The sequence below is a fragment of the Anolis carolinensis genome, chromosome 1 (assembly GCF_035594765.1).
Source record: "Anolis carolinensis isolate JA03-04 chromosome 1, rAnoCar3.1.pri, whole genome shotgun sequence".
Lineage (NCBI taxonomy): Eukaryota > Metazoa > Chordata > Lepidosauria > Squamata > Dactyloidae > Anolis > Anolis carolinensis.
The window spans coordinates 152,162,982-152,235,070 of record NC_085841.1 but is presented as its reverse complement, the minus strand read 5'-3'; the positions used below and the strand labels follow the sequence as shown (position 1 = coordinate 152,235,070).

The 72,089-nt window shown below is 37.9% G+C and overlaps 1 protein-coding gene across 1 annotated transcript; it reads left to right on the top strand.

Moving 5' to 3' along the window:
- Positions 1-13,653: 13,653 nt before the first annotated feature.
- apob (apolipoprotein B) lies at positions 13,654-71,179 on the top strand. Its single transcript, XM_008118280.3, has 29 exons — positions 13,654-13,776; positions 16,913-16,951; positions 22,329-22,444; positions 23,256-23,401; positions 24,526-24,679; positions 24,862-25,017; positions 25,750-25,874; positions 25,991-26,073; positions 27,224-27,446; positions 28,750-28,977; positions 30,785-30,902; positions 31,105-31,251; positions 31,682-31,893; positions 38,558-38,795; positions 39,185-39,361; positions 40,248-40,439; positions 41,472-41,639; positions 42,597-42,808; positions 44,119-44,301; positions 46,302-46,423; positions 46,959-47,169; positions 47,476-47,651; positions 50,950-51,137; positions 52,067-52,206; positions 52,659-53,032; positions 55,615-63,084; positions 65,515-65,629; positions 67,083-67,266; positions 68,347-71,179. The coding sequence occupies exons 1-29, from the start codon at positions 13,722-13,724 to the stop codon at positions 69,961-69,963; spliced, it is 13,569 nt and encodes a 4,522-aa protein (XP_008116487.2). The 5' UTR covers positions 13,654-13,721; the 3' UTR covers positions 69,964-71,179.
- Positions 71,180-72,089: the final 910 nt, after the last annotated feature.

Here is a 72,089-nt window from a genome sequence, read left to right as displayed (position 1 = left end):
ATTTCAAATATACAGATATATTTAAAATGATAGGAGAAATCTATGTTTATTCTAGTTTACAAAAAACAAAGTAAAGGAAAGCTGAAATACAGTTAAATAAATAAATAATGCCATTCAAAATATATAAACTCAAATAGATGACCTGAGGTAAAACGTATATCATTCATTCTCAAATCTGTATAGATATGATATGCACTGATGCACAATGGAGGCTGATAATTTCAATAATAATCAAGCAGTGAAATTTAATTTGGTATTAATCCAATTTTTGGAGGAGCTTTCCAATGATCTAAATCTACTGGAGATTTTAAAGTAGATGCAATACAAATGCCAGTAAATCAATGGGATTAAATCAGTGTTCACTTGAGTCACTTTCGGGAGAGATAAAGTGGGATATAAATGTTGTTGTTGTTGTTGTTGTTGTTGTTGTTGTTGTTGTTATTTGCTGATACATCACACAGTCCTAAACACTTGTGAAGTGTCCGACGCGTGATCCAATACAACAGCCAGCATAGTGATTTTGTTTACTGAGTACTAATCTTGTAGTGTTTTGAAGAAGAGAAGAAGAGAAGAAGAAGAAGAAGAAGAAGAAGAAGAATTCACTGACTAATAACTAGATTTAAATCATTGTTCTCAATGTGTTTAGAAGAACTGCAAAATCATAGGTCACTGCTGATCTACAGTTATATTAACATTGAAAAGAGAAGATGTTAACAGAAGAAACAGTAATTAGAAATTTATTTTATTAAGGAAGAGAAGCATCTTTCATGACTCTGGCATTTTCAAGGAGATAATTTTGCTTCAATAATACATTTACATTTGTGAGTTTATTAAAATCAAATGACTCTATCATAGGATGGATTTGCTAACACAAATCGCTTGTCCTGATTTGTAAGACCATATCAGGGATACACCTTCTTTATTTCCCTAAGAAGAAGGTGCATAAAGACTAAGGTCTTACCTCTTTTCAGGGAAAGCTTGTTAAGATCAGTACAAGTTCAAGGACTGGGCATAAAGCATGGGCAAAAAATATCAAGTACTGGTATCTCTCTGTGTTATCTCTTCTTTGTGATAGAACAACTTTATTAGACTTCATTACAGCCTAAGGACTCAATTAGAAAAAAAAATGAAAGTCCATATGCATAACAAGGAGGAGTGAGGAAAAGGATTCCACTTCACGGAGGATAGTAATTTATTTTGAGGGCTCCAAGACAGGAGTCATTTGTTTAAATCCATCATCCCTTTGGCAGCCCCATTTACAGATGAGTTAAATAGAAAAAAGTAAGAAAGAAAAGCAGGGTTTTTGTAGTTACTCATCAACAGTAAACACCCCGCCTGTAGAGTAAGGAGGTTACTTAGTCCCCAGTCTAGTGAAAATTTTAATATTTCTATTTAAATGTGCACTATTTATTTCTGAACTCGCCCATATGTGTGATATGAAAACCAATCTCTTCATTTTGTGATGATGTTCCTTACCACTGTTCCCTGTCTTCTGAACGATCTACTCCCCTGTTCAAAGAGTTCCACTGGCTGCCGTTCACTTTCCGGTCCCAATTCAAGGTGCAGACCATCATCTATAAAGCCCTAAACAGTTTGGGACCCACCTAAACCTGCCCGATCCCTACGTTCATCCGGGGAGGCCCTTCTTTCGCCACTGCCTTTATCCCAGGCCCGTCTTGTGGGAACGAAGGAGAGGGCCTTTTCTGCTGTGGCCCCCCGACTGTGGAATTCACTACCCATTGAGATCAGGCAAGCCCCCACCTTGTTAGCCTTTAAGAAAGATTTAAAAACATGGCTTTTCCGATGTGCCTTTGGGGAGTAAATGTTACATACCTCTTTGGTTCTTCCCCTTGGATTTTTTCCTTTAGACTGCTCCACCATTTTATATTCCTGTTCCCTTTATTCGTATGCCTCTCTCTCCCGAGTTTTTAATTAAGTGTTCATGTGGCCCGCCCTGTTTTTTTTTTTACTGTTTTCTCTGATTTGTGCTGTAATGTATTTGATTATTTTTGCACTGTTATATTGTGTTTTGATATGTTGTTTTATTTTGTTTTCTCTGATTTGTGCTGTAATGTATTTGATTATTTTTGTACTGTTATATGGTGTTATGATATGTTGTTTTATTCTGTTATATTGTATGGTGTCTGGGCATGGCCCCATGTAAGCCGCCCCGAGTCCCCGTTGGGGAGATGGTGGCGGGGTATAAATAAAGTTTTTATTATTATTATTATTATTATTATTATTATTATTATTATTATTATTATTATTATTCTGGGATGACTGACTATCCCATGTCGTTTTTGTGCCTTCCCATGCTTTCCCTGCTTCCTGCTCGTTTTATTGAATCAGGGGTCTGGTAGCTCTCAACTCTTGAAACCTGAATCTTGTCTCTGTTTTAACATGCTAGCAATATGGATTCCCACAAGCAGCCACCAGAAGTGGTAGTGTGTCATGGAATGGCCTCCATGGGACTCTGTTTTATTTATTATTTTATTTCCCTCATTTCTATCCCGCCCTTCTCACCCGAAGGGACTCAGGGCGGCTCACAATCTGGCAAAAATTCAATGCCAATATACAATACAAGAACATAAAGCATAAGCAATTAAAACAATTGAATAATTTAACAAACTACAATAAATACATTTAAAACCATACAGTATAAAATCCTTGAACCATTCGTCTGCAAAACCTTGTACATAAACCTTAATCCGGGCCGAGTCGAAGCCAACAGAATTCACTCATCAAATGCTTGCCCACAAAGCCAGATCTTCATTTTTTCCTAAAATTCAGAAGGGATGGAGCCTGCCGAATATCACTGGGGAGGGAGTTCCACAGCCGAGGAGCCACCACTGAGCAGGCCCTGTCCCTCGTTCCCACCAGCCGTGCCAGTGATGCAGGTGGGACTGAGAGAAGGGCCTCTCTAGACAATCTTAGTGTTCTTGATGGTTCATAGGAGCATGTTAAAACAGAGAGAAGACCACATGGGATGAAGTCATCAATTGTTACCAAGAAGTGTGCAAAAGCATCCATGCTGCAGTGATTTCCACATAACTGAAGATAATATTGGAAGGGGCCCATAATTTAATTGTACTCACTCCTTCAAGCATAATATTATTTTGGTTTGTGACACAGAAGAGCGGTAGAAATAGCAGGAAAAAATCCAATAAATAAAGAATCCTAGGGCTTGTAAACACTGGCCAGAACTGCCACATTGGAGTAAGACGTTGTTTCTGGGTGTGCAGATAATATCCAGGTACTTCTAGTTTCCAATTGCAGGGTAATACAATTTTATCCAGTGTTACTAGAAGTTGGGGACGCTCTGAAGTTATCCTAAAATTCCAGAGCGGCTCCACACTTTGGGATTGGTGTGGACACCTGGACCAGTTCTAATTCAAACAATTCCATTTTTCACAAGGGCCAGTGCTATCATTTCATAAATCATATTTTTAAACAATTTTATAGCAATTTGCTTCTCTAGAAATGTGGCATTCTAAAGCCAAACACAACCCAGATTTGCCACATTGCCTCTAGTATTTCCACAATTTTGTTTGATGTTCTGATGTTGTAATATGTGATTAAATGAAATTAGTATTGACATTAGTAATGACATTTGTAGAAAAACATGTTTATTGTGCTTTTTTAAATTCAGCGCCTCAAAATAAATTTTAGAACAGCAATTTTTTTTCAAAACTCTTTTAATCATAGGCCTGTTGTTTGTTTAGTCATTTACACATGCCATTACTGTCAGAATACAAATTGAAAGCAATTTGAATACTTGTACAGAAAATGCAGTTTTAGGTATTGTAGCTTTAATGTCAAGCTCTCTCTTTTGAAATCCTCCTTCATGCTCAGTTCAAAGATATCAAAAGGTATAATAGGAAAAGACCTGTCTACCTGAGGCTATGAAGAGCTTTTGATGGTTAGTTATTTCTAAAATTGAATAGTTGAGTGGTCTTGTTCAGTAGAAGGTATCTTCATATGACTCATTTCAGTTTTCGCCGGTTTCAGTTCTCCTTTATCTGAAGCAAAATTGATAATAAAACTCAAAGTACTTCTATTCTTATATGAGAAGGAACTCCCTTGTATTAGTCAAGAAAACGTATGCAGGATAAGTCCGGAGCGTATTCACTGGCACACAACAACCTAGTGAATAATTAGTTTTATTATGAGTCAGGGACTCCCAGCCCAGTCATGTTTATGGGTTTATTCAGAGGTAAGTGTTATAGAGTTCAGTTGCCCTTTGTCCTTAGGTAAGGAGTATGATAGGAATGCAGCTTCACTGGACATAAGGAAAATGAAATACAGGATTTTTAAAAACAAAAAAACAAGGTCTGACTTCTTTGGATTTTGCTGCTTGTTTGGAAATTATGCTGATATTTTCAGTTCCATTTTAAATAATGATGCAATTCTTAATTTCTAGAGTAATTGTCTAATGCAGAGTAAAATGGCAACTCTCTAGATGCGGGATCTCCATGTCTGTTTTTATTGTTGCTTTTATTGTTGTTTTTATTGTTTTTATTGTTATTTTAAAGCCAAATGTATTGTTTTAATCTATTTTTGTAAACCGCTCCGAGCCAAACTGGGAGTAGCGGTATATAAGTTTAATAAATAAATAAATAAAGAGAAACCAGTCACCAGCAGCCCTTGCAAACTAAGCTAATATTTCCTTTATTAACTCAATCCAACTTTTTTTTAATCGTGTCAGAAGTGACTTGAGAACATATTGCAAGTTGCTTCTAGCGTGAAAGAATTGACCATCTACAGAGACATTACCCATTGTTACCATCCTGCTGGGAGATTTCTCTCATGTCCTCGCAAGATCAATCCAACTGTAATGTGATCTTCATATTTTCCTACAGCAGTCATCTTTACCAAGCATTACTGCCTTTTCCAATATGTTATGTCAACTCATCTGTCCAAAAAATGATAGCTACAGTTTAGTCAACATTGATTTTCTTGAGCATGTAATACCTTGGAAGAAAAACACAGGACTCATCTACATGAGCTCACATACAAAAGGTACTCCAGATTAGCACTCTTGCCAGTGTTACTATATGCTCTCTCTTTCCCCTCCCTTCTCTTAGCCCTCTGGGCAGTGTCACTAGATGCAATGAGCAATAACCACCTGCAGTTTCATGCCTTGTGATCACCACTAATCTGGGGACAAGAGGGGGAAGGGACGTGCTTTCTCCGAACCTGGGGAAAGTGGGATAGTCATTTGAACAGCCACAGCCGTCCTGAATATGAGCCAGCCCAACTGTTCTCATTGCTGCAAAGTGTGGGAAAGTTTTAGAGCTTTGGGAAAGCAATGGAGCATCTTGTGACTTTTAAAAATATGGGACAAGACTACATTAAGCACCCTTGGTGGGCATTAGGGTGAATGGGACCATATGTCAGGTAAATGGTATGGAGTCCTGCCCAGTGAAAAACAAGTGAATCTCTTATCTGATTAAAAGCATAGACTGGTTTGTGGTCAAGAGGGCTTGGGAAATAATGAAGGACTTCTAAGCAGATGTGGATGAATTGCTACCCCGCATGCTCTGCTACCTAAGTAAAACAACTCACCCTGTCTAATGAGGCATGCACAAACATAAAGGAACAAATTCTTCACCTACTTCAGGCCAGGGCCATCCTATTGCTGAAGCAAATAAATGAAAATGAAGCCACACTTCAACATAGTATTGGCAAAATATTTTTATCAAATAATAATAGTGCTTATTATAATAAAACAATAACATTTCCCCATTATTATTATTTTAGATTTTTAACAAGCTTCCTGAAAGGATTGGGCTGACTACAATTCTTTTGTGGAGGTGCCATCTCTCAACTGAATACCAATTTGGGTCTTCATTGTACCCTCATTCATTAGCTTGGCCAGGGGTTAATTGTAGTTAAGGATATAGTTGTGTGCTAGCTAAATAAAACTGGATCCTTTCTTTTAGAAGTGTATCTTTAATCTCATATTCAGAAAACAGTCAGATATAAATTAAAATATGCAAACAAATAAAATCAGAAGTGTGGGACAGAGGGCAAGGCAAAAAGCTTAGACCTTTCTCTGCCTGCTATTTCCCCATATCATACCCCCATTGTTGTTGTTTTCATCCAGTGGTGGGGTTTCAGAATGGACAGTATATGCAATTATGTCTAGGTCCCTTTAATGGTAAAGGGGCATCACTTCTCCTTGATGTATTGCTTGGGCATTAAATTTTGCCAATTTTTGTAAGCCGCCCTGAGTCCCCTCGGATGAGAAGGGCAGGATATAAATGGTGTAAATAAATAAATAAATGGTGGAAAGTGGAGATTTCCAGGGATCTTGGATACTGGACGAGATCTGTTGGAATCAAATCTATTTATCTTGGACTAACCAGACTACTGCCCCAAAATAGGAAGATCCTTCTCCAGATCAGGAAATAGTTCATCTTGATTCAAACAAATTCTAAACAGTTGAAAACACAGCATATGCCAAACATGCAAGTTTGTGTTACCAGGCAAAACATGTAAGTCATAGCAATATGTTTCATAGATCGGGCTGTGGCACAGGCTGGAAAGCAAGCCAGATGCAACAAATCACTCTGACCAAGAAGTCATGAGTTCGAGGCCAGCCCGTGCCTGCGTCTTGTCCCCTTGAAGGTGAGAAGGGCGGAATATAAATGCTGTAAATAAATAAATAAATAGACCCTCCTTCTAAATGTGGACTTTGGTGAGAAGCCTTAGAAGTTCTACAGTTCTTGTCTAATGCGGTTATATCATCACACTGGCTATTATCTTACTATAATGACCATTTAATCTTCTAGAAGATAAGCACTGAAGAACATTCTACCAAAGCAATTCCAGGTAGATGCTCCTTGCTGAATAGTACAGTCTGCTTCCTCCCATTGAACTTTTTTTCAATAGAACAAGGAAAAGCTAACTGTTAGAAAATTTCCTCTTGTTGCTAAACAACATCTGCTCTACTGTTATCAGTAGCTAGACTCTAACTCAACTTTGTAGTGTGAAGATTTTCACATATTAAGGAGCCCCTACATCCATTCTTCAGCATCACTTGCAAATTATGCTAGCTAGGCAGAATACTGAATGTATAAATAAATGATATGATCAAATATATCTTTTTAAAAAAGAAGAAGAAGAAGAAAAATTATGTTTTACAATTAAAGAAAATGGAATGAGAAACTGTTCTTCTAGCCTGTTGATCTGTGAATCACTCTGGGAACCATTTAGGGTTGAAACATGAGATAAAATGTATTAAACAGACCAGCTGAAAATGCCATCTGAAATTGTTTGACTGGCAACTAAAAAGAGTGAGCAAGGAGGCTAAGTCTCATAACAGCACTATTCAACGGTTTGGGACCCTCCTACCTTAGTGATCGCCTCTCCCCCTACGAACCTGCACGATCTCTTCGTTTGTCCGTGGTGGCCCCCCGTCTCTGGAACTCACTCCCCAGGGAAATCAGGAAAGCCCCCACCCTGGTAGCATTCAGAAAGAGCTTGAAAACCTGGCTCTTTACTCAGGCCTTTAGTTAAAAATTGCTCATCCCATAGCAATCTGTATCTGTGACCATTCCTGTACCGGTTTGCACTTTTTACCTTTGTCAACTTGATAAAGACACAGGGTCTATTCCCATCCCAATTTGCACTTCCAAGAATTTGCAGCACTTTATCAGTCACCTCGTGTTTACAATATTTATATGATGCACCTTACCCAGTCTACTTTTACAACCTCTCCGTTTTAATCCATGTTTTTATTAGTTCTTGTCATTTGTTTTTATTGGCTAATGTTTAAATTTTTATAATTGTGCATGTTTTTTGTCTATTGTTGTGTTTTATATTGCTATTGTTTTTATTCGGGCTTGGGCCCATATAAGCCGCCCTGAGTCCCCTTTTGGGAGATAGAGGCAGGGTATAAAAATAAAGTTATTATTATTATTATTATTATTATTATTATTATTATTATTATTATTATTAAGTAACTGCAAACAACACACAAAGAGGGGTGGAGACTAGCACCCACCAACCCATCCCCAGATCTCCCCAGATCACGGGAAGTTGTAAGTCTGTAGCTGAGCACTTCCCTACATGTGGGGAAAATAAACATATTGTCACAGGCTTTCATGGCCAGAATCACTGGGGTGCTGTGTGGTTTCCATGCCGTATGGCTGTGTTATTGTTGAGCACTTGATGAACCAACCTGGACACAGAATACTATCTGAGAACACAGAAATTCTAGATGTAACAGAAAGCCTTATTTTATTGGGGACTTTTGTCTATGTTATTTAATGTTAGTTTAATGGTAAAGGTAGGCAGGAGCTAGCTACTTCTGATTGGCTGTGTGTCGCCATGGTAACGTAGCTAATGCTGGAGAAATGTAACTATTTGGAGGCTAGCAAGAGAGGGGTGGAGCTAGCTGGAAGAAAAAGGAGGGAATGTATTTAAAAGTGTTCAGTTATGGGCAGTTCTCTAGCCGGTGAGCTAGAAAGAAGATGTCTGTAGTTCAGTCAGTTGAGTGGTGTGAGGTTCTAGCGAGGGTAGCTAGAAGAAAGACTTCTGTGTGTTCAGTCCAGTTTCCAGCCTATGTGCTAGAGGGAAGATGATATGCATTTAAGTGTGTAGCTACAGATGCTGTTTGGAATTATAAAAGGACTAGCTTAGGTCCTGGTTCTCAGCTGGGTATTGCTGAGGGAAAAGTAAAAAACTGTTGAGACAAAGTTTCAGTCAAGTTATTGATGTTAAAGAGTGAAACTGAAGAAAGAAACCTTTGTAACAAATTACGTTTATTGTGCTAAAGAACTTTTAAATAATCATTTCTTTGTTTCTAAATAAAGCCAGTGTCTTTGAGTGGTGAACTGCTCTACATAGAGACAGCAAAGATTTGTCTCACATTCTTCCCCTCAGTGTCACATCATCTCATACCCGCGCATGTGTTTATTGCTGGCAGTGGCTGGGATCCTGAAATAAGGATCACCCCCTGTCATAGTGGTATTTGAGGGGTCCCAAATTTAATACTGGCAATTTGTTGGATAAAGAGATTTACCCTTGCCGGCTTGTGAGGAGCTTTGAGCTGTGTGTGTGTTTTGCATTTAATGGTTGCAGCGGTGGGATAACAAGGTTTCCTCCTGCCTGTTTGAGAAGCCTCTCTTGTGCCTTTTGAAGTCTGCTTCGCACTAGACTACTCTGACAACCACCATGTCAGACTACACAGAGAAGCCATTGAAATCCACAAGCACATGAACAATGTCAAAAAGAAAGGAGGAAACCATGAAAATGAACAAAATCTGGATACCAGTATTAAAAAACACCAGAATCAAGACAGTAAATAAGGAACACTACTCTGAAACAGGAGAACTCATAGCTACTCAATGCTATTCAAGCTTGCTAATTGCAACATTCAAATTTTCTTTAAAAAGACAAGGGTTCTTTCTCCCACACCTGATATTCCACAGATATGTGGAATATGGCTGGTCTTTAGCACAGCAGGTTAAACCACCAGCTGTAGTAAATTTTGTCAAATCCAAAGGTTGACAGTTCAAAGCCTGGGTCCGGGTGAGCTCCTGGCCTTTAGCCCAGCTTCTGCCAACCTAGCAGTTTGAAAGCAAAATGTGAGTAGATAAATAGGTACTGCTTAAAAGCAGGGTGGTATTTTAAGGCAACCATAAGGAAATGCCAGAAAAATGCTGGCGATTCAGCCAAAGAGGAAGTTACAAACAAAGCTCTTTGGCAGGTAGGTGAAACAATAGAACCCCCCACCCCTGGGCTGGAACTGAGCACAAGCCTCTGAGATGCCAAATATGGGAAAAGCCTATATATATCTTCTATGTACAATTGTCCATCTTGTCTATGTATAAACAGCACTCAGTGTTTGCCCTATATATATATATATATATATATATATATATATATATATATATATATTCTGTGATTCACCCTTAGTCCCCTTTGAGGTGAAAAGGGTGGAATATAAATACTGTGTGTGTGTGTGTGTTCCACTCGCCTCACTGCCAACAGAACCTCTGAAGATGCCAGCCACAGATGCAGGAGAAATGTTAGGAGACAATGCTGCTGGAACATGGGAATACAGACCGAAAAGCTCACAGCAACCCAGTGATTCCAACTATTAAAGCCTTCAACAACACTGTGCTTTTAGTTTATATAAATTAACACTATTTGTAAGTCATTCCAAGATCTTTTAATACAGAACACTGTATAAATATTTTAATAAAAGATATTCAAGAACTGCAAATTTGTAACACATAAACATTTTTAGGAGCTAGGAAAGGGAAAGGGAGCCAAAAACATCCCTGTACCCTTCTATGCTTTAGTTGAAATGTGGCTGTCCTTCAGCTTAATTTCTATGCCTAAAAGGAGGGGGAGAAAAGAAAGGCAAAAAATGCTCCAAAATAAAGTCTTAAAATTTAGTATTGGATACACCCAAAAGCACAACTATGTGAACTATGTAAATTTTTCTTGAGATACTGTTTTTATGTACACACGTGGGAAATATATGCTCGCCTTCTCCTTGCTATAAAGTTTGATTGTTCTATATATTTTTATATCTGTTTCAAAAATCTTTTTTTTCCTTCTCAATCTAAAATTGAAATTATCACCCTAGTATCACTATTATTTATATATGTTCAACATATTTATTGCATATCCCACTTTATGCCCTGTATGGTCAATGCTCTAAAGCAACTGAGACTATGAGGAAAATGTACTCCATTACTCATTACTCAATGTCAGTGCAATATGTTCCAAAAGATCAAAGGTGCAAAAACTTCTTTATTTAGCCACAAATGCCTCATAGTGAGGCTTTGAAAAGGACCATAATATCAGGGAGGGGTGGGTTGGGGATTTCCTTCCTAAACAACATTTATGTTTTTCTTTTTTTAAGGAGCAAGGGTTAGAGAAGAATTAAGCCTGTATTCTGGCATATCGATGTTCAATTCCCTACCTCTAACTGACCATTTCTCTATTTTTTGCTACATTTATATCCCACATTTTCTCCAGTGAGTTCAAGATAGCAAACAGGATTCTCCACTTTACTTCTCATAACAGCTTCATGGGGCGGGATGTATCTCTAAATACAATCAACCTCAAAAGCTTTATATAATGGCTGAATTTTTTATTGAGAAAAAAGGTAAGCATCTCCAAGGAACCAAGGCATTTTGAGTATATCATTATGGATTCAGTTTATCAAATTGTCACTCACTAAATTTGCTTCCGATTTTTTATTAGTTTAGTTGTTTATTGGTTGATTGGTTGGTTTGTTGGTGTAAGTGACATAAGTTCATTGCTTACATCTGATGCAAGACCAATATTATATCATCCAGTATTATAAAGTTAACACTGGTTCTCATCCTGACTTTTGCTGGGATTTTTTTTAGGATGAGGCTAATGCTGCAACCAGATTTGTGCTTTGAATTCTCTAATCTAGAATATGTGGCTCATTTTTTTCATACTGTTATAAAAAATACAGAACTAACAACCCAAACCATCATCTTAGTACCATATGGCACTCATAAGGCAGCATTGGTTAAGAGGGTCCAGCAGAGACTGCACTACCTGAGACTCTTAAGGAATCACAAACTGAATGAAAAACTCCCGGTGACGTTCTGCCGCCGTGCTATAGAAAGTGTCCTAACCTACTGCATCTGCGTGTGGTTTTGTATCCGCAGAGTGGCAGACAGGAAGGCACTCCAAAGGGTCACCACTTCTGCACAGCAAATTTATTGGTTGCCCTCTCTCCACTTTGGAAGAACTTTATAGGTCCTACAGCCTTAAGAAAGCTCAGAGCATCATTGGGAATTCATCTCATCCAGCATATTCTTTTTCTGGATTATTGCCATCTGGTTGACAGTGCAGGGTGACAAAGACAAGGACAAACAGACTGAAGGATAACTTTTATCCTAGAACTGTGACTATCTTGAACTCCGTAGTTTCACACTGATGTGGCATTGGGGGCTGTGTAGTGGTGGGGGTGTGTATGGAGGGATGGGTGTGTTGTTTTGTGGTATGTATGTGTAGACATGTATTTTTGTCTACAATAGCACTATGACAAATAAAGCTATTCTATTCAGATAAGGATGGCATCAGCCCACAATGTTATATGAACACAAGGGCCTGGGCTGTATACAGCGTACCACACCACAATCTTTTTTTCCCCCATTTTTTAAAAAACTATTTTCACAAATGTATTTGCGACTCTTTAGAATTAAATGCTGGAGCTGAATTCATTACATTATAAGATATTTTAAAATGCACAGGTTATTTGCTTCCATGCTTCCAGTCGTTTATACAGGATGACTATCCCTTATCTAGAAATCTGAGATGTTCCAAAATCCAAAATTGTCCAGTGGGGTGGATAAGACAATGACACATTTGCTTTATGATAGCTCATACATACAAAAATTGTTTCACATACAGAATTATGAAAAATATTTTATATAAAATCACTTTCAGGTAAATTGTGTTAGGTGTATAGGAAGAATACATGAATTTCATGTGTTGACTTGGATCTTCAAAATATCTCACTATGTATATGCAAATATTCTAAAATCTGAAAAAAGCAAAAATTGAAAACACCAAGTAGTTAGGGTAAACGTTGCTCTACTTGTAATTCTATTTTGCAGCACAGATAATAATTCAATCCCAATGTTTGTTCGAACATGTGAAACAGGAATGCACAAAGGGCAGGGCTCCAAATGCTGACTTCATTCCCTGTGTACTTTCCCACTAAATCATAAGGCCATTTGGTATAGATAATACTGTTACATAATATTTGTGTTGATATGAGGGTCCCCAGTCATTTCCCTTTTCACAGAATGGACCTCAACTTATTTATGGGTCATATCAAAATCCATAATTATGACCCAAAACCTGCCTTTGACTTGGACATGAGTTCCATCTAGACATGAGTACATATAGTATGTTGCTATGATCTGTTTTAACTCATCAACATGGAATTCCAGTATAAGGTTCTCACAGGTGGGAGGAGAAGGAGGAGGGACCATGATGGAGAATTAAAGCAAGGACCAAGGCTTCCAAGCAACCCAAATAAATTGACAACCCCAAAAGGATAACAAAGAGTAGACAGTATCTCTTGCACTTGTAAGGTATAGTAGCATTCCAGGATGTTACTGAACACTAATCTGAAATAATCTCAGGTTGTTCAAGATTAGTCAAGGTCAGGTTGTGTTAGATCAAAACTGCCTTCTCCTGTGATTTTTTGTAAAACAAGATGGAATTCAACTAGCAGGAGTCTAACAGCCTAGGATGTTAATACAAATCCCAGTTCAGAGGCTGTGTATCAGTGAGGATCCTGACACACTGCATGTGCTTGGACATGAAAGGATAAGATCTTTTCATACAGATAATATCATGATATTAAAAAGGCACCCTATGTTGTATGTTGAAAACTTTACCATCAAATCTACCTGTAAAAAAGTATGTATTTCTGAATAAGGAACCTCAGAGCAATGTTTTGATATTCATACCTTCCTCACATCCCAGCCTTCCGAACTAGCTCTCCTGTAGCTTTTGCAGTGAGGATCCCGGAGAACTATAACCTTTGGACCTTTTGCAATTTCCTCTGAACTTTCTAAACCGTTTGGCTCAGCTGCTTTCCCAGGGACTATTTAAAGGCAGGTCCAAGTAAAAATGCTCAGTCTCAGGCAAGAAGGTGGAGGAGGAGGAGAAGAGGGCAGAGCAGGCAAAGGGTCCCCTTGCTCAACATGGGCCCTCCGCAGCTCTGGCTGCTCCTGCTGCTGAGCAGTGGTGCTTGGACACGTAAGTTGGGCCTCATCTTTGTACATCTTGGGATGCAGGGAGGAGGTCTGTGAGAAGGGCTCCCCCACTCCCTTGCACAAGGAGAGGATTTTATGTACTACAGTGTTAAATCTAGATGTGTTATAAATGAAAGATCACTGGGCTATCAATGATTGATGGTGATGATGGTAGTAGTTGCCATGAGGACCTGTGTAAATCTACTCAACTCCTGTCTCAGACACACATACATCTATTGCATTGGTTCATGGCTAATCTATTTCATTGCATGGCATATCTTTTGTCTACCCAAAAGGTGACTTTAATGGGAAGACACAGGTTCAATGGCTGATGTGATCAGATGTGTCATGGTTTGGTCAGCTGCTGGCAGAACTCTTTCTCAGAAAATGTTAGATGATGTTTCTGTTGAAGATCTTTATATATTTTAAAGTCCTTTAAAAAACAACCCTAGATTGCTATTTGTGACTCTCTTTTTTTTTTGGAACAATTGGCCCATAACATTTTAAAACCTAAGACTCCACTTTAATGTTTTTCCTACAAAACTACATGGTAGTATGAAGCTACAGCCTGATACCATGGGAGTGATCCTGTGAACATTACAGCAAGAGTACAGTCATTTCCAGTTGGTGGAATTGAATCTAGAGTTAAACATATTGCAGTACTAGGTGGTCAGACTGGTACCAGTTACCAAAAGGCAAGTTCTACATGTCACTGACGTTAGTTCAGTTTAAGTTAGTGGATTCTGAAGACCACAATTCGTCATATGTGACAGATGAAATCCCCATGGGTTTTTCCAGTTAAGATTGACATATTATGAGAATTTATCCTACATGCTTAATGGAACTTGCCAAATATGCCCATGTATAATGTTGACCTCCTATATAGGTTGAGGGTGAGTTTTGGGGGCAAAATTATGGATTTTGATTTTACTCAAGGATATGCTGAAGGTCAATCCAGAGAAAAGGAAAAGCTGGCCTCTTTTGCCATTTCCCTACCCAGGTATTCCAAAGGACCAGAAACAACATTATGATAAAGACAATAAATGGGATCAATACTTTTTACAGAGTTTACTTGGGTGGATTATGTTCTTGGCTTTTGCCACTGTTTTCAGAGAAGGGAATTGTTCCCTTCTTGATAACAGGTTGAGATACATTACCCTTGGATAGGTCGATCCAGATTTTTTGAGTTGATTCTTTTATTAAAATCTCTAGATTTAAACATAAATATATACAGTACACCTGCTCATAAATATATAGAATTATATTGTTGGCAGGCTTAGTATCAAGATACAAGTAAGAAGAACTTCAAAACCTTTCTGTGTAAACGGCTTTTAACTAATGTTAACAGGAGTCTGGAGTTGCATTTTAATCATTTTTACTATTTCTGTTATTTTAGTTCCTTGGGAATTTTACTGGTTTATTATTTAATGATAATTTTATGTCTGTTAGGATGGTGAGGGATTTCATTTGATGGACTTTAATTTGATTGTTATTTTTTATATTTGTGTGTAATTGCTGCTGTAAACCGCTTTGGGTCTTCTGAGAAAGGCAGTATAGAAATGTCCCAAATAAATAAACAAAAATAAATAAGTATATTTCCGTTGAGTCCTATTTTATGAACAAAATAAACTTTGGCTAATTTGGCTTTGCCTTTGGCTTCAATAATTTTTTGTGTGCGTAATAGTGACGTACTGTATAACAGACTACAGTAGAGTCTCACTTATCCAACACTCGCTTATCCAACGTTCTGGATTATCCAATGCATTTTTGTAGTCAATGTTTTCAATCCATCATGATATTTTGGTGCTAAATTCGTAAATATAGTAATCACAACATAGCATTACTGTGTATTGAACTACTTTTTCTGTCAAATTTGTTGAATAACATGATGTTTTGGTGCTGAATTTGTAAAATCATAACCTAATTTGATGTTTAATAGGTTTTTCCTTAATCCCTCCTTATTATCCAACATATTCGCTTATCCAACATTCTGCCAGCCCGTTTATGTTGGATAAGTGAGACTCTACTGTACTTCCAATGAACAGCTCCTTGCACTAACCAAATACAAATCAAATGGCATTGTGCAGTTCCTATATATGTAGCTTCATCTGTTGTCTATATATTGCTGAAAAATAGATTATTTTAACTATTTAGTCAGATAAGTACATGATGAATCACACACAACTACTTTTTTAAGCAACATTTCCTTAGACAAATATTTTAGCAACTCTGTTATCCTTTATAACCAGGAATTCTGTAGCTAGACTGAAGGAGAAGATTGGTTTTGAAGGAGTACAAATATCAGCTGAAATGCTCCATAATAAATTCATTTACCAGTCATGCATGAAGTTTCTCTTCCTGATTGTCTCTGCTTCTCTGAATCAAACATTATAATTCACAAACACAAGAAACTCTCCAGTTGTTAGCAAAAGACAAGAAATAGAGTCAAAAGCAGCTTTATCTCAATACATGTATTATGTAAATGAACATCCTCGCTCAAATGGATCATTGCAATAGGATTTTACAATTTTAGAAAGTGTGTGTTTACAAAAAAAATCAGTTATTTGTGTTTGCACAGCAGAGAAAATGGAACTGTAGCTGTTTGGGGAGAATTTTGTTGCTAGCATGGACATATCAACAAATAGATAAACATATCTATTTATTGGATGTTTGATTTTGTACAATATATCCCCTGGGCGAGGGAGATGATAGATAGATAGATAGATAGATAGATAGATAGATAGATAGATAGATAGATAGACAGACAGACAGATAATCCCAGTTTAGCCCTGTTCATGAAGGCATCTATTCTTTATGATAAATTTAACTATCAATTTCGAAACATAGGAGGTAAAAGTATCCATACAGTCCAGAAGCATTCTCTCCTGGAACATGGCCATACAGACTGCACAGCAACCCAGTAATTCTGGCCATGAAAGCTTTCCACAACACATTGTTCATACATTGTTGTGGTACGCTCTCAAATCTGTCCTAAATCCAAAACATAATAGCCCCATATCACCTACATTATGGTTATGTTGTTTCTAGATGTGCTCCCTCCTTTATTCTTTCTACACACTGCTTGTTTACAGGCATGCTAGAAAATGTGACACTAATTCCATTTTAATTTTATTTTACAGAAGATGATGGCTCTGAAAATACAAATCCATTTTGTTCAAGTAAGTCCTTCCATCAATTTTTGTCTTCCATTTTGTTGGTGAATTCTTAGTGCCAGATTTCAATGTGTCCTTACACATCAGTGTATAATTGGTCCACTGTGGAAACACACTCATTGCATTTTGCCTGTGATTGAATCTGGCGGGATTGTGTGAAACTGCAAGATTTGCTGAAATTTGATATGTGGTAGTGATTTTGTTCTAGCATTCTCTTTAGTGTTCTGGTATTTTGATTCATTTTGTCTTCTGCTGCTTCTTAAAACTTTACTTTTCCAAAGGCAATGTCTGTAAGGGGTGAGAATTCAGGGGAGGAAATCTATTGCTATATCTCACCAAAAAGATATAACTGAGCAATTTGCTTATTTGCTTTTTTAGCTTTGCTTGCCAATAATAGTCTATCTACATATGCTTTAGAAAATGGATCAGGCCAGACTTGAGGTACATCTACCTCTTTGTCTTGGCTCAAAATGCTATTGAATAATGTGAGATATAGTTTTACAAAGTCTTTGGCCTTCACTGCAAAATAATGTTAGTACCAGATTAAACTACAAATCCCATAATTTTATAGTTTTGAGCCATAGCTGTTAAAGTAGTATCAAACTACATTAATTCTGTAATGTAGATGAACCCAGACTCATGCTGCTAGAAGATCCACCAGAATCAGTACAATAAGTTAGTTGTGCTTAATTCATATCTCATTGATTTAAATGGTTCTCCTGTAAAGAAGGGACAGAAATCTTTGCTCATCTCATTTTTTCATACACAAAATAGTTTCAAATGTTTCCTGCCTACTGTATGGCATTTTCAGGGATTGATCATATTACAGGATTCATTTGTGAAAATGTCATTTGTTTAAAACAGTTGTATGAAGGGGAAATGCAGTCTTCTCCATCAAAATATTGATTTGAAACACCCCTAGCCTGTAGCCAGGATTTTGATTTGGGGGGGGGGGGGGCTGAGTCTGAGCGAGAGAGGATCTACCCTAGCAAACCTTTTGTATCGTTATGGGATATATTATTGGAGCCCCCGGTGACTTGAAGGCTTGTGACTTGAAGGTTGGGTTGCTGACCTGAAGGCTGCCAGGTTCAAATCCAACCCAGGGAGAGCGTGGATGAGCTCCCTCTATCAGCTCCAGCTCCATGTGGGGACATGAGAGAAGCCTCCCACAAGGATGGTAAAAACATCAAAAAAAATCTGGGCGTCCCCTGGGCAACATCCTTGCAGATGGCCAATTCTCTCACTCCAGAAGCAACTTGCAGTTACTCAAGTCTCTCCTGACATAAAAAAATGGGATATATTGAGTATGGTGCTCAGATCATGATATGAATAAACATAACGGTTTAAATAATAAATGTAAGGCCTTTTCGTGGACCACCCTGAGAATTTCGGGGGGAGGGGGCTGAAGCCCCTCAAGCCCCCCCCCCCCCGCCTCTATGTGGGACGGCCTTTGAAGACTGTCCGGAAGCTCCAAGTAATCCAACAAGCGGCAGCCGGATTCCTTACTGGAGCAGTGTACAGGGAGCCCACAACCCCCCTGTTACGTCAGCTCCACTGGCTGCCAGTTTGCTATCGGGCTCAATTCAAAGTGCTGGTTTTGTCCTAGGTAAAGCCCTAAATGGTTCTGGTCCAACTTACATGTCCAATGTATCTCCCAGTTACAGCCTTAAGATCAGCTGGGGAAGGCCCTGCCCAAGCACAACTGGGGGGGACGAGAGACAGGGCCTTCTCAGTGGGGGCCCCTTGGCTGTGGAACTTCCTCCCCAATGAGGCCTCTTCCCTCTTGGTCTTCAGGAAAAAGTTTAAGACCTGGTTTTGCACACAGGTCTTTGGGGAGAGGTGTAATATTCCGACTTGAATGTAGCAACTTGAATAATGACAATGGAACTCATTAATATGTTTTTAATCTATTTTATTGCATTTATACGTTTTAATTGTTTTATAATTTGATATGTTATATTTATTATTCATTTGTATGATGCGGCATTGAATTTTTCCATAATGTGTAAGTTGCTCTGAGTCCCCTTCGGGGTTGAGAAAGACAGGGTATACAAATAGTAAATAGATAAATAAATGAATGAATAATAAAATAATTGACGGCTGTTTTTGAAATGGGCTGCTTCATGCGTTCATTGAGGATTTGAACAATAGAAAGTAACTTTATGCCTCCACTCAAAGCATAACTGATCTTGGATCCATCCCAGTCTATGAAACTCGGTGTGTTGTCGATACACTTGGGAGAATGCTATCAACCCCAGTTCATCTGAAAACACAGTCAAATGCTTATTGTTCTTATTATTATCTTATTTTTATTTGATTTATATCCTGCCTGTCTCTTGAAATGAAACTCAAAGTGTTCTATCATACAAGTTAAAACAGATGGCCAAAACATTGTGATACAAAAGTTTTAAAAGCGTTAAGTCACAAATTCGATTAAAGCATTTTTAATACATTAATTTAATCATCAGCATTCACTCCTATGTGTACAAAAAGCAGGAATCTTTTTTTCATCTCCTCCTTTCTTCCCTTCTTCAAGCATGTGAATCCAAACATGTTTTCACATTCACAGTCATTCTTCCTTTTGACACACACATATACATAATATTTAAAGCATCACAGGACTCATTGCCCATCTTGCTGCAACAGTCTAGAATGGTTTGGATCATCTTTGGAAATCATTAATACCTGTAATACAAATCATTAATTTGTATTGAAAATAAAATACTGATCGGATAACCTATTAACAAGGGAGAGAATAGGATCAGGAAATGTTTTTGAGCAACCTTTGTATAAAAGTTTGTTTGTTCCTGAGTGATCAGCTGGATACATAATGTTCATCTTGAGGGTCAAAGTATCTAGTGAGTTGGTGTTTTCCTATGTTCCCTGATAAGCAACATTTCCGGGCACAGAGCTTTAGCACCATCTACAGACAAACATAATTATCTCACATTTTAAGCTCAGCTCAAAGTGCTTTGCATTCTGCAAGTGTTAATTCCAAATTTCACCAGAGGAATACATTCGATAGACAATAGGTGTGTAAAAAACAATGGACTGATAAACAGAAAAAAGTTACATTGCCATTTTATTGGCATAAACTATATCTGATAAGAGTCACACAAGTTTTTCCATCCCAAGTCTTTTGGTCCCATGGACCTCTCTGGATTTGGTATGTTTAAGCACCAATTTGGTAGCTGGAATACTAATGTTAATGAATTGGTTGCATACATGTAGGTATACATATGTGCCAAGAAGCTTATAGATCAGCTATCTCCAAGCTAGTGCACCCCAGATATATTGTACTACAACCCCAATGGGCACATTAAATGGATGTGAAAAGCATTGTAGTCTAACACATCTGGAAGGCACTTGGTTGGGGAAAGCTGTTGCAGATGGAGGCCTTGAATCTTATTTGGCTGTTCAAATGCTGTAAGAAAGAATCTGCGCCAAAGAATACCAAATTGAAACCATCAACTTGAATCCAATATGTGGAAAAACTTATTTTCTGGAGGAAGGTTTTCCAGAAATTGTAAGTGCTAACCTCTTTTCAACAATGTGTTAATGCAAATGTGGAATCTCCAGGTCCTGCTGCTCTTCAATACCCTGTTCTTCACCCTCCCAGTATTTACCTTATCTTCCTCTTGTCTCATCCAGAAGACAACATAATGCTCAGAGATATTGATACATTTATTATATTAATAACTAAAAACAAATTTGGGGAACCTTTGACTCTCCAGATAATTTGGAAAAGTCTTACAATCATTTGCCATGGACTGCAGAGGGTGAGGACTCTAAATCCAAATGCCTGGATAGGGTTGCAAGGTTAGAATAGGCATGACAAAATCCCTGAAGTCCAGTGGAAAAATAATTAATAAACCCAAAAGAGATTTCTTGACTTTTCTAATTTTCATATTGAAATAGTAATATTTAGCATTTGGTTTAATCAGATATTCTCCAGTTACTTACTGGAAATAACAGCTCATATTGAAAGTTCTGAAAAGTGCATAATGGGAGTTTGAGATACTTGTGTTGTGAGTGGATCCAGAAGTGACCAAGTGTTTTCATGCTAATGAGGTAGTGAATCCAAACTTTAAAGGAGCTGTCCCGTGTGACAAATCTGATCACTAAAATAAGAAATGTATTTTTGATAACTCCTTCTCAGATTGGACTAAAACCTGAAATAAATTGCTCACCCATTGACATAAAACCACCAGCTGCCACTAATGGGACCAAAGCTCAACTCTTCACTAAGATCCAATGCGCAGCTTACAAAAGCTGAGTTTGGCCAATGGTCATGTACAAAACATGTACAAAGTGCAAAGAAAAAACATAGTTTTACATATATTTGGGTAGGATTGCACCTAAGAGCTCCAACTATGACTACAATTCGTTGGTGTACTCCAACACGTATTCATTATATATTTCCCATTTAAATGTCATTTACCCAGCATAAGAATGAAAAATGGTCACTCCATAAAATGTATTCTTAATATATATCCTATGTCCTCTTCAAGGAACTTCCTTCATTTCTCCTTCCATTTTAGGAGGTAGACTAGGCAGAAATATTCACTGGTCCAAGATTATCCAACAATTTTTATGGTTAGGTGGGATTACATTCCAACATACCAGCCTCTAAATTCAGGAATGTGAAAATAGGCAGAAGTTGTTGGAGAACACCTCCCAGTATCTTGCACCATTGGCTATGCAGACTAAGGTTGGTGGGGATTGACATTTAACATCTGGATGGCTACAAATTCCTTATCCCTTGCTGGTGTCTTTGAGCATCATCCACAAGTCCATCTATATGTTGTGTGATCAAAGAAAAGAAGGACCTTAGCCCTCCTCCCTCCCAGAAAAAAAAGCAGTAAAAAAAATCTCAATCAAATGCAATGTTGCTAAAGAGGAAACAATCAGGAAAGAATAATTTCTATTATTTTCTTGTTCAAGTTTCTGACTGCCTAAGTGTGAAGAATACTATCAGCTATATGTTTACATGTAGTGATGTATAAAGTCCAGATGGTAAAAAAGATTGTGTACACAATCTGATGGACAAAGTCTATCTGAATTCTCCTGCCCCAAGATCTACTTGAGAGCATCCCCCTGCATCTCACTTGTGGGGCCAATGCATTGTGATGATGTGTGAGAAATCTCTGTTGTAACATCTCAATCATCAAATGTCTTCACTCTGGAGACCCAAAAGGTGCTGATCTTGGTGTTATTCAAATACCAAATTAAAACATGGTTTTTCTTCAAAGTCTTTAAAGTCTTACTTAAAAATAACTGTATTGTAAAAAAAAAGATTGCAGTATTTAAAACTCAAAGGTTGTGTTTTAAAAAATTAATAGCGCTACATATACAAAGATATATTCTTTTTTATATCTTGTAGGAGACACAACCAGGTTTAAGCATCTCAGAAAATATGTCTATAATTATGAAGCAGAAACTACAAGTGGAGTGACAGGAACCGCAGATACACGCAGTGGCTCCAAAATCACCTGCAAGGTAAGAAAGGAGAAAGAACCCAGTCGTTTGGATATCAAATCATCATCCCCCCCCCCCAAAAGGCACATGGTCAATTCCTTACTATAGAGCAATAATGTATTTGTATCTGTTCTAAAGCTTTATCATGGTCGTAAAAAACAGGCAAACACTCTTCAAATAAGTAAGAGGCTGATTCCTTTGCCTATCTGGGGAAAAGGCTCTATATATTTTATATAAAAAGGAGAAACAGAGAGAGTTGCTTTTGAGGATAGCTTACTGAAGTAGAAAACGCACTCTGGGATTTTATATACACTTGGAAGAACTACAGAAGAAGTTAATGTTAGTTTGGGAATATAAGTCAGCATCTTGGATATTTTTTTGAAGTTCAGGCTGAAGCTTTGAGTAGATTCACCATCCCACAGATATGGAAGCCATCAGCCACCATTAGCTGACTTATATTTAGCAGTTTGGAGGAGCAGTGGTATTTTCTGGTCTTTACTTTGGCGACCTTTGAAGAGTAAATGCTCAAGGGGAAAGGCTGTTATATAATATCAGCTATGTTTTTAACTGATCCTAATTGTATTGATAAATTAATTACATATTTTGTATTTGTATGACATGACTGTTTGGTTGTCTTTATTTTTGTAAGCTGACTTGAGTCCCAGTCTGGGGAAAGGATGAGATATAAATAAATATAACAACAAAGTTACTGAGAACAGTATGTCTTAAGCAATTGATAGTATGTCTCCCTGACTCAGCTTCAAATTTCATTTATTGCAAGAAATCCAAAGATTGGAACACTGATGTGCTAATCAGTATTTGTTTGTTTCAGGTTGAGCTGGAAGTCCCTCAACTATGTCATTTCAACCTAAGGACAAGCCAGTGTAGCCTCCGCGAGGTGGCTGGTATTAATCCTGAGGGAGAAGCTCTGTTGAAGAAATCAAAGAGCTCAGATGACTTTGCCATGGCCATGTCCAAGTAAGAAAAACTAAATCAAATCTAATTTTCCATGAGATCTTTGTTGTGAATTCTTTAGTGTTCTTAAGGATCCCTTGTCCAAGCCATGGTGTTTTGTTGCTAGTTTTAATAGATAGTTATAATAGGATACAGCCAAGGATGTAGCTACAGAGAGACAAAACAAGAGCACTGTCTGCAACATCTCTAGTATTGCAGAAAAGGAAAAACTGAAAATGCTTTATATCTAGAACTTTTAGAGATTTGCCAGGGTGCCTGATGAAGGAAGCTATGCACACAAAATCATTTGTATGCTTGAAAGATTTGTGTGATTAGAAGTTCATTAGAAAATGCACATAAACATATCTTGGGTCAATAGAAAACAAAAATGCACAAAATGTGTATGATAGTAAATATTAGTAAAATGCATGACCACTTCTACCAGAATACATAATGGTACTATTCTGAAATTGGAAAGTCATACTTTTGAAATCTTTATTATACTGAAAAAAGTCATAAACATTTTTGAGTCAGACACAATTATTCATTTGTTTGAAACTTTATACAGTCATACCTCCACATTTACTGAGGTTAGAGGTTCAGGACCCCCCATAAAAGTGAAAAAGTAATGAATAAAATAATATTATTTCAGTGTTTTTCCCCCTGATAGAATACTTCTCTAGGAGCCTCTATGTTCTCCAGTGTGACTCTATCATCAGCTTCCACTGGAATTGCATTATTTTCTCTTTCAGAATTGCTAGTTCCTCCAGCATGATTTCCATAGACATTGACCAAGGATTCAGGCTAGAGGACTTAGAGGTTCCCAAAGAGAAGATAGTAATTAAAATGGCAAATAATCAAATCTACAAAGGCAAAACTTGTAAATATGGAGGGCAAACAATATATATATTTGAATTATTTTTCTCCTTGGTTCTCAACACAGAGTGAAAATCTACCACATTTTTTACAGTAATGATGGGAAATCAAATACAATTTTGGAAAGGAAAACTAATTTGCTTAGGACTCAAAATAGCATTTCACTGACTTCCATGAAAGTGGGAGATCGTGGAGAGCTATATTCCATAGCTATGAAATCTAAGATGCCTCCCCTTTCTTTCTGTAAACCCCATCTTTCTTTTTGGGGACAGGTATGAGCTAAAATTCAAAATTAAGGATCAGAACAAAGTCCAGCTGTATGCTGAGGATGATGAGCCTATGCACATACTCAACATCAAGAGAGGCATCATCTCTGCTCTTATAGTGCCAATAGAGACAGAATCTGAAGCCCAGACATTAACTATGGTAAGCAGTGTTTTCATCAGTTTTCCCCTTTCATTGACATACTGAAGGGAACTTGAATAATCCAGTTAAAGTACTTGATCCGAACAAGGAAGCTAAAGTGTGGATGATCAGGGAATCCTTTTTAGATACATATCCATTGTTTATAAGGACACAAACAGAAATGTATGTTTTCTTCCTTCTAGGATACTGTCTATGGAAAATGTGAGAGTGAAATCAAAAACAGGAAGAATGGTGCAGCCACTGCAGGAGAAATTGAGATCAAAAGAGATCTGAAATCCTGTGACAATTTTATACCCATCAGAGATTTTGTGAGCCCAATCGCCCTCATTAAAGGTTTGGTAAGTAGATAGGATCAGAATGTGGGACTTGTAACATTGATGCCCTCCTACACTTTTCAGTAATCACTAAAGGCAAAGCTTGATGGCTAACTTTTCAATATAGTGATAAGATTTCATTTTGCAATGGTAAAACAATAATATTAAAATGATAATGCAAAGGGATCATTGAAAAGAATACCCCAAATTTGTAAATATGTTCATATTTTGAATGAAACAACATTGATATTTTAGGGGGGACAATGATGTTGGTGATAACAAAACAGGTGGATTCATCCATTCCACCACCATGCTTGTGACGGTGGAAGGAGCAAGAGAAGGGGCTCCCGGCAGTTCTTAAGAATCACGCAAGTTCATAAAGAGAGATATGTTCATGAAGATAAGCAGGACCCGAACCATTTAAGGCTTTATGGATGTTTGTGATGTTGAATTAGGGTTGCCAACTCTTTCCCCCAAGAAGTGTCCAATCGTTTGGCTAGGAAGTACTCCAAAGTCTTTGTGATGCAGTTCCTACTGAGTATGAACAGTTCAAATAGGAGACAAAATAATTTCAGCTCACTCTTGAAGAATTTGCCAGAAATGTGCATTTCTTTCTGTGCTTTAGATACAAAGTGCTTTAAGCATAAAAAAAAACAATTTAAATGCAAGAGAAATCAAAAGAAACAGATTGCGTCACCCTGTATGCTGTTTCACAACTTCTGACTGTAAAACTAACTCAACCACTATGTTTTACAGAATGCTCCATTATCCACCTTGATAAGCAGCAACCAGCATTGTCAGTATACAATTGATCCCAAGAAAAGGCATGTCTCTGGAGTAGTCTGTTCTGAGAAGCACTTGTTTTTGCCTTCCTCATACAAGTAGGTTGGATGCTGTTCTATCTCTATAATGTGGGTGACAACTATGGTTGTAATTAATGCTTCTTACGGAGACAGTGTAAAAATGATGCTCATTTGTTTCTTCTGATGTGAATTAGGAATCAATATGGCATGATGGCAACTGTCAAGCAGGTTTTGAGAATTGAAGACACCCCCAGAATCAACAACAGAGAAATGGAGGGTAAGGAACGAAGATTTTCTTAATTCATTTAATTTTCTTAATACATTTAAAAAGGGAATGTGGACATCTTAAATAAAAGGAAGGAAAACAGATAATTTCCCTTGTCTTTAGTGGAGGATATAATAATAATAATAAAACTTTATTTATACCCCGCCACCATCTCCCCGTGGGGACTCAGGGCGGCTCACAATGTTACAAAAGTAACAGCACAAATACATTAACAATATACACAGTTTAAAACACAAGATGATAAAACAGAAGTTAAAACAAAGGTTTATACAACAGTAATAATATCAAACAACCACCAATGCAATTCAGTCAACTTCAAAGGTGGTGGTGGTGGTGGGGGGGGGGGGGGGGCTATAGCAGCATTATAAGATAAAATAATTAGATTAAAATACCCCGATGAAAGGAACCTAATAACATTCAGAATAGAATTATATTAGGATATGAGCTGAAGATAAGACCTTTGATCCACTCTAAATTAAAAAGGAGGGAAAATGCAACTATCTAGGCTGGATTAAAGATCTAAATCTTAATTGATTTGATTATTAAATGTAAGGATGACAAGTGATTAGATTTATGTTGTTGTTTTTTGTTCCTCAGTATTTTTGGTGAGTATTTCATCTCCCTGGAAAAAGTACAAAACTATATTTACGCAGAGAAGTGCATTTTGCACAACACACTGAACATGGCCACTTGCTGAACAATTGTTTGAATTTTGGGACACAAAAATAGTTTGGTAAACAGTTCCCTGGGGCCTATAAGAGGTCAAAAATGTCAAAAACATAGCACAAATGCCCCTTGGGTTTGGAAGTACCCCTTCAAAAAACCCAGGGGTATATAGGATTGCTATGTCTCCGAATTCACAGTAGGAGATGTACTATTAGAATCCACTCCTTGGATCCATCATAAAGACAGATTTATTCAGTGACTCCTTTTATAAAACCAGTTTTTTAAATAAGGGGGAGGACAAGGTGGCATAGTGAGGAAACAGCAGTAGGCAGAGAGATAAAAAATATAGACTTGCTGAATTCACAGGCCTTCTATCCCTTGCAATCATAGCTTAATATTGTTCATCTTTCTATTCAGTTATATTTCAGAAGGCATGGTCAGGGATTAAATTCAAAAAAGTTATATTATCTTGCAGTCTATGGCCTGCAAAAAAGACAGCTGTCCTTGGAAGGTGTCAAGACCAAGTCCTCCAAGCATGGTGATGCTGTTCTGAAAGTCCTCCAGGAACTGCAGAGACTCTCAGTCACCCAGCAGAACCAGAAAAGAGCCAGCCTCTTCTACCGATTTGTAACTGGGCTGAGGGGCTTGCACAATGAAACCCTGGGTCCTCTGGTGCCAAAGCTGATGGAAACTTCCAGGTAATTTATTAATCAGGGTTGTGTAAATCCATGGCAAACAAACTGCACATGAGGTGTTCAGCTCTGTTAGATATAAGCCAGTACTTGATATGATGCAATAGAAAGGCAGATGTTACAAAGGTGGATTAGAGGGAACAGCAGGAGACAGAAAGCTTTTCCTTGGATAGATCATAGGCAGAAAAGACGGGGTTTTTTCATGTCAAAACAGTTTATTCACATAAGACCATCTAATACACTTGTTATCTTTTAGTCTACAAACTATCTATTAAGTACTAGATGTGCTCTCATCACCCAAACTGAAACATTATTTCATGGCGCAATGGGTTAAATGTTTTGTAGAAGGCTTTTATGGCTGGAATCACAGGGTTGATGCATGTTTTCTAGGATGTATGGCCATGTTCCAGAAGTATTCTCTCCTGACGTTTTGCCCACATTTATGGCAGGCATCCTCAGAAGTTGTGAGGTATCTATAGATGCCATAGATGTGGGCAAAATGTCAGAATACTTCTGGAACATGGACATACAGCCCGGAAAACACACAACAACCCAATGGTTGTGACTTGAAGGTTGGGTCGCTGGCCTGAAGGTTGCCGATTCGAATCTAACCCAGGGAGAGTGCGGATGGGCTCCCTCTGTCAGCTCTAGCTCCATGCAGGGACATGAGAGAAGCCTCCCACAAGGATGGTAAAAACATCAAACATCCGGGCATCCCCTGGGCAATGTCCTTGCAGATGGCCAATTCTCTCACACTAGAAGCGACTTTCAGTTTCTCAAGTCGCTCCTAACACACACACAAAAATGGTGCTGAAATCTAGGCCATATACCATGGTCAGGACTAATTTCAAACATTCAAATTGGGGAATTCTGAGAACAAATTTACACTATAGAATGAATACAGTTTGACATGAAATCCTGGGAGTTGTAGTTTTACAAGTTCTTGGCCTTTTCTGACAAATAGAATACTCAGGATTCTACCACATTGAACCATGGGAACATACAACTCAGGCACCTTCAAAATTGTTCCCATAAGAATTTGTTATCATTTTTTATCAATCAGTTCTTCTTATATTATTTTGAGGATTGCTGGATATGATCTCCAGATGTATAAACTTGTTTTGGAAATATTATTTTGGAATTTTTGCTGCTGTTCAGTTAGTTGACTACAAATAAGTTAATTTGAGTTTTAAAAACAGAAAGAAATATTCATCTTGAACATGTAAATTGGATTTTATATTGATAGTACAAGACATATCCCATCCCCTTCAAATCAGTAATCTTTTCTGTTTCTCTGTTTTCTCCTTAGCTCCATCACGATTCAGGCACTAAGTCAGTGTGGCACCCTAGAATGCTATGGAGCTCTCCTCCAAATACTGAGGACCAGCAATGTTGATCCGCTTATAGCAGATGCCATCACGTACAGCTTGGGGCTACTATCTTCTCCCTCTACCAGGATGATACAGGAACTCCTTAACATGGCCCAATATCAGCAAAGTCGAGCAACGTTTTATGCCTTAAGCCATGCAGTAAATAGGTATGCCACTTGGTGCATTTTTAATGGGAAAAGGAATTTCAGTATCAACACAAATAGTCTACAATAATAAATATCACAGAGTTAGGACTGGCCAGTATGCTATGCTATATAATTCATTTAATTTATGGATGAACAAGCTCTTTGAAGTTAGAACTCCTGAACTATAAAAGTTTCTCCACTGTGATGTCCAAGCTTTTGAATATGACTGTGATGCTATTGATAGTGCTGTGATTTTACATTTTTGTTTGATAAAAAGGGGGTGAGACTGGATGGTCCATGAGGTTCCAATTTTAAATTGAAAGCACAGAGAATAGAAAGCTGTTTTCTCAATCTGTCAAGGAAATTAGAAAAAGCCCAGAGATTTATGAGCAAAGGAGCTTGAAATAATTTCTGATAACACATTCTTTTGCTCTCTGCCCAGTATAAGCCCAATTATGAAAGGACAGATATATGGGTAAAATGTCTCCATTTCAAATATTCATGCCTAATATTATGTTAATTTCTTGTTACTTGGAAATTATTTCTCATATATATATATATATATATATATATATATATATATATATATATATATAGGGTTGTTCAAAATGATGTAATGCTGTTTTCATAGCCAATCATTGTATAACCTTGTATATTTACATAGCTTTTATGTAAATACACAAGGTTATACATTCTTGTTCATATTGCTGTACAGATGATCCCCATGTTGCAAACAAGATAGGTTCTGTAGGCTTGTTCCTAAGTAGAATTAGCATGGAAGTTGGAACAGGTACATTTTAAAACTTTAAAACATTTTAAAACATTTTAAAACTATGTATGTGTGTGTGATTGTGTGTGGTTTGGATAGCATAGGAAAGAATGAGCATCCCTGCAGTGTTTCTTTTGCTCTCTGTGCCCCTGTTCAGAAAATTTCTCCTCACTTTCTGTGAGAATTGGATTTTGAAAAATTTGACTTGTTGTGGAAACAAGGATTGATGATAAAGCTTCAGTGGAGACACCTTTTTTCCCCATGAAAACTTTCAGGGGTAAATTTTCCTTCTGAGGGGCAGATTTCTTTTACTTCTTGTTGTCTCACCCCGTTCTGAACTGTGAGTTGTTTGTAAGTTGAATTTTTGAAACTTGGGAACTGCCTGTACTTTAGAAGAAAAAAAATCTCAACCTTAGAAACTTTTTTCAAGGATTTTTAAATCTCCATTCTGCCGAATCCTAAAATTAAATGCTGATTAATTTGCCATATTTGGAAGCTTTATCGCAACACTATGGAGCTGCCATTGGTGCAGTGGGTTAAACCTTGTGCCAGCAGGATTGCTGACCAAAAGGTTGTTAGTTCGAATCCAGGGAGTTGGGTGAGCTCTTGTCTGTCAGCTCTAGCTCTCCATACAGAGACATAAGAGAAGCCTCACACAAGATGGCAAAACATCAAACATCTGGGCATCCCCTGGGCAACGCCCTTGCAGACGGCCAATTCTCTCACACCAGAAGCAACTTGCAGTTTCTCAAGTTGCTACTGACACAAAACAAACCCATAAGACTATGTTTAACTCCTTCTCCCACTAGCAAGAAGAATTAACATTTGACTGTGGAATTCTTGTATTGCCTAACTTTCAAAAATAATTCTTCCTAAGAGTTTATGGGGAAGTTCTTTTCTACCATATCTTGATTTTAAAAAATGATACGGTTCTTGTGGGTAAGGTAAAATAGCTTCAAAAAATGGCTTTACCACTTGAATCTACCACTTGTTCTTTCTTTTCTATGAGTGGCCCCTGACATTTTTGAAGACCTTTGATGCATTCTTCTTACTTTCCAGATTCTACAATGAAATAGGCCCCCTGAAAAAAGAAATAAATGATGTGGCAAATTTTATGATATCACTGATTGGCAATGAATGTTCCAATGAAGATGAACTCACCTACCTGACTTTGAAGGTAATTAAAAAAGAAAAAAAAGAACTACATTATTTCATGTTGGTTACATGTAGTCCTCAGAAAAAAAATGGTGCCATTAACTATGCTGGCTAGGGAACCCAGGGAATATATCTCCTCAAAATAACATTTCAAAACTTTAGTTACCTGCTAATATTTGTTGGTTGGAGAAAATTAATTTCTACCTTTTAAATGTAATCTACAGGCTATCGGCAATATGGGAAACGTACTGGATGAGAACAATGCCAATTTGAAAAATTCTGTAAAAACATGTATTAGAAGTAATGCTGCATCCCCTGAAGTCCAGAAAGCAGCTATTCAGGCACTGAGGAAAATGACTATAAACGATGAGGTAAATCTGAGTGTGTTATTATGATACTGTTGTGTTTATTGGTTTCCTCTTCCTTTATTGGGCTTTAGATTGGTAATTAAATACATTCCACTTCGTTTCTATGCACAAGTATGGTAAGTTATTATCAGCTGACTAATATTATTTATATTAAAAGTACTTCAATTATTTGTAATATATAAGTACTTGAATATATTTACACATTTCTGAATGAAGACCGCAACACAAAAAGTGACTTAATCACATTGGTGCTGTAGGTGAACCGCCTGCACATTTGATTTACAATAACTTTTGAATTCAAAGAATTTCACTTGTTATTTTTTAAAAAACTTCTACTTTGAGTGTGGTGACGCAAATATTTATTCAAATAGCATCAGGCATTCCTTGCTGGCTATTTTTGAACTGTAACATCCCATTCTTCTGACTCTTACAGGATCGAGGACTTCTTGTTAAAGTCTTCCAAGAAGCTTCTTCTCCAGTTGATAAACGGCTGGCAGCTTACCTGATGCTGATGAGAAATCCTTCCACCTCAGACATCTCCAAGGTCATTAAAACTCTTCAGAGGGACAAGAATGAACAAGTGAAAAGCTTCATTGCCTCTCACATTGCCAACATCCTAGATTCTGAAAATCCTTACATTGAACTGTAAGTAAGGCTCCTATAGAATCTAGTGATATACCCTCAGATATACTTGAAATTCAGCCAGTATATTAGTAAATATTTGAAAGTTTTTTAAAGCCAGTCCATAGAGTTATCTCCTAGTCCTTCTTTAGCTAGGGTGACATGCCTACCATCACTACATAAGGATGTAGGATAGAGACATAGGGTGCATCTACGGAGTAGAATCAATGCAATTTGATAGCACCTTAACTGCCATGGGTTAATGCCATAGAATCATGGGATTTGTAGTTTCACCATTACTCTCTGGCAAAGAAGACTTAACACTTTGAAGACTACAGCTCCTACAACTCCATAGCATTGAGCTATGGCTTTTAAAGTAGGGTCAAACTACAATAATTCTACAATATAGATGAACCCACAATACTCAATAATGTAAACAAAGGGATAGCAAAATCTCAACTGTTAACAACTATGAGCCCACATGAAGTTAGTGCGTAACTAACTTGGAGCAGTCTTACTTATAGGTGGCAAAGATACCCTCAATGAGACTAGGGACTTCATCACATAGATGAGGTCCAGTGTTGTGATTTGCCGGCCTCTGTGGTGAATCAAGGCAGCAGCGGGGCAATCCCAGCACTCGGGCATCACACAAGGAGAAGCTTCACCACATGGCTTAATCCTGCAATAGCCTCATTGTTGCTAATGGAACATGGGGAGGCTACTGTGTTGGTGGTGCAGCATCCTGCCACGCTGCCACCCCAGTTCACCCACGGAGCCCCACCGGAAGTCAGCCTACATCGTCTGATGAGTGGTATGAGGCTCCATGAGTAAACTGGGGCAGAAGTGTCCTGGGACGCTTATTTTTTCACATGTGAGGAGATGGACAGGCTCCATTCACACTGCCATATAATGCAGTTTTAAATATAATTAATTGTTTGGCAATGTGGCTCTCAGTGTCAAAATGTCTTTGTTTTGATAACAACATATATTTGATATATATGAATAAAAAAAATTCGGCCTAGGACAAAACAACAAAACTACACATCCCAGAAACACTAAACTTGGCAACACAACCCCTCATCCATGCCTCTACGTTCATGCAACAAAAAGAAAAGAAAAATAAAGTCCTAATTAGAGGGAGAGGAATAATTGTTTTTTGCTGCCAGTTACAAGGCTAAGCTCTGCCCACTTGGTCTCCTAGCAACCTACTCAGGCACAGTTAGGCCTCAGGCCTCTTCCACACTGCCTATAAGATACAGATTATCTGATTTTAACTGGATTATATGGCAGTGTAGACTCAAGACCCTTCCACACAGCTATATTACCCATTTATAATCTTATATTATCTGCTTTGAACTGGATTATCTTGAGTCCACATTGCCAGATAATTCACTTCAGTGTGCATTTTATACAGCTGTGTAGAAGGGGACTCATATAATCCAGTTCTAAGCAGATAATATAAGATTATAAATATACAGTAGAGTCTCACTTATCCAACATAAACAGGCCGGCAGAACGTTGGATAAGTGAATATGTTGGATAATAAGAAGGGATTCAGGAAAAGCCGATTAAACATCAAATTAGGTAATGATTATACAAATTAAGCACCAAACATCATGTTATACAACAAATTTGACAGAAAAAGTAGTTCAATGCTCAATAATGCTATGTTGTAATTACTGTATTTACAAATTTACCACCAAAATTTCACAATGAATTTAAAACATCGACTACAAAAACATTGACTACTAAAAGGCAGACTGCGTTGGATAATCCAGAACACTGGATAAGCGAATGTTGGATAAGTGAGATTCTACTGTAATATGAAATAATTACTGTGGTAATCCAGTCCAACCCAATTCTGCCATGGAGGACACAATCCAAGCACACCCAACAGATGGCCACCCAGCCTCTCAATAATAATAATAATAATAATAATAATAATAATAATAATAATAATAATAATAATAATAATGGAAAGTTCCTTGACAAAATTGAAGGAAAAGCTGATAAAGAGAAGACCTGGCTCTGGCTCACGAATGGGACCCTGAAGAAGGAGACAGAAGGCCTGATCCTTGCAGCCCAGGAGCAAGCCATCAGAACAAATGCAATCAAGGCCAAGATCGAAAAATCAGCTGATGACCCAAAGTGCAGACTGTGCAAGGAAACCGATGAAACCATTGATCATATCCTCAGCTGCTGTAAGAAAATTGCACAGACAGACTACAAACAGAGGCACAACTATGTGGCCCAAATGATTCATTGGAACCTATGCCTCAAGTATCACCTCCCTGCAGTTAAGAACTGGTGGGATCACAAACCTGCAAAGGTTGTGGAAAATGAACACGCAAAGATACTGTGGGACTTCCGAATTCAGACTGACAAAGTTCTGGAACACAACACACCAGACATCACAGTTGTGGAAAAGAACAAGGTTTGGATCATTGATGTTGCCATCCCAGGTGACAGTCGCATTGAAGAAAAACAACAGGAAAAACTCAGCCGCTATCAGGACCTCAAGATTGAACTCCAAAGACTCTGGCAGAAACCAGTGCAGGTGGTCCCGGTGGTGATGGGCACACTGGGTGCTGTGCCAAAAGATCTCAGCCGGCATTTGGAAACAATAGACATTGACAAAATTACGATCTGCCAACTGCAAAAGGCCACCTTACTGGGATCTGCACGCATCATCCGAAAATACATCACACAGTCCTAGACACTTGGGAAGTGTTCGACTTGTGATTTTGTGAAACGAAATCCAGCATATCTATCTTGTTTGCTGTGTCATACAACGTCGTTGTGTCAATAATAATAATGATAATAATAATAATAATAATAATAATAATAATAATAATAATAATAATAACATACAATCATAGGGTTAGGAGACACCCCTAAGGATCATCCAGTTCAACTTCCTTCTACCATGCAGGACGACACAAACCAAGCACTCCTGACAGATGGCCATCCAAGATCTGCACAGTAATAATACAAATCGAATCATACAATCAGACAGTTAGGAGAGACCCCTAAAGGCCATCCAGTCCAACCCAACTCTGCCATTGGACGATACAATCCAAGCACTCCCAACAGATGGCCAGCCAGCCTCTCAATAATAATAAGAATAAGAATAAGAATATCATACAATCCTAAGGTTAGCAGATACCCCTAAGGATCATCCAGTTCAACTTCCTTAACATGCAGGAGGACACAATCCAACCACTCCTGACAGATGGCCATCCAATATCTGCACCATAATAATACACATCGAATCATAGCATCAGACAGTTAGGAGACACCCCTAAAGGCCATCCAATCCAACCCAATTCTGCCATGCAGGACACAATCCAATCACTCCCAACAGATGGCCACCCAGCCTCTCAATACTACTACTACTACTACTAATAATAATAATAATAATAATAATAATAATAATAATAACAATATCATCATATAATCCTAAGGTTTGGAGTGACCCCTAAGGATCATCCAGATCAACTTCCTTCTACCATGTAGGAGGACACAATCCAAGCACTCCTGACAGATGGCCATCCAGCCTCTACATAATAATGATGATGATGATGAAGAAGAAGATGATGATGATGATGATGATGATGATGATGATGATGATAGAAGCATAAAATCCAAGAATTTGGAGAGACCCCTAAGAGCCATCCAGCCCAACCCTTTCTTCTATGCAGCAGGACACAATCCAAGCATTCACAACACATGGACAACGTTTAAATACTATACAATACTACACAAGGACATAGACCCCCTCTACCCTCACCACTTTCACAGTACACAAACAACCAAATGTATACTAAACATAAAGACAACCATACAACAGACATTCAGTACCACCACTACCTCAACAATTTCTCACCAACACCACCAGACAACGCCACAGCAACGCGTGGCTGGGCACAGCTAGTATATTATATATATACACACACTAGCTGTGCCCGGCCATGCTGTGGCAAAGTATGGTGGTATGGGAAATAAAGTATTGAGGAATTGGTGGTAGTTAAGGTAAAGGGTAAACATTTTCCCCTGACTCTGGGGGTTGGTGCTCATTTCCATTTCTAAGCCGAAGAGCCGGCGTTGTCCGTAGACTCCTCCAAGGTCATGTGGGATGACTGCATGGAGCAGCGTTACCTTCCCACCGGAGCAGTACCTATTGATGCACTCACATTTGTATGTTTTGAACTTCTGGGTTGGCAGAAGCTGGGGCTAACAGTGGGGGCTCTCTCCGCTCCCCCAATTCAAACCTGTGGCCTTTTGGTCCATAAGTTCAGCAGCTCAGTGCTTTAACACGCTGCGCCATCAGGGGATATTATTTCCTAAAGGTTGTGAATATACAATATTTCTGATTGTTGTTTTTTTTTTGTCTGTTGGAGGCAAGTATGAATGCTGCAATTAGGAAAAATGATTAGGATGTAATGGCCTTGCAGCTTTAAAGCCTGGCTGTTTCCTCCCTGAGTGAATATTTTGTTGGGAGGTGTTAGCTGGCCCTGATTGTTTCCTGTCTGGAATTCCCTTGTTTTCAGAGTGGTGTTGTTTGTGATATTTTAAGTGCTTCTACTGTCTGTGGCCCTGAGAAAACAGAGGATTTGCCAGACTTTGATGATGGGAATACGTTGTTAGGAGGTGTTGGCTGGCCCTGATTGTTTCCTGTGTGGAATTCCCCTGTTTTCAGAGTGTTGTTCTTTATTTAGTGTTCTGATTTTAGAAATTGTATTGTTATGTTTTATTATACCACATTAATTTTTATATATTCTGATTTTAGTGTTTTTGAATACTTGAAGCCAGATTGTATTCATTTTCACAGTTGACCGCAACATAATAATAATAATAATAATAATAATAATAATAATAATAATAATAGTAATAATAATAATAATAATAGTAATGATAGTAATAATAATGATTTTGTTAATACACAGTGCTTCACTCCCTTCTCAGCTTCCTTTCTGGAAGAATCCTTTCTTGGGAGGTGTTAGCTGGCCCTGATTGTTTCCTTTGTGGAATTCCCAATTTCCCTGCTTTCAGACTGTTAGTCTTTATGTACTGTCCTGGTTTTAGAGATTATATTGTTCTGCATTATTCTATCCCAGTAATTATTTCATATTAAAGTAGAATCTCACTTATCCAACATTTGCTTATACAATGTTCTGGATTATCCAACGCAGTCTGCCTTTTCATAATAAATGTTTTTGTAGTCAGTGTTTTAAATTCATTGTGATATTTTAGTGGTAAATTTGTAAATACAGTACAGTAGAGTCTCACTTATCCAACATAAACGGGCCGGCAGAATGTTGGATAAGCAAATATGTTGGATAATAAGGAGGCATTAAGGAAAAGCCTATTAAACATCAAATTAGGTTATGATTTTACAAATGAAGCACCAAAACATCATGTTATTCAACAAATTTGGCAGAAAAAGTAGTTCAATATGCAGTAATGCTATGTAGTAATTACTGTATTTATGATTTTAGCACCAAAATATCACGATATATTGAAAACATTGACTCCAAAAATGCGTTGGATAATCCAGAATGTTGGATAAGCGAGTGTTGGATAAGTGAGACTCTACTGTAATTACTACATAGCATTACTGCGCATGGAACTACTTTTTCTGTCAAATTTGTTGTATAATATGATGTTTTGGTGCTTAATTTGTATAACGATTACCTAATTTGATGTTTAATCGGCTTTTCCTGAATCCCTCCTTATTATCCAACATATTCACTTATCCTGCCGGTCTGTTTATGCTGGATAAGTGAGACTCTGCTGTATATTGATAATCTTATATTATCTGCTTAGAACTGGATTATATGAGTCCCCTTCTTCACAGCTGTATAAAATGCACACTGAAGTGGATTATATGGTAGTGTGGAGTCAAGATAATCCAGTGCAAAGCATATAATATAAGATTATAAATGGGTTATATAGCTGTGTGGAAGGGCCTTGAGTCTACACTGCCATATAATCCAGTGCAAATTACATAATCTGTGGAAGAGGCCTAAATCTGCCTGTCCCCTAACTGAACCCTGGCTGTCTCTTGGCTGAATTGGTTGCTAGGAGACCAAGTGGGCAGAGATTAGCCCTCTAAACTGGCAGCAATTGGATAAAAACAATTATTGCTCTCCCTCTAATTAGGACTTTATTTTTCTTTTCTTTTTGTTGTATCAACCTCGAGGCGTGGATGATGGGTTGTGTTGTCAAATTTTGAGGTTGGGGGGCCTGTAGTTTTGTTGTTTTGTCTGGTGCCCTGATTCCATCACTCTTTTATATATATAGATAGCTTCCATCCTCTTGGTAGGATATGTGTACACCAAGAAGGGGGCTTTGCTACTTTTATAGCCTAGCCCCAACCCATTTCACTGTTTGGTAAGTTTTTTTCAAACAAGAAGTGACCTAGAAATTGATGCCTGGTTCTTTAGTAGACCATAAACTATTAAAAGTTGGCAATATTCCTTTATGCATTTAGGGGCAAACTTGATTTTTTTAAGGTGTAGTAAGGTGTGACCCTTTGTATCTTTTGGAAGGACCAATTTGATCCTAAATCCCATGAGAGTTGTCCACCCCAGTTATAGACAGATCTTTTATGCAAAAAATCTATCTTAAATGTTTTCACAAGAAAATTTTTGATAACAAATTTGTCATTATGTTTCCACATTATTAGTATTCGGAATAAAGTTCAAGAGGCCATCAACAGAGACCAGCTTCCAACAGCTAGACACTTCCAAAAATTTTCACGAAACTACCAAATATTCAAGAGCCTGTCAATACCATGGGAAAATCCTGTCATGGGACAATTGGAAGGAAATCTGATTTTTGAGCCAGAAAGCTATGTACCTAGGGAGTCTATGCTAAAAACAACGCTAGAGGTTGTTGGAATGAGAGCAATGGATCTGTTTGAGGTATAAAATCTCCTTTCCCATTTTTGCAATCTGTTTGTCTTTTTACTGGTCTGTGATGTCTCTCTGTGTTATGCAATATGAAGGTCCTTTTTTAACCCTTGAACTCATAGAAAAATTAAAATATGAAATAAAAACAACACAAAATTCCCTCGAGGCACCTAGAGATTAATAAATAGGACATTTTGCATCAAATATGTCAATAACCAAATTAGCAAAAGTCAAAAATATACTCTGCAGAATGGGTATTCTCAAAAGTGAAACCTTTAGCTCTGAAAATGAAAGGGTGTTTGCCATTTCTAGCCTGTTGTGTATAATTGCTTTCTTTACTTAATATGAGATTCTGAAGTTACTCCCCGCTCACCTCTTCTTCTCTCTCCTATCCATATTAGATTGGTTTGGATGGGAAAAATTTTGAACCTACATTAGATGCCATGTTCGGACCAAAAGGGTTCTTCCCCGATAGTGCTACCAAAGCTTTGTACTGGATCGATGGCAAAGTGCCTGACCAAGTTTCCCAAGTACTCTTTGACTATTTTGGATATACCAAGGATGGAAAGCAAGATCAGGTATGCTGCCATTTTCTAGATGATACTATACTCCTAATTTTTCAAAACCAATATGAGAATGTCCAAACAGGTTCAGGCTCTGCATATTGAATAAGTTATTTTTAAATTGTAATGTCAAGCATTCGTACTAGCTAGCTACCAAAAATCTATTAGAGGAGGTTTTGAGTGGATATGCTTAGACTTGATACTTCTGAAAGCTGATTTTATCACATTTCCAAACTACTTTTGAATGCTTCCCATAACCAAGAAGACCAACAATACGAGGAAACAGAAGGGTCCTTAACAGTAGTTAAGAGACTAAATGCTAAATTAAATGAATTTTCAGAAATATAACCAATTCTTGCAATCTAACCATATGATTTTTTCCTCTTGTGTTTGTCATTGTGTTATATTTATTTCATGCATTTAATTTCAATTCGTATTTCTACACCACCCTCAGTTCATTTACAAATGTCCTCAGATGTGCCCTCTGGTGTTTTACTGACATTTGTATATTGAACATAAAAATAAACAAAGGTGGAAACATGTACATCTTGATAGCTTAGATTCCTTAACCCAGATAATTTCTACAGTCCTCTTTGGCAACAACACCATTTAAAGGTATTTGGACAATATTTGTCATAAAGTTATTAAAAAACATACATAGTGATGAATTTTGCAGTATAAACCATTGCTCCAGGCTCAGGGCTGTATTTTTCTGATCAACTGGTGGCATATACATATAATTTTATCAATTTGCAAAAAGTCTTTCTTTGAGTAAATAAGTGAAACCAAAATTCCTGTGCATATATACATGGGGTTACGAGATAACCGTGCCTTGTATGAACTCAGGGGTTTTGGTGTGATGGTATATTATTTCTAATTTTGCCTTTGTTGACATTCTCAGGATGTTATGAAAGGAGTCATGCTTAATTTTGAAAAACTGATCAAGGAAATTGTCAACAAAGATTCACCTGAAGCCAAAGCCTACCTCCGAATCCTTGGGGAAGAGCTGGGCTATTTGAAACTTAGTGACATTAAATTAGTGGGAAATCTGATTATGAGAAGCCTTAGAACTCTGGAGACTGGGCTTGAGAAGGTAAGCTTTCTTCTTCTTCCTCTTCTTCTTCTTCTCCATTCCTCCTCCTCCTCTTCCTCTTTTCATATATATCCTGCCTTTCCCCCCAATTATTCTTGCCCCCTTAATTTATAAATTTGTCAACAAGCTCAAAGCTCAGATTGGCATTTTCGTGATAAATCTTTTTATATTAAGCAAGTCATCTCACTGCCTAATGTCTTCTGCATTCAAAGATGTCTTCTTTTAAAAAAAGTATTTACTTTGATTTCATTCCTATAACAAGAAAATATAGAAATATAGAAATATGTTATGAATTTTCTATATATAAATATAGAAATATTTTAATGAATTTTATAAGGTAAAATTTTATAAGGTAGAATGGCAATGAAGGGAAGGCAGAGTTATAGATGTAATTCAGTCATGAAACTCACTGGGTAACCTAAGAGCAGTACTTTCTCTTGCTGACCTATCTCACAAGTCGTCGTGATAATAAAAAGAACAAAATGCATTGCTTTGAGCTCCTTGAAGGAGAGAGGGAGAGAAAGAGTTTTAAAAAATGCTTACCAGACAACAGAACAGATGTAACATTAAATGTAATATTACTGCCCATTAGAGGGGTTTTTTTAACAAAGGAGAGTCAACATCATTGTTTTCAATCAATCTAATTATTATCACAATTTTCTTGAGCAAGATGTAGCATTTACTCAAAACTCCCTTTTAGAAATCATTTTAGGAAATACTGCCATTTTTGTATTTTAATTGATATCCTAAGATCAAATAAAAGATAGAAAACATTGGTTTTTTACGTATCATTGCAATAATCTGGTTTTTTAAAAATTAGCAACGTTGAATAAAACAGATGAATTGCATTCTTAGAAAAGAACAACACATTTTATATTAAAATAATATTTCTAAGCACACTGCAAAGTATCTACTAGCAAAAATATCAGGGAGTGCAGAAATGCTACAAAAGGATATTCTCCATTTCTGGAGGAAGGCAGAGAGTGCTTGGTACATTTGTTTCAATTTCACTTTCTTCCTGGTTGCCTCCAGATCACCCAAGCAGTGTCAAAGGGGACTGAGAATGATCTCTTCGCTCACTATATTTTCATGGACAATGAATTTGAGTTGCCAACTGGGGCAGGATTGCAGCTACAGTTTGCGCTGTCTGGAGTAGCTACACCAGGGATGAAGGCTGGAGTGAAAATTTCACAGAGGAATGTGAGTCTTTGATGCCTCCAATCTGAGTGTAAATATTATTAAATATCCACATACAAAAGCGATGGAATGCAATTCTTCACAAGGTTTCTTCTCCAAGAAAACAACAATTAATTTTGGCAATGTTCTTCCCTTATATGAAACTCTTTGAAAACCACACTATTTTTGAATGCTGTTTACAACTCAGGATTTATTCTGAGTAAAATTCCTATGTAATTGTTTCGCACAGCAAAGAGAAATTGCTCTGCATGAAATAGCTATTTTCTACAATAAAAACAATATTTCTATACAGAAACAATATGTACTCCACTAAACAACTGCATGCATATTGACTACAAAATAAACCTTGAACTGAGAAGCATTGCATCAGTTCAGGATTCTTCTCATCAGGATTTCTTGCTACTCAAAAAATATTTTTGACCAGTTTTTAAATATTTTATAATATTTTGAATCTATTCAAGACAGAGATAGGAATTATGAGAAGGAATAGAGGAAGAGTCATTCAAAAGGCTGGATGTTGGGATTTCAGACACCTGTTTCTCCCCAAAACATTTTAGGGACTTCTATAGATTTTCATGAAAGACATTTTTTAATTTTTTTTTTGTGAATCCTGGAATTGGTTTGTGGCCAGCCTCTGTGGCTTGTGTAATCACCACCCAGGCCTTGAACGAGTTCATGGGTTTACAGTCTAATGATCCACACAGTGAAGCCACTTTCTTCTATGCCTGTTCGAAACTGACCTAAGTGTATAGATGTGTTCTTGGTTAGGAACATCCTGTGTCCCTCCACATGTTGTTGAACCACAGTTCCCATCAATCTTTAAAGACTGACTCTGATGGCTAGGGCTGATGGGAGCTGCAATCCAGTGGCACCTGTGGATTGTATTCTAACCCTTTAACCAATCTCAATAAATTCATGGAATTAAATAAGTAAGTGTTGTATTTTATCTCTGTTCAATAGATGAAAGCAGAACTGATTGCTAAACCTTCAATGGCAGTTGAGTTTGTAACACATCTAGGAGTGAACATCCCAGAGTTTGCTAGAAGTGGTGTGCAGATGAACACCAACATGTACCACGAGTCTGGAATTGAAGCCCATGTTGGGGTGAGAGCTGGCCAGCTGAAATTAACTATTCCTGCACCAAAATCTCCAACCAAGCTCTTCAGCCTCAGGTATTTTTTTAAGAAGATGAGAGTTGTAAGCATACATAGCCTATATTTTTGTTTGTTTCTGACATATAACAAATAGCATTATTACAGAGACATTTGGCAATAATTTCTTGAGTTGTGGTGGTTCTTTTTTAGTCAACAGAAATGGCTTCTGGCTATAACCATGATTTGCTGATTTATACCTAGACCCTCTTAATTCCTATGCAGTTATTCCCAAGATGTAATTTGCTGAACGAAACAACTAAATTTTGTGGTTTATCAATTGCATTCTAGGAAATAGTAAGGCTACTTTGCAGACTGCAGTTTTGGAGGTTTTGATTTCTATTTTTCTTACAGCTGGTAATTTTGCAAAAACCTAGGATGAAATTTATAGAACTTTTGTTAGGGAAATAAAAATTGAAACAAACTATAGCATTATGTGCAATGCTATAGATTTCTTTTTAGAGCAAGTCTGGTATATTTCTGTTTGTAGTTTAAATGCATTTGAAGGGCACTAAGTTGGGAAGGCTGTGTCACACCTCAGGTTAGCTTCACCTTGCTAAATATACCAGGCTGTACGCAGGTTGTGGTCTTTTATAGTTTATTAGGAAATAGGAAATAGATAGTTCTTAAAAGCAAAAGTAAAGTTCCAAAAGATTGTTGCAAAAGGCTATAAAGAATAATCCAAGAAAACATTAGGCATAAAACAAGGTTCCATCGATGCATGACAAAGTCCCATGAACTTGAATACACAAAACTACAAGATAATCTGGGAAAGCAAGAGATTGCTTTTTGACTCCAAACGGGACATTGCTTTTGACAAAGGTTTCTCTCTCAGCACACCCTTTTAATATTCTTGGCATAGCATGAACGCATTCCTTTGGCCTCTGACCTCTCTGTTGTTTGCTATTCTGACATTCCTGCGAACCCAGAATTCCAAACGGCCAGCTTGATCTAGAGATGCCTTTTCGTCAAGGCCAGACAGCTCGTTAGCAGTAGCCTTTGTCTGCATGCTATCTAACTGGGAGCTGTCTTCCCTTTGCACCTGGCTAGCTTCAGTAACATCTCCAGTATCATCAACACCATTCCCTGCCAAAGGAATGCCTCCCTGCTCCTCATCTCTCACAGGAGGGACACTCTGAACCTGAATCCCATAACTCTCATCAGAGTCATCTTGAATCTGAATCCCATCATCTTGAACATCTGGAACCTCAATCCCACAATCTCCATCAGAGTCACTCTGAGACCCCAGCTGAGTCACAACAGGTTGCTCTTGTGAAATAAGCAATAAACTAAAATGCATTTTTTCTTGTTATCACCACCTTTCTCCCCAGCAATGTCTTGCACTTGGTCACCCCAACCCGGATTGAAGTGATTCCCCCTCTGATTGAGAATAGAGAATCCCAGACATCTTGCACCCGTTTCTTTGCTGGCCTTAACATGTGTGTCAGAGTAGAATACTCCAATGCAAGTTCCACAGAAGCAGCTCCTTATTATCCCCTCACCGGAGAAACCAGGTGAGTTTGCCCATGGGGCTTTTTCTGCAAAAGTAGCCTACATTTTGTATTAGGGTTTTTTCCATTTCCTCAAACTAACAACAATCTGTACTGCACAAATGATAGTTTCCATTACTGTGTAAAGTATGTAAATGTTCACATCAGTTCTTGTTTTCATTCACTTATTACAATGCATAACAAACTTATTCTAGTTTCATAGTTATCTTTAACATTTCACTTCCAGTGGAAAGAAAAAGAATGAAAAACATCTATCACTTTCATCTTCCCATGCTTTAACTTTTAAAATAAAAATAAAATAATAAAAATAAAATAAAATAAAAACTTTGAGTGACAACACATGGCAATTTCTGACAAATTCTTATAAAAAATGAACTGCTAATAAAATTCACACTCACTACTATTCTCTAAGACTGTGATGATGACACACATATTTTGAAATTTCTCTTTATCACAAAAAATTCTAGAAGCATAATTTTTTAAAGAAAAAGTGGAAACTGGGATACTTAGGAGGCTGATTTTTCTTATTTGTATCGAATTTACAGTACATATGATGACAAATATTTTAGACATGTGAGGATAGAGATTTTTCACATGTAAACACAGCATGATTGGGGGAAAGACTGATTTGTCTATCTCTAGAAAAGGCACAAGGGTTTATTTGTTGCTTGAGAGACACCACATCAATTGAAGACACAGGTGTGCAGTCTGGGGGTGCTCCTGAACTCATTGCTGACCCTGGAACCCCAGGTGTTAGTGGTGGCCAGGAGCGCCTTTGCACAATTTAAACTTCTGCTACAGCTGCACCCGTACCTTGAGATCCCAGATCTGGCCATGGTAGTCCACACCTTAGTCACATCCCACTTGTACTACTGCAACACTCTCTATGTGGGGCTGCCTTTGAAGATAGTTCAGAAGCTTCAACTGGTTCAGAGATTGTCAGCCAGATTACTAACAGGAGCTCCATACAGGGAGAGATCCACTCCCATCCTACGGCACCTCCACTGGCTGCCGGTCTGCTTCTGGGCTAAATACAAAGTGCTGGTCATTACCTTTAAAACCCTAAATGGCTCGATTCCAGGCTACTTGACCAATCACATCTCCTCTTACAAACTGCGGTCAGCGGAGGAGGCCCTGCTCTCGGTCCCACCCTATCTCAAGTACGGCTGGTGGGAATGAGAGAGAAGGCCTTCTCCGTGGCCACTCTCCACCTCTGGAACTCCCTTTCTAAAGAAATAAGGCTGCCCCCCTCCCTCCTCGCCTTCAAAAAACAACTAAAGGCCTACTTCTGCTCATTAGCATATGGAGAGGAGGATTAATTAATGAGAGACCACTTCCAGATCCCAATTAAGAGCTATGTTGTATCTGGGTTCTGTTAGTCTATGTCAGCTCATTTACCACTGTAGGCCACAAAATCCAACCCATACAACTCTGCTGAACTTCAGTTGGCTTTTGTAAATTACTATGAATGTTTATTTAGATTTTATGTCACTATATAATTCTTTTCTGATTCTGTCTGACTGTATTGGTTTAAGTTATTGATGTTATACTCGATTCACTGATATTAGATCTAATTTGATGTTAGGCTTTTAATGCAGTATTCATATGTGGGGTCTTGTTGGGATTTTATGCCAATATTTATCTGTTTTTTGCCGTTGTTTGTTGGAATCTGCCCTGAGTCCCTTTGGAGAGATAGGGTGGAATAGAAATACAGTGTTGTTATTATTATTGTTTATTATTATTATTATTATTATTATTAAGTCAGATATCATTCTACACACTGATCCCACCTAATCAACAATAGTACCATTTCAGTTTTGACCATCTCTTTAATTTAAGGCCATTGTCAAAAGCTTTTCTCCAAAAGGCTTTCACAAATGAATACTCAACCGTAAATCAAAGCTACTAGTTTAGTCTGATAGTTGATTAGTAAAAAGTAGTTTATAAGTAGTTTATAATTAAACTGCATATTTAGTGATGCCTTTCCATGTTGCTGTCATCAGATATGAAGTGGAAATCCAGCCAACAGGAGAAGTAAAGGAATATACTGCAAGCGCTAATTATGAACTAAAGAGAGAGGAAGAGGACTTGGTAGATACCATGAAATTCATTGCTCAGGCTGAAGGTAAGGTACAGCACTATTATTTTCAGCAAAAATCTGCCAAGTTAAGATTTGCATAAAAATATATACCTGGTTTTCCCCAAAAACCAGTTCCAGTTCTTAGTTGCAACATCCTTGAAGAATCAGGCTATAAATCCCTGGAAAATTCAGCTCTTTTGATAAAATGAATACATATTAATCAAGGGGTGTAAAAAAACTTTATGAATTTGATGGCATAGCCATAAGTCAATAATGGAGAAAGAGATACAACTTTGGTCTGGCAACAATGTTATTTACTGATGTCCATGCATGTGGTCATCCAGAAATAGGTTGAAATGTGAGGTTTTTTTTAAAAGCAAACATCTAAAAAATAGTCAGTTACTTTGCTACATTTCCTTTAGTTCTTTGAGTAAATGACAAACTAGACCGATGCTTTCTAGATATATTCATATGTTTGGGTGTAGTACTGTAGTTGTAGCCCATCGTGTATAGCTTATACTATATTAACTGATGTACACCAAAGCTGCCTGAAAGCCATTCCTTTCCACTATATTTTCAGGTATAAAGAAAAGTGAAGCCACATTGACCTTGAGATACAACCGAGGCAAACATATATTTACCAGTGATCTCCAAATTCCCAGTTTTGACATTGATTTTGGTACCAACCTCAGAATTACTGATTCTTCCAGTGAGCAAAGGAAAGCATATGCCTTCATCTTAGACATCAACAACAAGAAAATTCCTGAAGTTACTCTCACAGGACGTATAGGGTAATGCCACAATCTTTTCTTAATTTTTGAAGATATCACTGTCAAAACTCTTCCACCCATTTCACATTTGGTGGAATACCCTGCAGTTTACAGACAAATGCAGTTATTTTCAATGGTGCTCAGCTTGAGTAATATAAACAAACTTTAATTGTCAGGTAACAACAATTTACTGATTAACTATGGCCACTCTGGCAGATAAGAGCTTAAAACAAAATTTTTGTTACCTTTTAACCTATTAATTATATGGAAAGTAAAGCCCTAATGTAGTAAGAAAGAATAACATTTATGTTCTTTTTTGCTTTCTAGATATCAGGCTGGGAGAGAGTCATCAATTGAAGCTTCAATCTCAATTCCTCGCTTGCAGACTCAGGCTAAAACAGATGTATCATTGCTGCGACAGTCTACTGGAATAATCTTCCAAATTGACTCTTCAGCCACAGCTCATGGCTCCTCAATTTCAGAGAGAATTGTTTTGAGATACGGTAAATTCCCTTTTCAACAAATAAACCATCACCACAGCATCCAAAGTGATGAAACAAGATATGTCTGCTGTGTGATCAGATCACTCCCTCCTTTTGACCAACTTTAATCCTTTTACACATCTCTCAAAACAACAAACACCCAGGCCCATAACCTAATATCCTTAGGAATTTTAAAAAATCTTTTCTCTTCCTGCTCATCATCCTCCGAGTCAGGATGAAGGACTTGATGAAGCCTTCTGTCAACAGCTGACCAAACAGGCACAAAGAAGAGATATAGTAGTCATGGGCGATTTCAATTATTCCGATATCTGCTGGAAAACAAACTCAGCCAAGAGTACAAAGTCCAACAAATTCCTCACTTGCCTTGCAGATAATTTTATGGTCCAGAAGGTAGAAGAGGCAACAAGGGGATCAGCAACTCTTGATCTAATCTTAACAAATGTGGAAGACCTGATCAATACAGTTGAAGTGGTTGGATCCTTAGGGGCAAGTGACCATGTGCTCCTGCAGTTTGCAATACAAAGGAATGCTGAAACTAAGACAAGTCAAACACGCATTCTGGACTTTAAGAGAGCTGACTTCCAAAAAATGAAGGAATTACTGAGCGGCATTCCATGGACGCCGATATTAAAAAACAAGGGAGTTAAGGATGGATGGGAGTTTTTCAAAAGTGAAATACTCAAGGCGCAAATGCAAACAGTGCCAACAAAGAAGAAAAATAAGACAAGTGCAAAGAAGCCAGAATGGATGTCCAAAGAACTTCTAACTGAGCTAAAGCTCAAAAGTGACATGCACAAGAAGTGGAAAAGGGGAGAAATCACCAAAGAAGAATTCAAACGTATAGCCAACACCTGTAGGGAAAAGGTTCGCAAGGCTAAAGCGCAAAATGAGCTCAGGCTTGCCAGGGACATAAAAAACAACAAAAAAGGCTTTTTTGCTTACGTTGGTAGAAAAAGGAAGAAAAAGGAGGCGATAGGGCCATTGCAAGGAGAAGATGGGGTGATGGCGACAGGGGACAGGGAAAAGGCAGAACTACTTAATGCCTTCTTTGCCTCGGTCTTCTCAGAAAAAGAAAGCCATCTTCAACCTCAGCAACACGGAATGGACGAAGGATTGGGGGAAATCCAACCCCAAATAGGGAAACAAGTTGTCCAGGAACACTTGGCCTCTCTAAACGAATTCAAGTCCCCAGGGCCAGATCAGCTACACCCAAGAGTACTGAAGGAACTAGCGGAAGTTATTTCAGAACCACTGGCAATTATCTTCGAGAGTTCTTGGAGAACGGGAGAAGTCCCAGCAGATTGGAAGAGGGCGAATGTGGTCCCTATCTTCAAGAAGGGAAAAAAGAACGACCCAAACAATTACCGTCCGGTCAGCCTCACATCAATACCAGGCAAAATTCTGGAAAAGATCATTAAGGAAGTGGTCTGCGAACACTTAGAAACAAATGCAGTCATTGCTAATAGTCAACACGGATTTACCAAAAACAAGTCATGCCAGACTAACATGATCTCTTTTTTCGATAGAGTTACGAGTTGGGTCGATACAGGGAATGCTGTGGATGTAGCGTACCTGGATTTCAGTAAGGCCTTCGACAAAGTCCCCCACGACCTTCTGGCAAACAAACTAGTAAAATGTGGGCTAGACAAAACTACGGTTAGGTGGATCTGTAATTGGCTAAGCGAACGAACCCAAAGGGTGCTCACCAATGCGTCTTCATCATGGAAAGAAGTGACAAGTGGAGTGCCGCAGGGCTCCGTCCTGGGCCCGGTTCTGTTCAACATCTTTATTAACGACTTAGACGAAGGGTTAGAAGGCACGATCATCAAGTTTGCAGACAACACAAAACTGGGAGGGATAGCTAACACTCCAAAAGACAGGAGCAGAATTCAAAACGATCTTGACAGACTAGAGAGATGGGCCAAAACTAACAAAATGAAGTTCAACAGGGACAAATGCAAGATACTTCACTTCGGCAGAAAAAATGGAAATCAAAGATACAGAATGGGGGACGCCTGGCTTGACAGCAGTGTGTGCGAAAAAGCCCTTGGAGTCCTTGTGGACAACAAGTTAAACATGAGCCAACAATGTGATGCGGCTGCTAAAAAAGCCAATGGGATTCTGGCCTGCATCAATAGGGGAATAGCGTCTAGATCCAGGGAAGTTATGCTCCCCCTCTATTCTGCCTTGGTCAGACCACACCTGGAATACTGTGTCCAATTTTGGGCACCACAGTTGAAGGGAGATGTTGACAAGCTGGAAAGCGTCCAGAGGAGGGCGACTAAAATGATTAAGGGTCTGGAGAACAAGCCCTATGAGGAGCGGCTTAAAGAGCTGGGCATGTTTAGCCTGCAGAAGAGAAGGCTGAGAGGAGACATGATAGCCATGTACAAATATGTGAAGGGAAGTCATAGGGAAGAGGGAGCAAGCTTGTTTTCTGCTGCCCTGCAGACTAGGACACGGAACAATGGCTTCAAACTACAGGAAAGGAGATTCCACCTGAACATCAGGAAGAACTTCCTCACTGTGAGAGCTGTTCGACAGTGGAACTCTCTCCCCGGGGCCGTGGTGGAGGCTCCTTCCTTGGAGGCTTTTAAGCAGAGGCTGGATGGCCATCTGTCGGGGGTGCTTTGAATGCGATTTCCTGCTTCTTAGCAGGGGGTTGGACTAGATGGCCCATGTGGTCTCTTCCAACTCTACTATTCTATGATTCTATGATTCTATGATTCTATGATTGCTAGTCTTATCATAGGCCCCTTCTACACTGCCATATAATTCAGATCATCAAATCAGATAATCCATATTATCTGCTTTGAACTGGATTATATGAGTGTACACTGCCATATAATCCAATTCAAAGAAGATAATCTGGCAATGTAGAAGGAGCTTAGGATTTCTTGACAAGATTTGTTCAGAGGAGAGCTGGTTTTGCCTTCCTCTGAGGCTGAGAGAGTATGACTTATCTAAGGTCACCCAGCGGATTTCTCTGATCAAGTGGTGATTTGAAACTTGGTCTATAGACTTTCACTCCAGTGTTCACTCCACTTCACTATACTGACTCTGAAAATTGAACCTATGAGTTCAGAAGTCTTCAATACAAAATTGCACATATTTGGAATCAGGATTTATTGGATAGATCTTGGTAATTGTAATAAAACATCCACCAATACATACAAAACCAAAATAGGCCTCTACATGCTTTTAAGCATCAATGTAAAGCTTATGTCTGTTTTTAGTATTTGAAAAGCAAATTATGTTGACGCTGATACTGATAGAACTTTTTTAAAATGAATTTTAGATAACGAAAAAATTGAAGTGCAGTGGAATTCTGGCACAAGTGCTGCCCTGAAGAAAATGTCTGGAAAATTGCCAATAGACTTAGATGAGTATTCCAAGGCGTTGCAGAGGCAGACCAGTGAGCTGTTGGACCACAAAGTTGCCAATACAGATATGACATTCCGACATATCATTTCACATTTTATAACAGTAAGTGGACATATCTGCTTTTTGTCAAATTAATGTTAATTCTACTCATGATTCTTGTAAACACTAAGGATAGTAAGGATTAGCCAATATGAGTAGAATGTCAATGAAGCCCAGGAGGAGCTGGTGGAAAATAGCAGGAAAAAATGTCAACCAAAAATGGACTGTGAACAAGGAAAAGAGAGGCCTCATGCTTTACTGGAGGCCAGTGCTAGGAACCAATAGATACAGATGGCAAAAGAGGCAAATACATTGCTAGTGAATGGCTGCTAGTATCTGTCAGCACTGATTACAGCTTTAGTGAATGTGCTGTTGGGGGTATTTCTATTAAGGCAATCTAACCGAAGTAAAGGTAATCTTTTGAAGATGGAATGACACCAAATCAAACAAGAACACCCTGATAATTATTAAGATAGGGAATACAGATATGTTTTAAGATTAATTGCAGAACACTTTGTATTTCATGTAAAATGCAATATGCTTGTGAGTCTGATAGATGCAGCATTGACTAGAATGTGTGATGAGTAAGGATGGTCATCTTCTGTGACAGACGTATGCGTGGATTTATTAAAGTGGAGAAGGGAAAAGCCCATTAATGTTAGGGGCATTAACTAGCAATGTAGGGGTTATTGCAAGATGGTTCTTTACAAATCTACCAAAATAACAAGAAGTCACTATCCATGCAATGAGGAGACTATGCTGGGATCTTTCCCATGTATGTATGTATGTGTGTGTGTGTGTGTGTGTGTATGAGTTCAAGATACCTCACTGGCCCTAACAGTGGGGATGCTACTGCTGTACTGAGTCAAAAGTGGGCAAATATGAAACTGCTTAAAGCTAATTCCTATGCTTTACTCAGATAGCATGGTAAAACTAACTGAATCATAAATCATAAACTATTGGTGCTGTGATACTTTACTCTGAACTTACAGGCAACTAATACATGGCTACATCAGGCATCCAGTGATGTTCCTTATGCCCAACAACTAAAAGATAAATTAAGTGGACTCCAGGACCTAAATTTTCAGATCATGAACCTTATCACCATTCCTGAAGAGCTTTTCTTGAGAAGGTAAAACCATGAATGATCTTATTTATAGTCGACCTTATTCAGCTTATTCAGTGTTGTTGTTGTTGGGTTTTTTTTTTGGGGGGGGGGGGTGATTTTTGGAGCTAAATGGCACTACCCACTGTTCTAGTGCATGCTTTAATTTAATAGAAGAGGACCTAGCTGGATTTAATCATATGAGCTTCCAGACACATGAGTCTTAGCACTACAAAAAACAAAAGATATTGTAAATTTTTTTATTTTTCTCAATAAATGTGTGTGTGCAGAAAGAAAAGGGTAACCACTGATAGGAAAAACCATTCTCTGTTAGATACATTAATGAGGCAGCCCTCATCCCCCCCACCCTAAATAAATTAGGCTAGACTAAATGAATGAAACAATCTCACTTGTTATGACACTGCTTCCTAAGCAAAGTGTGCCATTGTATCTTCATTCTGATTAACTTTGTATTGCAGTGATGGCCAGATTAAGTACATTTGGAACAAGGAAAAGACTGTTTTCACCATCCCAGTGCCTTTTGGTGGCCGATCATCCTATGACATGAGAGTGCCCAAGACTGTAAGAACACCTCCATTGGTGATGGAATCATTGGGAGTGAGCATGCCTTCCCAAGAGTACAGGATCCCACCATTCACCATCCCAGAGTCCTACACACTGCAGGTCCCTTTGCTTGGCACTTTTGAGATCTCTTCGAACATCTACAGCAATTACTACAATTGGTCAGGTTCCTACTCTTTGGCTAATACCACAAGTGATGCTTACAGCCTGAAAACAAGCTACTTCATGAAAGCTGATTCTGTTTTGGATCTACTTTCATATAGTACACAAGGTAAGAAAGAGTTTGATGGTGAAATTAATCACAGCATATTATGTAACCAAATGCTATTTATCTAGAGCTTTAGAATTTAGAAATATGTTGCTTATAATCCATTCCTTCTACACAACAAACTTTGTAAGAAAGCCAGCAACATTTCATGTTTGCCCAAAAGCTAACTTTGCACAGCTATCCTTGAGTTTAGTAATACTTTCCTCTTCACATTTGTGGATTTAACTATTGCAGGTTTAACAAATTTGGTCTTTCTAGGAAAGCCTGTGTCTTCCAGAGTGAGTCTTGGCCCTTCCACATAGCCATATAACCTAGAATATCAAGGCAGATCATCCACAATATCTACTTTGGACTGAGTTATGAGTCCACACTGCCATATAACCCAGTTCAATGTGGATTTTATACAGCTGTGTGGAAGGATCCTCAGTGGTTAATTTCTGCCTCAGGTTGAGCCCAGAGTGATGCTGGAGGACCTAGTAATTACTAGAGAGGTGTTCCCTCAGCTTAAAAATGCATGATTTTATCCATGACGTTTTTATTTTCATGGGGTCCTGTACCCCTAACTCCAGTGAATGTGGAGGGCCTACTATAATCACAGAACCCACTGTAAGTAAGTGATTCTAGATACTGCTCATAGTATATAATGTTGGAAATTGTGGCAGCCTTATATATTCTTCCATGGAAATTGGCATATTTCTTTTAGTATAAAAATATGAAATAACATTTGTAATATTTACCTAACAACCTCATTACCACTGAATTTTTCATTTGTGGCCAAAGACAGGAACTAAAATGTTAAAATCAATGATGTTATCAACCTTTTTGAATTCTTTTAAACAAAAGGAAGCAACCAAAGTAAAATTATTTTTAACTGTAGTGATTCAATTCATGCTGCTGTCTTTTTCTCCCTCGAACTTAAAACAAGGAGGGGAAGGAAAGGGAGAGTAAAATAATAGGCGACATATTTGAGCTGCATTCCATCAAGAGGTTTATTTGAGACATTTAATTTAATTTTAAATGGCATTTTATTATAAACATTATAAACTGAATTTTTCCCCTTATAATGGAAATGTAATTGACTTTGGTTTCTAAAGAGTATTAATGGTTAACTGAACACATTAACATTTTTCTATCTATGACTAGATTTGCCAGGCTGAGAACTGGGGGTGACTCCTGTACCTTTAAAAGTTGTGCAGATGGGGGAATTGCAGTAGATGTTGCATATCATGCAACCAAGTAATTAGTAATACCTACTAAAATTCCCTCTTCTACACAACCATTATAGATGCAGAGGCTCTGTCCAGTTCACTCTGACTGTAGTGAATTGAAAACAAATGCTTCAAATTGGCTCCTTACATATTCGGATAACACATTTCGGCCTTATCACAAACTGGTCTTTTTCAGGGGCTATTCTAAAAAACAAACAGACTCTTAAAGCCCCCCCTTTTTTCCCTTAAAATACAGTTTTTATTTTACATATAAATATATACACATCAATGTATATGTTGTAGTAGTTATCTATATATATAAAAGAGTGATGGCATCACGGCAACCGACAAAACAACAAAACTAAACACCCCACAACATTGAAAATTGACAACACAACCCATCATCCATGCCTCTAGGTTGATACAACAAAAAGAAAAGAAAAATAAAGTCCTAATTAGAGGGAGAGGAATAATTGCTTTTATCCAATTGCTGCCAGTTAGAAGGCTAAGCTCCTCCAACTTGGTCTCCTAGCAACCCAATAAAAAATAATTAAAAACACTAAAAATAATTAAAAACACTAAAAGATTAATACAATAAAATACTATAATAACAGAAAATAACTAAAAATAATACAAGAAAATAATAAAATATAATAAATAAAAAGATAACTTACAATAAAATTAATTAAAAAATACAAATAACGTCAAATAAAAATTACACAACAATTTTTAACCAATACCACCACCACTTTGCCACAGCAACGCGTGGCCGGGCACAGCTAGTTTTTATATAAATGGACCACTGAATATTAAAGGAAAAGAAATAGTTCTATCAATAGTTTCTTTTTCAAAAAAAAAAAGATTACTCCATCTAGTAAGAGAACCAATGAAAAGATAGGTGATACAATTTATCCCCAAAGTTATTTTTCTACCCGGCTGTGTAATAGATTGAAAAATTATTCCATCCAAAATGACCCTAGAATTTCTTTAATAAGGAGTATATCTCCAAATCCTCATTTGAATCTTTGGGCTTTTTAAAGAAGTTTTTGACCACTGAATAGTATGTAGAGCCTAGTCTCCTTTTACTCTTTTGCTATGTTAGCAACAACTTCAGCTCTCCAAAATCTGAACCCTTGGTTCCAAACACAATGAGTGTTCAGTTGCATTCAAGTCTATCTTATAAATATTTATTTATGACTGAATTTTCATAAAGATGTACAGAGATGCAAGTTTTATATTTCTTGAAATCCAAACTCTTTGGCTTACTGCATCTGTGACTAAAGCAATATGTAGAGATAATTATCCCAAATTCTTCTATTATTTAACATTTGTATCAGGTCAAGTCTAATGTTTATTCTTTTGCTTTTTTTATTTCAGGTCAGGGTGAAGCCAAATATGACAAGAATGTGTTCACCATTGATTATGAAAACTTACTGCAACACAGTCTCCTCAATTCAAATTTTAAAATCAGCAAACTAGACATTATTGAACCCAGTCGCATTTCCAGATATAGAATTACAGCTGGGGCTTCCAGCCCTCTAGGTGCCAAATTTTCTCTGTCTTATGGTGGAGATGCCAAATTTAGCAACATGTTACTTACTGCAAATGAAAACTTGGAAAGTCAACTGGATGTTGCTTCAGCCTTTGCAAAAGTCACATACACAGATACAGGCACCTATGATTTAAATAACAATGCAATAGCAGGGGAATCCAACCTCAAGTTTGATTCTTCATTCCTTCAAGCTACTAATCAGCTAACCAAGAGATTTACAAATGAGGTGTGGGCAGTCACCTCCATCTCCAATGTACAGAATGGTTTTTTGACTAACACCGCTTCCTTGAAGTATCAAGACAGCAGGTTGATGTTGTCATCTGAGACAGCAGGAAAACACAGGGACTATACAGCTTTCAATAAATTTGACTTAACTCTACAGAGGCAAGGGGCTTCACTAAGCTCTGAGTACCGGGCTTCTTGCACACAAGGTCAAGGTTACGCCTTGATTTCTGGCTCTGTGAATAACCGAGGTGCCGAATTAATTAGCCACATGTTAGCAAGAGGGGAAAGAAACAAAGCAGAGCACAAGTCCACATTAAGTATCAACCAAGATGGGCTGGCTAGCAGCGCAACAACAACACTGCAATTTAACCCACTGACACTGGAGAATGAAATGAATGCCCGCATTGCCATCTCTGGGGCCTCCATGAAGATCAATACTAATGGACGCTTTGGGAAACACCATGCAAAATTTGATTGGGACGGAAAAGCATCTCTTAAAGAAATAGGGATTGCCAGTGTCTACCAGGGCAGCATTTCAGATGTGGACAGCAAGAACACTTTAAACTTCAGGGTGAATAAAGGAGGGCTGAAATTATCAAACAGCTTGATAGGATCATACAAAGAAATGAAGCTTGAACACACCCATGACCTAAACATGGTGGGCTTGACTTTGACTTACACTTCAACTTTAGACCACACCATCAGCCTAGATAAGTCCCATAAACACCGCTTGGAGATGCAGTTGAAGCCCTATTCTCTTACAGCAAATGTGAACAGTGACTTGAAATATGCCAGTGCCAATGCAAACAACAAAGCCCAACTGCAACTTGAGCTTCTTAAAGTAAATCTGGATGGTAATGTGAAAGCTGCTTATGGTGGTGATGAAGTGAAACATTCCTATACCTTCACCTATTCAGATCTGGCAGCACATCTGAAAACTGACACAGTAGCAAGCATTCAAGGGGCAGCTCTGATGCACAGAGTTAATGTGGATGTTGCAGGACTCTCCTCTTCAGTCGCTATCAATAGTAACTGCAATTCAAAATTCTTAACCTTTTCTAATGAAATGCGATCTGTTGTGGCTCCATTTACTATCACCGTTGACATGCATACTAATGGTGATGGAAGACTCATGGTCTTTGGAGAACAGTCAGGACGGCTGTACAGCAAATTCCTGCTAAAAGCGGAACCTCTTGCCTTCACTTTTTCGCATTTTTACAAAGGATCCACTGACCACAACTTAAACTCAGGGAAGAGATACAATACATTACTTGATAACAAAGTTGTTGTCATTTTTACTCCATCAGAGCAAAGCAGCACCTGGACAATGAAGAGCCAACTGAATAATCATGCGTACACCCAAGATCTTAATATTTTCAACAATGCTGAAAAAATTGGAATGGAGCTGAGCGGACAAACTTTAGCAGACCTTTCTGTACTGGATTTCCCTATAAATATACCATTCACAACCACTAGAAGAATCAATCTGATTGACACTTTTGATTTAAGAGAAAATCTAGCCCATCCTCAAGAATTTGGCCTCTCCCTTTCTGTGAAGTATGATAAGAATGAAGATGTCCACATCATCAATCTACCTTTCTTGGAAACTTTACCAGTGCATTATGAACGGTACAGGCAGTCCATCCTAACTGCACTGAAATCTATTCAGAAGAATCTAAGGAGCATAAATATGGACCAGTTTATGAGAAAATACAAGGCAACATTAGATAAGCTTCCCCAACAAATAAATAGCTACATAAACAGCATTGATTTTGAAAATCGGATGACTATACTAAAGGACAAATGGGAGACTTTCTTGAAAGATTATAGCGTAACAGTAGATGACCTAAAACACGCTTTGGATAGTGCTAGTAGTAGTCTTGGTGAAGCTTTGTTTCAACTGGAAACATTCCTGACAAATGCTGACAATTATATTAGAGAGAATTATGACTTGAAAGCAACTATTGTACAACTTATTGAACAAATTATTGAAAAACTGAAAGTTATAGACCAACAATTCAAAATCAGCACACAGATCATTGACACAATTCAACAACTACAATCTGCTATCTCTCAATATGACCCTAGCCAGATAGGAAGCAGTGCTGCAGCTTGGGTTCAAAATATAGATACTGAGTACAAGATCAAAGCTCAACTGCAAGAGAAACTAGACCAACTGAAAAGACAGATTCAAAGTATAGATGCCCAACATATTGCAGAAAGTTTGAAGCAGCAAGTGGAAGCAATTGACATCAAAATCCTTTTGGAAAAGCTGAAAATGTCCCTGCCACTTCAGAAAATGAAAGACTATATTGAACAGATCCAAACTTTAATTCTTAATTTTTTGGAGGATTATGAAGTATTTGAAAAGATTTTGGTCTTTCAGACCAAACTGCATGAACTTCTTGTAAACTATAAAGTTGATCAACAAGTGAATGTTTTAATAGAGAAATTTATTGAATTCTCTAACCAACAGAGAATCAAGGAAACCATCCAAAAAATAACCCTTTCCCTCAGAAAAATAGATGTGAAGTCCTTCTTCAATCAAGTACTTAAATTCATTGATGATGCAGTTCAGCAGCTCCAAACAGTTGATTACAAAAATCTGGTGGATAAAGTCAATGATTTCCTTGATGATCTCATAAAGAAGCTAAGATCCTTTGATTACAATAAATTTGTAGATGAAACAAACATTAAAATACAAGAAGCAAGACAGAAAATCAATGATGAAATCAGGGCACTGGAGTTACCACAGAAAGTGGAAGCTGCGAAGCGATATGTCAGAGATGTCAGTCATGTGGTTTCTCAGTACATTGAAGAATTAAAAGACTCTAGATTTGCTGTAATTGTTAACTGGTTCAATCTCCTAAGCTCTACTATAACAGATGAACTCAAGGTTAAGGTCTGTGATTATCTGAAAGATGCACGTGATCGGATTTATCAAATGGACATTGCAATGGAATGTCAGCGATACCTTGAAAGAGCAAGTCAGTTATACAATACCATAATTACCTATCTAGCTGATCAATGGTATATTGCTTCAAAGAAGATTACTGATTTAGCAGAAAAGTACAATGTGAAAAATATGGCTGACAGTTTGAATCAATTTGTTGAAACAGGTTTTAAAGTTCCTGAAATATCTACAGGTGTAATCAACATACCTTCTTTTGAAATTAGCCTCCGTGCCCTACGAGAAGCAACATTTCAAACTCCAGATTTTATTATTCCGTTAACTGACCTACGTGTTCCTTCTTATCAGGTAAACTTCAAGAAGTTAAAAGAAATCACAATTCCAACCAGATTTGAAACTCCTGAGTTTACTATACTAAATACTTACAAGATCCCCTCCTATATAATTGATTTAAATGAAATCAAACTGCAGATTGTGAAGACAATAGATCAAATATTAACAAGTGACTTTCGGCTGCCACCAGCTGATGCATATTTCCAAGATCTGAGGATGCAAGATATGTCTTTTTCAGACTTCTCTTTCCCAGAAATGGATTTGCCTGACCTACAGATACCTGAATTCATAATCCCAAAACTAAATTTGAATGATTTCCAGTTCCCAGATGTGCAGATACCAGAATTCAAGTTGCCACGTATCCCACACTCTGTAACTGCTCCTACATTTGGAAAGTTATCTGGTGCCTTTAGAGTTGCTTCTCCTTTCTTCACATTGACCACCAATGCCGGGTTGCAAAATGTAACAGCTTTTGACCACAGTCCAGAATTTATGGCTTCTATTTCAGCTATTTCAACATCCAAAATCAATTTCCTTGCTTTCACCATAACTGCAGATACACATCTCTTGGCACCTGAGATGCAACGGTTAATCCTAAGGGACAATTTCAAGTTCTCCCATGTCTACCTTAAAGCTGATCATGCTGGTGAAATAATATTTTCAAGGACTTCTATTGATGGTAATGCTGAAACAACAGCAAACCTCCGTACAACAAGAAATGCATTAGATCTACACAACAAGTTGACACTCAACCTGCAGAAGAAAATCTCTATGGAGAGCAAGACAACATATACACACAAACTAAATATTCCAGTGGCCCTATTCACCAGCCAAGCCGAATTGAGCAATGAAATAAAAACAGTACTGGAAGCAGGACGCATATCACTTACTTCCATTGGTAAAGGAGATTGGAAATGGGCTACTTATGATTATTCTGATGAAGGAACCCATGAATCAAGTGTCAGTTTTACTGTAGGGGGATCTGTAGCTGCATTAGTAGCAGAAAACAAGATAACTGATAAGTACTTGAAGGTCAACCAAAGACTGGCATATGAATATAATTTACCTAGTTTTGCAAAGTTACAGATCGAGTCTACAGTAGAATCTCCACAACTGGGACATAGTACCATCAACATACAAGGCACAGGCAATCTTGCAGAAATGAAAATGAAAGTAACTGGCACACAGAATGCTAAGATGAATGGACGCATCTCTGGGACTCTGAATAATGATGTGGCTTTCTTAGTACAGCCCTTTGAAGTAAGTGCATCAACAAATAATGATGCAAATATAAAAATTAGTTTCCTACCAAAAATGACTGGCAAAATTGAGTTCCTGAATAACTATGGTTTGATGCTGAGTCCCTCTACTCAACAAATTAGCTGGGTAGCTGAGGGTAGATTTAACCAATACAGATATGCTCATAACATGTCTGCCAGTAATAATGAAGATAGCATTGGAGCTTTTCTATCTATGAATGGTGATGCCAACTTGGATTTCCTAACAAAACCCATATCACTTCCTGAACTAGCTGTTCCTTATGTTGGCATCCAGACACCCACGGTTCAAGAATACTGTCTGTGGGAAGAAACAGGGCTGAAGAATTTACTGAAGACCCCAAAACAATCATTTGACTTAAATCTAAAAGCTCAATATAAGAAGAACAAATATATGCACTCATTTCAAATTCCTTTAGATGGAGTACATCGAGCAATCAATGACTACATTGTGTTCTTCAACAAGCATTTTGAGAAAGGCCGGGACAATGCCTTAGCATTCCTGACAGAATCATATAACCAAGCCAAGACCAATTTTGACATATACAAAGTTGATACTTCAGCGAGTCAAATCCCACAGATCTTCAGGATTCCAGGGTACACAATTCCAGTGGTCAACATTGAGGTCTCTCCCTTTACAGCAGAGCTCCCTGCCTTTGGCTATATCATCCCAAAAGAAATGAGCACCCCAAGTTTCACAGTCCCACTTGTTGGTTTTTCAGTGCCGTCATATACATTAGTCCTTCCATCGTTGGAGCTACCAGTCCTTCATGTTCCCCAAGGCCTGCAGACCCTTAAGCTTCCCAGCTATCGAACATATGCACCCTCCAACAGAATCTACATTCCAGCCTTAGGAAATATTACTTATGAATTTTCATTTAAATCTAGTGTGATTACTCTGAACACAAATGCTGGGTTTTTTAACCAATCTGATATTGTTGCTCATTTGAGTTCATCTTCTACTTCTGTGATTGATGCCCTGCAGTATAAATTGGATGGAACTACCAGCCTTACAAGGAAGAGGAGTTTGAAGCTAGCAACTGCATTATCCCTGAATCATAAATTTATTGAAGGCAACCATGACAGTACTATCAGTCTCACAAAGAGAAATATAGAAGCATCAGTGATAACCACTGCAAAAATCAATATGCCTGGCTTAAAAGTGAATTTTGGGCAGGAGCTTAAGGGAAATACAAAATCAAAACCAATAATTACTTCTGCTATTAATTTAAATTATGATTTGGATACTGGTGTTGCCAATGCCAAAGGAGAAGTTGCACACAAGGTCACTGTAGAAAGCATTATATCTTATATATCTGTGGATACTTCGACCAATGGGTTCATTAATGGAAACGTTTACAAAGAGATTCCATTTTCTGGAAAGCTCGTTCATGAAGCAAATGCCTACCTAAATGCTAAAGGTGGTCGAGCCTCATTCCAGCTTGAGACTAACTCTAATGTTGATGAAATGTGGAATTTTGGGATGAAAGAAAATGTTGCCTTTGAAGCATCTAGCCAACGCCTTTATGCCTTATGGGACCATAATGCAGAAAATAAACTATTTCCCCATCTGATTGTTTCAACTAAAGGAAATCAGAATTGCAAAGTAACTTTAGAACTAGGTTCAACCGGTATGTCAGTAATTGGTCAGATACAAGCTATCCAGTACAACAATATCATTGGCGAGGCTTCAGCTAATCAAGCCTTTTTAATGACCATCAGTAATGAAAATCAGAAGATGAGCTGGACAAGTGAAAACCAAATCTACTCTCTGTTCCTTGGACATGACTTACTGTTAACAAATAACAACACAGTTGCTCAATTCACTATGTCAGGATCTTTGGGAGGTCACATGGATTTCCTCAGACACCGTTTGCCAATTTATGACAGAAGCTTATGGGACATCTTGAAATTAGATCTCACCACTAGTGGTGGAAGGCAATACCTCAATGTAGCAACAGGTATAGTATATACAAAAAATGAAGATGGGTATTTTATCCCTATAAATGTGAATCGACTTACAAATCTGCAAATCCCATCTTACACCATTGACCTGCGTCAAATTACAGTCCCTGAAACATTGGCCACCATGCCATTTGACATCTCATTACCTTCAATGCCAAAAATACAGTTTCCTCAATTAGCTATCCTAACAAGCTATGTTGATTCAGAAGATTATAAAATTCCTTCCTTTGAGCTGACTGTACCAGAGTATCTATTAAGAGTTTCCGAGTTTACTCTTCCAAAGACGCTCTCTTTTGGTGATATGACTGTGGACTTCAATGCTATAGCCAATAAGATAGCTGACTTCGACCTGCCTACGATTACCATTCCTGAGCAGCAGATTGAAATCCCAGCTTTCAAGGTGTTTTTGCCTGCTGGAATTTACATCCCCAAATTTGGAGCTTTAGCTGGTTCTTTGGCGATTGCTTCTCCAATTTACAGCACTACCTGGAAAATGGATTTCAAGAACAAAAAGAACTCATTTGAGCATTCCATTGATTTCACTGCAATTTCACCGCTGCAGTTTCTGGAATATGATTTAGATGGTAAGATTATTCATGATTCCTTCAATGTTTTTATGTTATATGGATGTTGCTCCTAGAATCTATGAATGTCATTTCCTGCCTCCTGGCAGCATTACTTCTATTCTTTTCCATTAACTGAAATGGTCACTGCCTAATTTGGATGATTCTATCTCCTACAATACTTTCTTCATCCTATCTCATACTGTTCAATAGACTTTTCCCCCATGACCCTTAACAAGGTATATTAGGCAACTATAAGGGAAATAAGAGTTGGAATACTTTCCTTCCATGAACTTTCTTCTATTTAGGGTACATCTATGTTGAAGAATGAATGCAGTTTGGTTCCAGTTTAATTGCCATGGCTCAATGCTATGGAAACATGGGTAGTTTTACAACATCTTTCTTTACCATTTTCTGTGCAAAAAGAGGTGGTGTCTCACCAAACTACAATTCCTATGATTCCATAGCATTGAACCATGGCAGTTAAATTGGCATCAAACTGCATTAATTCTGCACTGTAGATGTGCCCTAAATTGCCTAAGGTTCTAAACCACTGTGCTTCAGTAAAGTGGAATACAGGATACCAAACCAATGGAACATAGGATGCCAATAGTAGAAAAGAGTTATGTTGCAAAAAGAAATGTGTGCTTCTCCTTTGTTATTTTGTTGTAATAATACTTAGACTTTATGTAGTGCATTTTTTCACTAAATTATTTCTGTCATCTGTGTTATTCTTACTGTTACCTTATAGATACCACATATGGCAGCACAACTATCAAATGTGGTAAATTTCGTAGAGCAGAAACTAAAATGCTAGCAGAAAAGGCTTCATATGTTTTGTTAATCATCAATGAACGAACCATGTTACACTCGAAGAGCTACCATGGGGAAAAGGAGTCTCCACTTAAGCTTTCTCACCAATCCTTCTTTCCACAACAAGCCAAATTTTTCAAAATAACAATTATCACAGGGCCAGAAAGTGAGGTGAAATCTTCTGAACAGGGGCATAGACAGCAAAACAAGCACAACAGGAGTGTTAACCCTTCCCTATGCTATCCAAAGTATGTATGTATGTGTATGTGTGTATATAATACACACACACACACACACACACACACACACACACACATATATATATATATATATATACACACACACACATATACACACACACACACACACACACACACACACACACATACAGAGAGAGCTGGAGTTCACTTAAAAATGTACCTGTTCCAATTTACATACAAATTCAACTTAAGAACAAACTTACAGAACCCATCTTGTTCATAACTTGGGGACTGCCTTATAGGACTCAATGAGGAAATGGTATATAATACTTGGGTTCATACCACTGCCTACAAGTGGAACAATTTGTAGTTGGCTTCTTCAGAAGTCCTCTTTTGGAAGTTGCTACATAAACCCAGCACTTTCTCACAGTCTGATTACTGGTTGGGAATGGTGGTGCTCTAGACCAACATCTTTGCAAAGTGCCGGGTTGGGGAAAGCTGTCCTTAAAGCATTGCATCCAATATAACTTGTGTATTTATTACACAATGCTGAATCATTCCTTTGCTTTCTACCACTCTTTACCTCCACTCATCAGTTTCAAACTGTTGAAACATCAGAAATTGTTGAAAATCTTGCCTATGTCATGAACAGGATGCTAGACATTGTTTACTGCTCTAGCATAGAAAAAGCTATTCCCTCCCGCTCTTTTACTTTTGAAATGTAATTCCATCACACTCTTCCTTGTTACCAAAAGAAATAACACATTGCATGTAGTTTTGTTATTTCCAGGCTCTGGTGTAGAAAGCATGAGGGTCTCTATGCTGTAGTAAATCCTCCCAACTTCACAGTATGCCCCACCTCCCTTTCAATCCTGATCTTTGCACTTTAAGGATGGAAACTAAGGACCTCATCATTAGAGGTCCAAATCCACATTGCCTGCTACCCTTACCTCATTCCATGGGGGAAGCATCGCTGTCCAGCTTCCCTCCGTTCTTCTCTATGGAACACAGGAAGCCTCCCGAATTCTCAGGGAAGCGTCCTAGCACACTGCCAGGATGTTTCCCCTAAGGAGCCCTGCCGGAAGTAGCCTTATGTTGTGTGATGATGTCAAGGAAGCGTCCTGCCCTGGCAGTGTGATGAGGTGGTTAGTGGGAATCCACAATAGAAGAATATCCCCCACAATCAGGGATCCTATGCAGCCAAATTTGAACTGGAAGTTGCTGGTCCACAGTTTGGTCTCTATATTACACTATCACTCCACTATTAGTAGTGATAGTAACAGTGGCAGCGACAAAAAGTTTTAAAATTTGAGCAACCTACGGCAAAATTTGCTCCACAGAGTGCAGAGATACAAAAGGAGAATTTCAGTAGATTTGTCAGAAAGAAGCTAATCTTTCCTTTTTCAAAACTTTTCTTTCTCAAAACTTTTCTTTCTAGCTGTGACCACCTGCTTATATCAAGACAATTTTTTAAAAGCAAGTGTTCAAAGCACCTTTGCGCATCGTGACCTGAGTGCCGAATACAAGGAAATTCTAATTGCACAAGGGCGCAGGTAAGGACTTCATCAGATGGCAAGCTTTATGCTATCTGTTTAACTAACTATGCTAGGGAACGGGTGCTTAGGATTGCGTAGCCATTTAGCGTGTTCCTAATAACCGACACAAAACAAATGAACACAAAGGGAGCAAAGTTTTCCCTATGTGCCTCTGTGTACTTTGAGATTTGTAAATGAAGCATATATCAGGTTCCACCATCAACCAAGATAAAACTGCAACATGATTTTTGATAGATACCAGAATCTTAGAACTGCTTCTTAGGCAATATCCACACTGCAGGATTGTAGTAGCTTGAAACCATATTAACTGCCATGGCTCAATGCTTTGGAATTCTGGGATTGGTAGTTTTATGAGCTATTTACCCTTTCTCTGTCATATTGCTCTGATGCCATAACAAATCAGAGATCCCAGGATCTATAAGATGAAGTCATGGTAGTTAAAGTGGTGTAAAACTGCTATAATTTTGCAATGTGCATGGTTTCCTATTTACATGTGCATAGCTACTTCCTCCCTCAGACCAGCTCCTCCCCAGACAACTGAAAGGGCAAAGAGAATGACATTAAAAAATACAGTACTGTTCCATTATCTGGCAGAGACCAAAAAAGAGCTAAAGTTAATACATTTTATAGTGTGTGGGGGGGGTGCATTTGAATGAGGAAAACCATTTTCCCTATTTTCACTGGTTATTCGTCCAGTTCCCACTTCCCGTTTCATAAACAAGGGTTGTTTCCATGACTGTGACATGGGTGGGGGAAATAACAGGAAAACTGGGAAATGATTTTACTCATTCAAACCCCCCCCCCCTCTCAGTAAAATGGACTATCCTTCATTGTCTAGCTCTCCCTTTTGGCCTCCGCTCGGATAATGGAGCATGACCAAAAATACTTTTTCCTCACTAATGACTTCTCCTCACTATGTTTTGATCTCATCTTTGCTGAGCAGCCCTTTAGAAACTTCTCAACCAATCTCGAAGTAACTTAAATAAATACGTAAAATATCTTTTTTCACAAAGTGATAATAAGTCAGGCATGTGCAAAAGCCTCAGGAAAAAAACATTTCTACCTCCTGCTGCAAAAATAAAATACTGGTTGTGTTGGGTAGTTAACTCATATTAGTTAATTTTAATATTTCCTTGAAACAGTACTCCTGAATATAAGAAGACCCTTTGGAACTGTATAGAATTTGTCATAAAGGATTGCATTTGGTAGAATGAACTGGTTAAAATTTGATGTAAACTTTTTTTCACTCTGCCCTCCCCCCCACCCACCAGTAATATCTATATTTATATTTAAACAATATAAAAACAGGTAAAAGTTATGAGCAAAAACAAATGTTTGCCTTCTAAAAAAACTAAATTAGACTAAATTAAAGTCAGTGTCAGCCTATAATCTCAAGGGAGGGCATTACAATGGAAATATCTATAATCTGATCGATCTGTGACTTCTTTAGAATCCTAGAACACAAAGCATCTCTGGATATCACCAGCCCGACATTCACTGATGTTCAAGTGCGTTACCAGGGAAGTGACTCAAAAGTTGCTGCATCAGTATCTTCCTCATCAGCTGGAACCCTGGGCCTCCTCATTGACCTGGATAGTGATGTTTTCAGGAGCAAGATCTTCTACCGATCTCAGGTAGGTCAGGCTGAAATCAGACTGTGTGTCTTTGATTAAATTATTATGGTTTAGATCCAGATGAGGTTAGTTGGACTCCTGAAATAAATGCAACATGAGTCCTGACCAAACTCGTCAGAATAATTTATGTACTCTGGTCCCACCCACATGAACTGATCACCACATGAACTGATATACTACAACTACTGATTTTTCTATTTTCCACGCTATGGTTGTGGTGCTTAATTCAAGTCTTTCTCCCTGCACTTCTATTTTAGTGTCAACTCTTAAGTAATGTAGTTAAGGGCAATGAAGACAGAAATTACATCTACACTATAGAATTAGTGCAGTTGACACCACTTTTACTGTGCAGTAAATTAGCATGGTAATACTAATTGACCAACATAATTTTTACCCTACCTGTCTATGTAATTATTTTGTTTTGCTCTATAAGACCTCTTCTACACTGCCATATAAAATCCAGATTATCTGTTTTGAACTGGATTATATCGCAGTGTAGATTCATATAATCGAGTTCAAAGCAGATGTGAATTATCTGCTTTGATAATCTGGATTATATGGCAGTGTAGAAGGGGCCTAAAATGAAAGTTTGTGACTTGCCCATAGGTCAGCAAGGATTCAAACCACTACAACTTATTTGCTGTCACCTGGTGCTATCAAATTAAATAAAAGGAGGCATGAATCAACCCTCTAGTTTGAGATTGAGACCCCTTCTACACTGCCAGTTCAAAGTAGATAATCTAGATTTAATATGGCAGTGTAAAAGGGGCCTGAGATTATCCAGCAGGTTGAATTGTAAGCATTAGTAAGCAACAGCAAAATGATACATTGTTTTGTTAGTGTCCTGTGTAATGCAATGAAACAACAGCAGTAATAATAATAGTGCCCAATACTGGATGTTCAGAACGCGGTGACTTTGCCATACTATGCCTACATCTTTATTACCACTACAATTTGATGTCATAGTCCTTGCCCATGCAAAATCAGAGCAAATAATGTCATCTAATAATATGTGAATGTCTTGTTCTTATAACAAAACAGAGAATGATTATTTACTTAAAAGCATACTTTCATTTACAGTCAAACCCGGAGAATGACGTTGATGTCTTAAAAAGTGAGATATCATTCAAAAATCCTGAACTGATCCAACTCAAGGCCAACTGGGAAACAGATGGAGCAATGGACTTACTCAAAGGGTTTAAAGAGAGAGTCCCTAAAATGACTAGTACTCTATACAATGCTGTTGACAAATACCACAAGGAACATACAGGAATGGAGATGCATGCTGTGGCTTTAAAGCTCAATGACAACCTGAAACGTAGTATAGATTCAGCTTATGAAAACACTTTGAATGATATCAGTGAACTGCAACAACAGCTTCATGTGGTAACTGACCAGGCAACTGGGAAGTATGAAACTATGAGGAAAAAAGCCAAAAAGTTGTATTATGATGCTGCAGATCAAGCCAACCAGATTGACTACGAACAAATCAGAGCCAAATTTTTTGATGCCGCAATGCAGACAATAAAAGAATACAATAAAAGGATAAAGCATCTTATCGATTCTACCATTGAATTCCTGAAAGTTTCAAGATTCCAGGTGCCAGGAGTGGATGGGAAGCATACTGGTGAAGAACTTTTTGTGATGGCTACTGAAAAGTTAAGAAGAGCTGTAGATGTCGGCATCACAAAAGTACAGGAATATTTTGAGGCTTTCATTGCATTCATCAATGAACTAGAGGTTAAAATACCAGCTTCCAGACAGATCATTAAAGGTAGTGCTATACTTGATGAAATCAAGGGATTTCTAAATCATGTACGAAACAAAGTTGGTGGGTTCTTTGTTGGGCTTCTGGAGATTGACTTTGCACAACATCTCAGAGACCTAAAAGAGGTTATTCAGCAAGTCTTCCAAAAAGTGGAAGAGCTGGTCAGAAATTTACAAGCCCAAAATTATGAATATATCAGCCTCCAGGCAAAACAACTGTTCACAGAGGCTTTACAAGGAGTGAAGAGCTTAGCAGAAGATAGGAAATACTTAAATCCTCGTATTGAGAACTTCATCCAAAATATTGTAGAAACTTGTTACAACAAGGGAGAAGAACTTCTGCAAAGTATGAAAGATCTGCGGGAGGAATATTTTGACCCAAGTATAGTCGGATGGTCTGTCAAATACTATGAAGTGGAAGAAAAAGTGCTGGCTTGGCTGAAGAGCTTGATCAATGCCTTGAGGGAGTGGCATAAGAAATATGTTTCTGATTCAGCTGATTTGATTGTACGCCTGGCAGATCAAGCACAAGAATTTGTGGACAACCATGAAAAAATCACAGAGTTCTCCAGATCTGCTCATGACAAAATTCTGTATTGGTCTCAGACTGCTAAGAAGAGTGCTGCTGAACAAAACATACAAGTCAAGGAAAAGCTACAGGAGGCATATGAACACCTTTCCTACGAGAGGTTCATTACTAACACCAAAAAGTTGATCGACCTGGTAATAGAGAATTATGCCGCATTCTTCCAGGATCTCCAACAGCTCCTCCATCAGTTCGAGGAAGCAGCAGCTGATACCCTGAGGCCCTATATAATGGTTCGCCAAGGAGAGCTCAGAATAGACATACCAAAACCATTTGACATGTCGTCTGTAAACTCCTTTTATCAGCCTCCCCAGTTAAGAGAGGATGATCTCCACAAGAAATGAACTATTTCAGCACAGCATTGATCAAAACTCAAATATATATATATATATGTATACACAAAAAGGGGAAGAGCTGCGGAGTTTCACTGAGCTCCAGATTTATGCTAGGCAACTGACCGTTCAACAGATTATACAAGAGGTACATAAACTTGTACAATCCTAAATAGGCAAGCTGAAGGAAAAATTGAAAAAAGCTTCTTTTTTACAACACCATATTTAAAGCCAGCAATCCAACATACATTGTATTTTTGGATTATCAAGAAGTTAACTTTTTGCATTTGGTATTTGTACGATGAAAACGGAATAATCTGTGAGTTAGTTTAATGCTCTTCATAAAGTAATAAATGAATTCTTCATGACATATCAGTGTCCTTTATTAAAACCTTGTAGGACATAGTTTATTATTCCAGTTTGTGTCATTGGAATTCCTAGCAATGGCCTTGCTGAGAAGTTAAAAGTGCAATTTTGTTTGCAGCTGTGCTGAATGAATGCCACACAATGAAAAACAGCATCCATGATAAAAGTCAGAATAAGCTAAAGAAAGTGAATTATCAATAACAAGACAAACCAATATAGGTGTACATACTTATTCACGGAAGAAAGAGGACAATATGCTAGATGCGCATTCTGTGCAAAAAAAAAAATGAGCAGAGCAAGAGAAAGCACAGTGGTAGTCACATTAAATCTATCTACAAGGAAAGTAGAGTGTTTGTTTTTTCTGCCCTAAATATTCCATTTATCAATCAAGCTCCTTCGTTGTAAAAACAATTTATTTTTCTTTATCAAATATGTTAGTATTTTCTGCACTTTGTTTTTATATCTCTGGTTGTGTAACATTTCCTTTTTGAACCAATTCAAGGTCAGCTCTTGTCCAGGCATGCTTAATCCAAGCTTGTCTGTTCCTTGTTCTAAGGCATATTTTGCTGGCTCTTCTTTACTATGACAGTGCTACATAGCTAAGTTTTAAAGAATCAATCAATACGGTATATCAGAGGTCAGGAGTGCCCTTTGGGTATCCCTGCATGAGGCCTCATCAAAATTATCCCTAAGATCAAAATTTAGTATTTTGCAAAACACCTGAGCATTATAATTTGTGTGGTATTATTTTTTGCTGTTAATTTACTATGTACATAACAGCTCAAAGTAATGGGCTTCCTTTTCTCTCCCCTTCCCTTCCCGCTTCTGTCAGAATAAACTCATTTTGCACTATTAGTAGAAATATTGTGTGAATGTGTCTTTTAATGAAATGATGAGATTCTGATTTTTTTAAAAATTGTTCCCTTCAGAACTAGGGTTTCATTTAGTTGGCAGGGCTTGCACGTGTAATTTAGCCTTACATTTTCAACACCCATACTATCAGGAGGAGAAGTACACCACAATTTATTTATTTATTTTATTTATTTATTTCCATCTTTCTCTCAAGTCAACCTAAATGCATCAACATAATGTTAACAACAAACATATTCACTTTAACAGATTCCTGATTTAGGATTATTTATATTTCAGAGGAAAAATGGCTAAACCACATCTGTCTTCCTTGCCTTAAAAAAGACCCATGAAATGCATGGGATTGCTATAAGTCAACAAACGACCCAAAGCAGGACTTGTGTTTTAAAAGATAATATAGTTTGCTGAGAACATTCAAACAAGCAATCCAGGATTTGAGGCAATTGATTAAAGCTTCTTTTAAAACACAATTCCTGGTTTACATGCCAACAATCTCTGGAAGTGAATTTTTATTCTTGCTTTCTACTCTCCTTCCATCCACAAAGCATACTGGGAGCCTCAAACCCAGTGCTTCATCATAATACCTCACTATTTATGTGGTTAATACCAAGATCTATGAAGATAAATTTAGAAAAATTAGAAGATCATGCTAATAGATCAAGGATCACTGATGACCAAGATCTGAACAGAATAGTGGCCTTGAGCAGAGCAGTCCTATACTGTACTTTGTCAAGTCATTCATACATTGCACATGTATTGGGGTAACTTTCCATTCAACATTTCTAGCAGATTTCTTGGTTGTCTTTCCAGGCCAGGGGTCTAGACTGACACCTTCCAAGTAAGCAGTCCTCTTTTCTTGCTATCATAAAGACTTTACACTTACATATAAAGGAAGAAATGAA

What these genes read in the sequence shown, in the direction of transcription:
- apob (XM_008118280.3), top strand. Translation starts at nt 13,722, where the DNA reads ATGGGCCCTCCGCAGCTCTGGCTGCTCCTGCTGCTGAGCAGTGGTGCT. An exon ending in GAGCAGTGGTGCTTGGACAC is followed by an intron (nt 13,777 to 16,912) that starts GTAAGTTGGGCC and finishes TTTATTTTACAG; the next exon opens with AAGATGATGGCTCTGAAAAT. An exon ending in CAACAACAGAGAAATGGAGG is followed by an intron (nt 26,074 to 27,223) that starts GTAAGGAACGAA and finishes ATTATCTTGCAG; the next exon opens with TCTATGGCCTGCAAAAAAGA.